General features: G+C 44.1%; 1 long non-coding RNA gene across 1 annotated transcript; it reads left to right on the forward strand.

The window, feature by feature from the left end:
• The first annotated feature begins 33878 nt into the window (after positions 1 to 33878).
• Positions 33879 to 46520, forward strand: LOC140467084 (uncharacterized). The gene is made up of 3 exons (XR_011955338.1): positions 33879 to 33990; positions 34828 to 35015; positions 45506 to 46520. It is a non-coding gene; the product is annotated as an uncharacterized lncRNA (long non-coding RNA).
• The last annotated feature ends 25569 nt before the right edge of the window (positions 46521 to 72089 follow it).

Below are 72089 nucleotides of genomic sequence, written 5' to 3' on the forward strand. Positions count from 1 at the left end.
TGGTGCTGAACATTGTGCAATCATTGAACATCTCCAGTTTTGACCTTATGACGGAGGGAAGGTCATTGAAGCAGCTGAAGATGGTTCGGCCTAGGACACTACCCTGAGGAGCACCTGCAGGGATGTCCTGGAACTGAGATCTGACCTCCAACAACAACAATCATCTTCTTATATACCAGGTATGACTCCACCCAGCAGAGAGTTTGCCCCCGATACCCATTGATTCCAGTTTTACTAGGGCTGTCACTCTCATCTCACCTTAAGAATTAAGAAGCAGATCATGAGATTTTTCGTAAATTTTGAAAACTACCAAACTCCTCATGACACAGATTTTCTTATTTTCATAATCCTGGACTAAAAGAGGAGAGGAGAGAATTTCTAAATTCTTCTTCCTTCTGACCATTAGACCATGGTCTTTTGGGGCCGACATCATTTGATGCCTCCTATGTAATTTCAGGAATCAAGTCAGAACCTTTTTATTACTAGTCCTTTTAATTTATTTTTATTCTTGTTTGGGATGTGGGCATTTGTTGTCCATCCTGAGCTGGCCTTGAACTGATTGGCAGTTTAGGCCATTTCTGAGGACAATTAAGAGTTATCCAGTCACACTATGCTGGACCATGTAAGGCCTGTAGGTTTTCTTCCCTGCTGGACATATTTGGAAAATGCCATCTGCTTTACCAGTCAGCAATAGCTGTTGTCATTAGGCTGGCTTTTAGTTCAAGATTTTTATTGAATTCAAATTTCACCAAATACCATGGTGGGATTACATCTGCATCCCCAGAACATTGGCCTGGGTGTAGACTACAAGTTCAATAATATTTCCACACTACCACCTCCCTCTCTGGGGAGCATGTAAGCACAGCAAAGATTTGGCTGGGTGGTTATTAGTGGTTAACTCGCTGCTACAGGAAGATAAAAGTTGAAATTGTCAGATGGAGTTTAACCCTGGAAAGTGATGGATGATACACTTTGGAAGAAGTAAGAAGGCAAGGGAATACCTGATGAATGGTAGGTCACCAGGAAGGATGTAGGGGTGCTTGTCCACAAATCCCTGAAAACAGCAGGACAAGTTAATAGGGTGTCTATGAAGGCAGACGGAACAACTTATAAGAGAAGGGAGGCTACATTGCAGCTGTACAAAAGACTTCAGTTAGGCCACAGCTAGAGTACAGTGTGCAGTTATGCTCAGGCACCTTGTGGGAAGGATGTGGAGGAGATTCACCAGGATGCTGCCGAAGGTGGAGTGTTTTAGCATGAGGCTGGAAAAGGTCACGTTGTTTGCTTTAGTGCAGAGAGAGCTGGGGAGGGGTGGACCTAACTGAGGTGTATAAGATTAAGGGGCATGAATAGAGTAGCTTTTGTTTGTCATTGCTACCGTATACAACTGATAGATTAAAAATGAGGCAGCGTTCCTCCAGGACCAAGGTGCTACATAGACAGCACAAACTGCAGTCATACAAAGGGCGGCATAAAGTGCACAAGAAGTGCAAAACACACAAATTACAGTATAACAGAAGAATGTCTATTAATTATCATTGTTCTAGCAGCAATTCGAAGTCGTGCAAAGAATTTCAGTTGGAAAAGAGTCCCATCATACGGTGTTAAGGAGCCTCATGGCTTGGGGGAAGAAACTTGCAGTCTGGCCGTGAGAGACCACATGCTCCAGTATCTTCTGCTAGATGGCAGGAGGGAGAAGGGTATGAGTGAGGGGTGTGTGGGGTCCTCCACAATGCTCTTAGCCTTTCAGATGCAGTATGTGGTGTAAATGTCTGTAATGGAGGGAAGAGGGACCCTGATGATCTTCTCCGCTGCCCTCACTATCCATTGTTGGGATGCCATGGTCGTCCCTGCTGATTACACTTGCAGGAAGTGCACCCAGCTCCAGCTTCTCCAAGACCGTGTTAGGGAACTGGAGCTGGAGTTGGATGAACTTAGGATCATTCGGGAGGCAGAGGGGGTCATAGATCGGAGCTTTAGGGAAGTAGTAACTCCAAAGATTGCAGACAGATGGGTGACTGGGAGGAGGCAGCCAGTGCAGGGACCCCCTGCGGCCGTTCCCCTCAAGAACAAGTATACCGTTTTGGATACTTGTGGGGGGGGGGGGGGGACTTACCAGGGGTAAGCAATGGGGTTCAGGCCTCTGGCACGGAGCCTGTCCCCGTTGCTCAGAAGGGAAGGCTGGAGAAGAGCAGAGCAATAGTTATTGGGGACTCGATAGTTCGGGGCACAGATAGGCGGTTTTGTGGGGGCGAGAGAGACTCACGTTTGGTATGTGCAAGGGTACGTGACGTCTCTGATCGTGTTTTCCGGGTCCTTAAGGGGGAGCAGCCAGAAGTTGTGGTCCACATTGGCACCACCGACATAGGTAGGAAGAGGGCTGAGGATGTTAGGCAGGCTTTCAGGGAGCTAGGTTGGAAGCTCAGAGTTAGAACAGAGTTGTTGTCTCTGGTTTGTTACCTGTGCCACGTGATAGAGAGTCGAGGAATAGGGAGAGAGAACAGTTAAATGCGTGGCCACAGGGATGGTGCAGGAGGCAGGGATTCCGGTATCTGGATAACTGGGGTTCTTTCTAGGGAAGGTGGGACCTCTATAAACAGGATGGGGCACCAGTACCTGAGGGGCACCAGTATCCATGGGGGGAGGTTTAAACTAACTCTGCAGGGGCATGGGAACCTAGACTATAGCTTAAGGGTGAAGGACCTGGAGTGTAGGGAGGTTAGGAACATGGCATCAATCTCAAAGGAGGGTGCCTGTAAACAGGAAAGTGGCTTGAAGTGTGTATACTTCAATGCAAGAAGTATACGAAATAAGGTAGGTGAATTTGCAGCATGGGTTGGTACCTGGGATTTTGATGTTATGGCTATTATGGAGATATGGGTAGAACAGGGACAGGATTGGCTGTTGCAGGTTCCAGGGTTTAAATGTTTTAGTAGGGTCAGAGGTGGGGGTAAAAGAGGGGGACGTGTGGCATTGCTTGTCAAAGATAGTATTGCAGAGGTGGAAAGGACGATGGATGAAGACTCTCCATCTGAGGTAGTTTGGGCTGAGGTTAGGAATAGGAAAGGTGAGGTAACCCTTTTAGGAGTTTTCTACAGGCCTCCTAATAGTCTGAGAGACGTAGAAGAAAGGATTGCGAGGATGATTCAGGAGAAGAGTGAAAGTAATAGGATGGTTGTTATGGAGGACTTTAACTTTCCTGATATTGACTGGGAAAGCTATAGCTCGAGTTCATTAGATGGGTCGGTGTTTGTTCAATGTGTGCAGGAGGGTTTCCTGACACAATATGTAGACAGGCCAATAAGAGGTGAGGCCACACTGGATTTGGTTCTGGGTAACGAACCAAGTGTTAGAATTGGAGGTAGGTGAGCACTTTGGGGACAGTGACCACAATTCGGTGACTTTTACTCTAGTGATGGAGAGGGATAAGTGTGCACTGCAGGGCAAGAGTTATAGGTGGGGGCAGGGAAATTATGATGCGGTGAGGCATGACTTAGGATGCGTGGCTTGGAAAAGTAGGCTTCAAGGCAAGGGCGCAATTGATATGTGGAGCTTGTTCAAGGAGCAACTATTGATACTGTCAGGCAGGGAGGAAAGGGTCGTGTGAGGAAGCTGTGGTTCAATAAGGAATTGGAATCCCTTGTTAAAGGGAAGAGGACAGCCTATGTAAAGATGAGGCGTGAAGGTTCAGTTGGGGTGATTGAGAATTATAAGGTAGCCAGGAAGGATCTGAAGAGAGAGCTAAGAGCAGCAAGGAGGGGACATGAAAAGTCCTTACTTGGTAGGATTAGGGAAAACCTATAGGCATTCTATAGGTATACTGGATTAGTGGTGCTGGAAGAGCACAGCAGTTCAGGCAGCATCCAACGAGCATCGTTGCCTGAACTGCTGTGCTCTTCCAGCACCACTAATCCAGTATTTGATTTTCAGCATCTGCAGTCATTGTTTTTACCTTTTACCTTTCTATAGGTAAGTCAGGAATAAAAGAATGACTAGGGTAGGAATAGGTCCAGTCAAGGATAGTAGTGGGAAGTTGCGTATGGAGGCTGAAGAGATTGGGGAGACACTGAATGAATACTTTTCGTCAGTATTCGCTCAGGAACAGGACATTGTTGCCGATGTGAATACTGAGTCACAATTAATTAGAATCAACGGCTTTGAGGTATGTAGGGAAGAGGTGTTGGAAATTCTGGAAAGGGTGAAAATAGATAAGTCCCTTGGGCCTGATGGCATTTATCCTAGGATTCTCTGGGAAGCAAGGGAGAAGATTGCAGAGCCATTGGCCTTGATTTTTATGTCCTCGTTGTCTACAGGAATAGTGCCAGAAGACTGGAGGACAGCAAATGTGGTTCCCTTGTTCAAGAAGGGGAGTAGGATAACCCTAGTAACTATAGGCCGGTGAGCCTCACTTCTGTTGTGGGCAAAGTCTTAGAGAGAATTGTAAGGGATAGGATTTATGAACATCTGGATAGGAATAATGTGATCAAGGATAGTCAGCATGGTTTTGTGAAGGGCAGGTCGTGCCTCTCAAACCTCATTGAATTCTTTGAGAAGGTGACTAAGGAGGTGGATGAGGGTAAAGCGGTAGATGTGGTGTATATGGATTTTAGTAAGGCTTTTGATAAGGTTCCCCATGGTAGGCTCCTGCAAAAAATACGGAGGTACGACATTGAGGGTGAGTTGGAGGTTTGGATTAGGAATTGGCTGGCTGGAAGAAGACAGGGTAGTAGTTGATGGTAAAGGTTCATCTTGGAGTGCAGTTACTAGCGGTGTTCTGCAAGGATCTGTTTTGGGACCATTGCTGTTTGTCATCATTATAAATGACCTGGAGGAGGAGCTAGAAGGTTGGGTGAGCAAGTTTGCGGATGATACGAAAGTTGGTGGAGTTGACAGTGAGGAAGGATGTGTCAGGTTACAGAGGGATATAGATAAGCTGCAGAGCTGGGCAGAAAGGTGGCAAATGGAGTTCAATGTGGGTAAGTGTGAGGTGATTCACTTTGGTATGAGTAACAAAAAGATGGGGTACTGGGCTAATGGTTGGATACTTGGTAGTGTGGATGAGCAGAGGGATCTTGGTGTCCATGTACACAGATCTCTGAAAGTTGCCACCCAGGTAAATAGTGTGGTGAAGAAGGCATATGGCGTACTGGCTTTTATTGGTAGAGGAATTGAGTTCCGGAGTCCTGAGGTCTTGTTGCAGTTATATAAGACTCTGGTGCAGCCACATCTGAAGTATTGTGTGCAGTTTTGGTCGCCATACTATAGGAAGGATGTGGAGGCATTGGAATGGGTGCAGAAGAGGTTTACCGGGATGTTGCCTGGTATGGTAGGAAGATCGTATGAGGAAAGGCTGAGGCACTTGGGGCTGTTTTCATTGGAGAAAAGAAGGTTTAGGGGTGACTTGATAGAGGTATACAAGATGATTAGGGGTTTAGATAGGGTTGACCATGAGAACCTTTTTCCACGTATGGAGGCAGCTATTACAAGGGGGCGTAGCTTTAAATTAAGGGGTGGTAGGTATAGGACAGATGTTAGGGGTCGATTCTTTACTCAGCGAGTCGTGAGTTCATGGAATGCCCTGCCAGTAGCAGTGGTGGACTCTCCCTCTTTATGGGCATTTAAACGGGCATTGGATAGGCATATGGAGGATAGTGGGCTAGTGTAGGTTAGGTGGGCTTGGATCGGTGCAACATCGAGGGCCAAATGGCCTGTACTGCGCTGTATTTTTCTATGTTACGATCCGAGACAGTACAATTCCTGAACCAATCATTGCGGCAGCTCAGGGTACTCTCAGTGAATCTTATGTAGAATGTGGTGAGGATGAAGGAAGTGGGAGGTGGGCTTTCCTCAGCCTGCGCGGGATAGTGTTAAATGCAGAACTGAAGACTACGAACAGTAGTATTACGGAGGTGTTCTTCTTCTCCAGGTAGGTGAGGGCCAGATGGAGGGTGGTGGAAATGGCATCATCTGTTGAGTGGTTGGATCGATGCGTGAACTGCGGGGTGTCAGCAGGATCTGAATATGCCTCATCATGAGCCTCTTGAAGCACTTCATGATGATGAGTGTAATTGCAACAGGACGGTAGTTGCTGAGACAGAATGCTGAAGACTTCTTTGGCATGGGGACGAGGATAACGGCCTTGAACCATGTTGGAACTGTGGAGTAGCTGAGGGAGATATTGAAGATGTCTGTGAGAGCATCCACCAATATGTCAGAGCATCTTCTGAGCACTCTGCCAAGGACATTATCTGGTCCGGCAGCCTTACATGGGTTGACTCTGCATTGGGTTTTCCTCACGTCGGCAGTGGTGAGACATAGCACCTGGTCATTTGGGAAGGCTGGTGGACTTCCTCGCTGCCACGTTATTTTGTGCCTCAAACTGTGCATAACAGTTGTTGAACTCACCCAGGAGAGAGGCCTCACCAGCACAAACAGGCGATGCTGTTCTCTGGTTGGTGATGGCCTGGATGCCCTTCCACATGCTCTGCGTATCGCTGCTGTCCTGAAAGTGGCTGTGAATTCTCTGTGCACGCTTTGCCTGTTTGATGGCCTGGGTCAGGTTGGCCCCTCACTGTTGTTAGGAGAACCTTGTCATCTGCTCTGAAGGCACTACTGATCCTCAGTAGCACACGCACCTTTTTCGGATAAAAAGCAGCTGTTCCCCTTAATCCAATGGTCAGTAAGGAAAGGAGCATAGTTCGAAGGTGAAAGGCATGAGGTCCAGAGGGGACTTGATGAAACAAAATTTCACCTAGAGGATGGTGGAGTCTGGAATACACTGCCTGAGTTGTAGAGTGGGAGATCTAATACCTTTTTAAAGTATGTATGTGAGCACTTGAAATGTAACAGTCAAGGCTTTAAAGTGGGATTAATGTAGATAGGTCAGTGCAGACTTGATAGGTCAAAGGGTGTATTCTATGCTATGTGACTGAGTAGGATATAACTGTTCAGCCTTTTGATTGTCATCTAATAAGATTCTTGATTAGATCTTGTACCTCAACTGCCTGTATGCCCCCATTTACCTTAAACTCCTTTTGGTATCCAGGAATCTGTCAACCCTTGATTTCAATATACTCATCAACTCATCAACACTCTGCAGTAGAGAATTCCAAATATTCTCACCCCTGTAAGTGAAAATTTTGTTTTATCTCATTCTTGAATGATCTGCCCCTTCTTCAGACTTTGCTATATCACAAATGGATTTGATCATATTAACACAAGCTGGAGCACTTTCCTTTAAAGATCATTGGAAGTTGTTTAGAAAGGGGAGTCTAAACTACTTTTCCTATACGTTTTTCTAGCTCAAGGAATAAAGTCAATAATGAATTGATTGCAAATGCAGATCAAGTGTCAACTTGTTTCTAGTCCCATAGTTAACCATCCAGGTAGGTAATGCATTTATCTATTCAGCCAGCAATCATTTAGGTAGTCTAGCATTGTACAAAAAAGGAAAGCAACAATTGCTGAAAATCTACAACAGGTCAGATGTGTTTAATGAGGGACTGGCATAGTCGTAACATCTGTAATTTTTTTTGCTGCAAATGTGTGTGTTTCCAGCATAGAAAAAGATTGCTGGCCGGTATATTTTTCATGAGAGGTTACAAGCATTAGTGCTTACTGTGACAAACAGACTTTGGGTTGAGCCCAGAACTGACAGCAGTCTGACCATTTACCCTGAATTGTCGACAGTCCAGGCATCTCTTTGGATATCATCAAACCCATATCCTTTTAACTTCATGTCGATGTAAGCCTACAGCAGTTATAAACTCAGAAGTTCACACTTTTTCCCTAGTTTCTGTCCCATCTATCACCTTAGTGCCATTCATTCCGAGCAGATATAGGAATAGTTTGTATCTTATCCCATATATAGGGTAGCTGAGCCATAAGATATGGACATCCACTTAATCCAAACCCTTATTGCACCAAAACATCTCTAGATGTTTTATAAAAAGCATAGTCAGACAAAAATTGCATAAAGCCAAGGGAGAAAATATTAGAATGAGTGACGTAGTCATTAGAGGTAGACTTTCAAGAAGTTCTTAAAGGGAGTGAGAGATGGTGAGGCATATTCCAGATTATAGGACCACAAAGATTGAAGCCATTGGTGAGAGGAAGCACATGAGGCTAATATTGAAGCAATCTAAGATATTTAGAGAAGTTGGCGGGTATAACAGAGGCAGGGTAAGCTGAAACCCTAAAAAAAATTGTCACGTCAAGATGAGAATTTTCTGTGTTAGGAAGGAAGGCTGATCTTGGCATTTTTTGGAACAGCTGATGTCAGTTGGGATGCGAAGAGGGTAACAATTTGGAACACTACCTTGAAACCACTGCAATACCTCTCCCTCCATACAAACTCGCTGTAGAAAATTGCTGGCCTTAAAATCAGTGAAGCTCCTCAAAGGGAGAGAGTTGGCCAAAGAAAGCATTTTGTCTTATGAAAATTGCCAGCCACAAATGGATATTGCATTAAAATAAATTACAATCAGTAAGAAATTGCAGCTCTCTGAAGGTCAAAGTTATTCATTGAAAAACTAAACCATCCAGAACAGTTATTCTCAGATAGCAACCAGGGTGCCCACAACTGACTTTTGCATCAAGGATTAAGGAGAGGAAATTTTTAAAATACAAGACGCTGTTTCACCTATGGCTTCCAATATTCAGGGACTCCTGGGTCTTGTGATCATGTGCATGAGATGAAATAGGATTTAAAAAAGCAATGCAAATCCATGGGAGAAGTGTCTAGCATAGAAACAATGTAGGTGACATTTAAAGTATTTGTCCACATGCTTTTTAAAGGTGTGAGGTTTCCTGACTCTCCCCAGGTAGTGTGCAAAGTGGGTGTGTAAATGAAATAAACTTCCACACAAACAACCTGGTGAACACTTTTTAAAAAAAAATGCATGCTGCATCTGGGATCTCGCCTTTCACCAAGGCCGAACTGGATCGGAAACTTGTGTGGAAGGCAGAAGCTAGGTTTCTGGACTTTGAAACGAGAGTTTTAATGTCCATTCAACATCGAAAGACTTCCAGCCAAATTGTTAGTGACCCACATTGTAACATGGTCACTCAATGATAATGAATTGTTTTTGGTTCAAATGCAGAGCCTGAGCTCAGGTCCCAAGCTCAACATAAACTCAGGAATAACTTGTCCTACGTAGAGAGTTGTTGAGGGGAATAGAACAAAATAACTTGCCTTGATTGTTGAACATGAAGTTCAACATCCAAACCCTTTCCCGTCATACCTGGAATTCTGTATTTGAATCCCTCTGATCAAATGTTTGACCCTGGCACAGACTGGAATAGCTTCCATGCCTTAATTATCTAATCATAAACGGAGAATCACTAGCTATGATTTCTCTTTCTGCAACATTACCTCAGGTGCCTCCCAAGGTTCCATTCCCTGAAGTCCTATTTCTCATCTAGGTTCTGTCCCTTGGTGACATTGTCTGAAAGCACAGCATTGCGTAACTAGCACTTGTCTTAACTCTTCCATTGTTGCTAAATTCTCACAACCAATACTGGGGAATGAACAACAGTTTTCTCGAAATAAATATTGGTCAGATTAAGGCCATTGTTTTCAGTCCTGACTCCAAACTCTGTTCCCTAGCTATCTCCTTCTTCCATCTTCCTGACACAAGTCTGAGTTTAAGCCAGTCTATTTTTAACCTTGGTGTCACATTTGGCCCAAGGTTAAGTTTCCAACCTCCAATTCATGCCATCATTAAGACTGCTATTTTACCTCTGTAAAATTGCTTGAATTCTCCCTTCCTCAATTCATCTGAAAACACTCAGATGAATTGCATATTCCAAAGTAGTATTGGCTGTTTTCCTCTATAAACTTGAATTCATCCAAAATCTTGTTGCCTGTATCTTAAATCACTCAACTTTCAGTCCTGTCTGACCTCCATTGCTCTCGGTGAAACAGTGTCTTGTATTTTTAAAAATTTAATCTTGTTTCAACACCTTCCATAGCCTCACCCGTTCCTATTGCTATAGCCTTTCCCAATCCCACAACTGTAACCCTATGAGTTATTCACATGACTCTAATTCTGACCTCCTGGGCGTTCCTAGTTTTAATTGCTCCACCACTGGGGGCCACACCTTGCATAGCCCAGATTCTAGGCTGTGGACTACCCTTACTTCAACTGTTTAGTTCCACCATGCATTTCTTTCTCAGACACTCCATAAAACTTACCTCTTTGACGATGTTTTTGGGGAACTGGCATAATGAAATCTTATTTGGCTCGCTGTCATATATTTGATAATGCTCCCTTTAGATATCTATAAAGTTAAATACAAGTTGTTGTTAACATCGCACCTTTTGTGGTTGTACAGCAGCCAATTAATTCCTTTTGAAGTGCAGTCACATCATAAAAAATGCATAACTAATATGCAGACTGCTTTCAAAAGCAGCAGAGGAGAAACCTGGTCATTTAAACTGTCTGGGCTGGGAGAGGAATGTCGCCCAAACACTGGCAATATTCAGCTCCTCCTTTACAAAACGGGATATTTTATGTCTGCCTAATGAAACAGTTGCTCCTCCAAAACAGCCTGGATTTATGTGCTCAGCCTTAGGGATGGATCTTGAACACACAACGATCTGATTGAGCACACTATCAAACAGGCAAGAATTGTTTTGCATGACATTGAGAAAGCAAGTGAACTTTATAAAAAGATGTTTTGACACAAGCTTAACAATGTGACTCCAAGAATGAGCAGGAAACCTGTATGTTTTGAAGATTTCCACACCAGAGTCTTTCTTAACCACTTGCCTGCTTCATGCTTGCAAAATTTGTACCCACATGTCTGTAGTTGCTGAATAACTGTGGGGACCCATTTACATTGAAATCTGATGAGATAAAATGTCTGGTAACATTGAAATACCGCAGTCTATATTAAATGTAGCTTGCACTCCTTACTGAAACCCATCTCCACAAGTAAAGCAACTTTGGGTATTGCAATGATCTTATCGAGCACATGCTGCAGTAAACAGGCCTCCTTCCATTACTCTTGTGTTAGATTTCCTGTTTTGATGGGATATTTTATTATGTTATGTTTAGTAATTGATTATTTCATGCACAAGTTGTCAACATGTGAAAATGAGTGTAACGATTTTAAAGCCCTCTAGCCTCTGAATCTATAGTTGCTAATCAAAGCTGTACAATATCTGAACATCATCCATTTGTAATTTCTGTATACAAAGCAAAATCTGAAAACTGGTAAAACATATTATTTGGTTTTCTATTTGCCTTTCCTTCTATGAAATCCAGTCAGTACTTGAGGTCCCATTCTTGGTCCCATTCTTGCTTGCATTACAAACTTCAGACACTGTCCCCTCCTTCCTATCTGCACCCACCCCACGTCCACTCCTGACAAAGGAGAGAATCTGGCTCCTCTGTCCGCGCTGATTGCTGTCCCATCCCTTGTGTCTTAATATTGTCAATTTCCTATACTCCTCTCCATGTTTGCAATTCCACATTTGTGTTCTTACAATTCTATTCCTGCAGCATCAAACAGCTCTGAAGTCACAAATTACATTTCTGTGACGGTACCTACCACATATTATCACTGTTTGAAATCTATTGTATTTTATAAAATTGCAAATGACATTCCTCCTCCAACACATTTCCTGTTTTTCACTTCAAAAGGACACCCTAGGCTTGGTTGTGCTGTTATCTATTGGCTTGTTGTATCCTAGTTAATTTTAGTGTGAATTCATCACTCTTTTGTTAGCCATATTTTCCCCTTACAACTCTGTATGTTCTTACTTGCTTGTACTTTATAATTTCCATGCACCAACCATTTGACCATGCATTCACTCATTGTCCAAGCATTCACACTTGGAAAAAGAGAAGGGTATATAATCTACATCACCTCTAGATGTTTGAAGGCCACCCTATCCAATCAAACCTCTGCTTAAATTTCTCCATAACAATGGACCAGGACACATGGGATCTGGCCATCAATAGACATTTCTCAGTTATCCACAAAATTCTGCACCCCAAAATTGAATGATCCAACCACAGATTGAGGGCCAGCTTTCTGTTACACCACCATCATTTTTGCTTATAAAATATGTCCCTGTGATTTCTTTATGACTAACTTCAGGTGGGCATTTTTCATGTTCTTTCGATTAAAAAATGGGTAAGTTCAATTGTATGAAATCGATTACTTCTAAATTAGATAAACAATAATGGGGCATATAACTTAGTTGACTAGATGTGTAGACTCTGATGCAGAATGTGCTCATGATACGGGCTCAATCCCCGAATTGAATATGACTGAGATTAAGCGATCAAGTATATTGTAGCCAAATTTGCTGCTGATGGACAGACAGGGGAACAAGGCATGAGAATACAAACAATTTGTAAAGGGATATACAGTAGATAGGTTAAATGAGTGAGCAAAAAAAGTTAACAGAAGAAGTTTACTGTGAGAAAACATGAGGTTGGAGGAATAATAGGAAAGCAGGGTATTGTTTAACTAGACAGAAACAGCAGACTCTTGCTCTACAGAAGGACCTGGGTGTCCTTTTATATGAGCCACAAAAGCTGAGCATGCAGTTATAGCAAGTAGTTGGGAAGGCAACTTGAAAGATGTAGTTCATTGCACATGGATGGAGTATAAAAGTAGTCTTGCTACATTTGTATAGACCATCAGTGAGACCGTATCACGAGTACTGTATACAGTTATGTCTCCTTGCTTAAGAAAGGATGGACTTGCATTGAAGTTAATTCAGTAGATTCATTGCCTGGTTGAAGGGATTGTTCTTATGAAGAAGGCATGGGCAGGTTGGGCTTTATTGGAGTTCAGAAAAATGACAGGTCATCTTAATGAAATGTATAATATTGTGAGGGGGTTTGACTGCATGGCTGTTGAGACAATCATGAAAATAACACCACCTACAAGTTCCCCACAAGCCACACATCATACAGACTTATGGCCATAAGACATAGGAACAGGCATAGGCCTTCAGCCCCTCGAACCTGCTCCAGCATTCATTAGGGTCGTGGCTGATCCAGCATTCTTCGCATCCACCTTCCTGCTTTTTTCCCCGACAAACCTGGATAAACTCAGAAATATGTCACCGCTTCTTCAGCTTCATTGGGTCAAAATCCTGGAATTTCCCTCTCTGAAGGCACTGTGGGTCTACCTACATGGACTGCAGCAGTTCAAGAGGGGACTCACTACCACTTTCTAAAGGGAAACTCTGGATGGACAAAAAGTACTGGCCTCGCCTGTGATACCCACATCCCATCAGTGAATAAAGATAAAGGATGCTTCCTCTTGTGGGCATCAGGGCAGGCTGGTGCAGTTTCATGATGAGGAACTTCTGCGATCGAGACATTTGTTTATGTAACTCTTTTCCTTAGGGAGTAGTGACAGCTGATGTCATTGAATATATTTGAGCTGGAGTTAGGTATATGTTTGATCTACAAGGCAGTCAATGGTTACGAAGGTGTGGGGTACAGGCAGAAAGTGGAATGATGGCCGCAATCAAACTGGCATGATTGAACAGAACAGGCTCAATGGGCCAAATGACCTACTCCAGGACCTTTTTTTAAAAATGATCTGAGAAGAAATGTTTATAGTCCCTCATGAATTGGACAGGGTACTTAAGTGCATTCAGAAAATGATAGAGGCAAACAGTTCTGAATTATTAGTCTGTTTACTGGCATGGTTCACACTTGTCATTAAATTTGCGAGTAAGTGTTACTGAACCATGTAGTTCTCTGGCAAATGTTGCTTGGTTCTTGTTTCTGCCACAGATCTTGTTCCCATAAAGATGTCAGTGAATTCAACATCTCCCTTTGTTAACGCGTCAGAACCTCTATCAGTGAAATATCAAAGTCTCAAAGTAATTGTGGTTTGCACTTGAGATATATCAGGTTACCTTTGTGACAGCAGTGCATACTGAACACATAATTCACCCACCGGCACCCTTCTCCACAGCTATAGCAAGTACCTGGTGGGGGTTGAATTCAAGTTCACATCTATTGATCCAGATTAAATTCTGCCTCGATATTTGGGATAGATTCTGTATCACTCAAAGTCCCGGATGTGTGGGAGGTTCTCACATTACACCTGAGTACAGCTGGTCAGAAAGTAAGCAGGAATAGGAATGGAAACATTAGCATGTGCTAAATCATTTATCGTGCCATTTAAACTGATGATTACGGTATTGCAACAACCTCACACATCTGCAAAAATCTGCAAAGGCCGGAGATAGATTGCAGGTTGGACCTGTGTTCAGTGGAGTTTAGAAGATGGTGAAGTGATCATGTTGAAACATCCAAGTTCCTAAAGAGTTTTGATAGGATGAAAGAATGTTTCCCCTATCGGAGAGATGAGAACTAGGGAACACAATTTAAAATAAACGAGTTCCCATACAGAGATGTCTGTGAAAGTTTTGCCCTCAGAGAGCAGTGTAGCCAGAGTCGTTGCATATTTTAAAGGCAGAGATCATCACATTTTTGACCACAAGGGTATTGGGATAGCAAGGAAAAGGTTGAAGCCACAATTAGCCATGACCTTATAGATAGTAGAGTAGGCTGAAGGGTCATCTGCTCCTAACTTGTATGTCTGTATGTATATCTATGTATCTTCAAAAGTCTGTTTGTATGTAGGTCTGAATATATATTCATATGTATGTTTGTGTGTGTGCTGCCTGATATATGACATTTTTTATATCATTTTCAGAATCTGAATACCCTGTATTGTGCACAATTCTGGTTACCATACTACCAGATGGATGTGGAGGTTTTGGAGAGACTATAGAAATGATTTACCAGGACGTTGCCTGGTTTGGAGGTTATTAGCTATGAGGAGAGATCAGACAAACGTGGTTATTTTCACATGAACGTTGAAGGCTGACCTGATAGACATTTACAAAATTCTGAGAGACATGGATAGAATAGATAGTCGGAGTCTTTTTCCCAGGGTAAAAATGTCAATGACTAGGGGGATATAGTTTTAAGGAAGAAGGGTGTAAGTTTAAAGGAGATATGAGATGCAGGTTTTTTAGACCGAGGTAAATGCCTGGAATGTGCTGCCAGAGGTTGAGGTAGAAGCAGATACAATAGTAAAGTTTAAGAGGAATCTTGAAGGTACATGAATAAGCAGGAAATAGAGGGACACAGAACGTGTAGAGGCAAAAGTTTTTTTTAGTTTAAAAAAGCTTCATGTGTCAGTGCAGGCTTGGTAGGCCGAAGGGCCTGATCCTCTGCTGTATTGTGCCATTGTCTTTGTTCTTTACAAATGATCAGATATTAGAGCTCTGTTGGGTTATATTTTGCATCATTGACCGAATGGGCTTTTGGCTATGCAGTGCCCTACTATCCCATCTTCATTTTGTTCCAGGGCCTTCTTCACATGTGGGACTATGGAGAATGGTGGTGTAAAATTGTCTGAACAAATTCAATTGATTGGGGGAGGCGGGCTAACTTTCATGATCTGTTCTTGACAAGTACAGTGGGAGGGTAATATTGTCACATGTTTCAGAGGTCTCCGATATGTAATCCCAGTGAAATTTAAATTGGCTAGGTTTTAGGAAGAGGAGATGACCCACATGACCAGTTACTGTCCCTATGGAGATGGTGCAATGGGGTTTTGTCTCACAGTCAGTATGGCAATATTGCTTCAAGAGGCATCTCCTGATATCACTGCTCTGATACAGTGGCCTTAGCATATAAAGGATCCATATTTCATCTTAATTCAGGTCACTTGAAACATGACACTTGACACTCTACTGGAAGCATGTTCCTCTGTTATAACTCACTGGCTTAATATTGGCCAGCCACCTTTATGTATGAGGAAGATCACTTTGTCTGTAATTGTTTGTTGTAATAAATGTTATCAGAAATAAAAGGTTGGGCATTCAAGATCACAGGCAAAGGGGGTGTTATTGATTATATGCGAGATGGAGAGATCCAGAGAAGGTGTTTATAACAGGATATATATCTGCTCTGTTGAAAGCAAACCTAGAAAATAAACAGGCACAGTGGGAGTGGGGGTGGGGGAACAGGGGGAAAGAAACTTAAGGAGAGAGTTCATGGTCTGATGTTGATGAACTCAATGTTTAGGGTAATCTTTCTAGATTAAATGTTGACTTTAACAATTCAGGCTATGAACACTGTCCTCCATTTTCTTGTTCCTGCCTCCCACCCCCTGCTTCCCCACCCCTCCACCCTGTCCCACCCCGAGCAGTGTTTGCTGAATCAATAACAAAACCATGGGTATATTTTTAAGGTCAGAGGAGAAAGTTTTAAAATGGACATGAGACGCAATTTTTTTTTTACACACGAGTGACAAGTGTAGGGAATGAACTGCCAGAGGAAGTGATGGGTGCAGGTACAGTTAGAAGTCTTTAAAAGACATTTGGTAAGTACATGAATAGGAAAGGTTTGGATGGAGAAGGGCCAAAAGCAAGCAAGTGGGACTAATTTAGTTAGGGTTGTGGTTAGCGTGGCCTAGTTGCACTGAAGGGTCTGTTTCCATGCTGTACAATGCTGTGTCTCTATGACTGTAAGTTCAATGGGGTGTACAAATAATCATCTGTTGTGGAACCTGAGAGAGTGTCCTCACAATAGTGAGGTTTACATAACGGCAGTTTGTGAAAAGAGTCTGGGCTAAACCCCACTCTCTCTCATCTCTCACATTTAGAAACATAGAAAACAGCAGCAAGAGGAGGCTATTCAGCCCTTCGAGCCTGCTCCACCATTCATCATGATCATGGCTGATCGTCCAACTCAATAGCCTAATCCTGCTTTCTCCCCATAACCTTCAGTCCCACTCACACCAAGTGCTATATCTAGCAGTCTGTTAAATACATTCGATGTTTTGGCATCAACTACTCTCTGTGGTCATGAACCTGTCTTGGGTTTGCAGTTTCTTGTGTTATCTGAACTATCTGGATTTCCTGTTTTCTAACATGGACTTGATGCCAAAGATATTTACGTTACAAAAGCAGCCTGTTTGCCTGATCCATGATACTCATATTTGGGCAAAAGCATCACTTAACTTTAAAGAGATATTAAAGATACTAAAACACACAACATCCCTGCCTTGCATTGCTTTTTTGAGTTTTGCCCCCTCAGCCAGAGATGCTAAGCTTGCAGTACTGCCATTTTCCCATGACATTTAGCACAGACACAAAGCTGGAAAGCTTGCCATGATTGTTAGCAAGCATCAGTCAAGTCAAGGGAGCCTTCACTCAGAGGGTCCTGGCCCAGTAAGTCAAGGCAGCCTCCAGAACCAGTCCAGGGGCTTGGACACGATCAGTCAACCTATCAGGGCAGTCAGAGGATGCTCTCCACGTAAGAACTGAGGAAACAAATACCGGGCAACTGTTTTGACTCTTTCTGCCCTATTATGGGCTGTTTTCCTCTTGGAGTGAGAGATATTACAGTTATTTTCAGTGTTGTTTGGGAGGTGTCCTGAGCAACTGAGTGGGCAGCACAGAGGGCATGCAGGGTTAGTGATGTTGGGGTATGAGTCATTGAGTGAGATGAGATGTCATGGGTAAGAGTGAGAGTGTAGAGAATGCACCTTGTTGGGAGCTGGGTGCAGTAGCAAAAATAATGAGTGAGTGTGAGGTATTGGAGAGACAATGGTGGCACTTACACCTGTGGGCTGGAGAAGGACATTGACCACCTTCTTCCATTGCTGTACATTACTCCAAAAGTTGAGACTATACTGAACCAGTTGGTAACCTTGGACCAGGTTGGTATGGTCTAGCGTTGGGGGTTCTTCTTCTGGGCCTGGGAAAAGAGGGATCACAGGAACCCATCTCTGCACTTCCAGATCTTGACCCACAGAGCATGGCATCAAATCTTCCTTATCCGCCATGTCCAGAGCAAATATCAACCACATACAGGGCACTGGTGTCAGGGATTGATTCTGCTACACCAGGCAGTGACAACTTGTTCTGGAAAGAGCACATGGTATGATGGCAAGAATCAACTGGGAGGAGCTCTATAGGGCTCAGCAGTTCATGAGGGTGGGCTCAGTAAAATAACTCTGGTCAAGATGGCGGTGGAGCAGGACACTCCCAACCAGAGCTCCTCCACTCCTTCTGTTTATTTCCCATTTCCATCTCTTTTATCACCTGCATTTTTTCCCCTAATTGGGGTTTCCCCTGATACAGAGCAGGCTGGAGGCTTGCAGGATAGCCAATGGGATGGATGCCTTAGCGGAGCAGGGCCAGCCAGCAGGATGGAGGCTCACACGGAGCAGGGGTGGCCAATCGGATGGAGGCCTGAACGGAGTGCGGATGTCCAATGGGATTGAGGTTCACACGGAGCGGGGATGGCCAGTGGGATTGAGGTTCACACGGAGCGGGGATGGCCAGTGGGATTGAGGCTCACACGGAGCGGGGATGGCCAGTGGGATTGAGGCTCACACGGAGCGGGGATGGCCAGTGGGATTGAGGCTCACACGGAGCGGGGATGGCCAGTGGGATTGAGGCTCACACGGAGCGGGGATGGCCAGTGGGATTGAGGCTCACACGGAGCGGGGATGGCCAGTGGGATTGAGGCTCACACGGAGCGGGGATGGCCAGTGGGATTGAGGCTCACACGGAGCGGGGATGGCCAGTGGGATTGAGGCTCACACGGAGCGGGGATGTCCAATGGGATTGAGGCTCACACGGAGCGGGGATGGCCAGTGGGATTGAGGCTCACACGGAGCGGGGATGGCCAGTGGGATTGAGGCTCACACGGAGCGGGGATGGCCAGTGGGATTGAGGCTCACGGAGCGGGGATGGCCAGTGGGATTGAGGCTCACATGGAGCGGGAGCAGTTGTTGGAGAGGGGATCGGTGGAAGCCTCCTGCACTGACTTACTACAGGCCTTTTAAAGAAGACTGTAATGCTTATCTTTTTGAATTTATTTCTTATTTTTCTAATTTATACTATGAATATCTTTGTTTTCCTTTTTCTCCTTTATCTCTTTATTTTGTTTCTAAGATTTGTACCCTAGTTGGTGCCATATGGGACGCCATTGTAAACTTTTCACTGTAATCATGTACTCCTGTACTTGTGTACTTATTTATCCCTGCACCCCTATACTCCTGTGCCCTTGCACCCCATACTCCTGCACCCCCGTACACCTGTACACCTGCACCCCATACACCTGCAACGCGTACACCTGCACCCCTGTACACCTGGACTCCTGCGTCCCTGTACTCCCATGCCCCTGCACCCCTGTACACCTGCACCCGTACACCTGCGCCTCTGTATCCCTGTACTCCTGCGCCCCTGCACTCCTGATCCCTTGTATTCCTGTACTCCTGCACCCCGTACCCCTATATACCTGTTCCCCTGTACCCCTACGCTCCTGCGCCCCTGTACCCCTGCACCCCTGCATTTCTGTACCCCTACGGTCCTGCGCCCTGCGATCCTGTACCCCTGTGCCCCTGTACCGCTGCACTCCTGTGCCCCTGTACTCCTGCACCCCTGCATTTCTGTACCCCTACGGTCCTGCGCCCTGCGATCCTGTACCCCTGTGCCCCTGTACTCCTGCACCCCTGCATTTCTGTACCCCTACGGTCCTGTGCCCTGCGATCCTGCACCCCTGTGCCCCTGTACTTAAGAACCTCTGCACACCTGCACTCCTGCATTCCTGTACCCCTGTGCCCCTGTACCGCCGCACTCCTGTAACCCTGTTCCCCTATGCTCCTGCGCCCTGCGATCCTGCACTCCTGTGCCCCAGTTCTTATGCATCCCTGTACACTTGTACTCCTGCATTCCTGTACTTCTGTATCCATGCACTCCTGCGCCCCTGTACCGCTGCACTCCTGTAACCCTGTACCCCTATGCTCCTGGGCCCCTACGCCCCTGTATATCTGTGCACTCCTGCGCCCCTGCACACCTATACCACTACTCTCCTGCGTCTCTGCATTCCTGTACTCCTGCCCCCCTGCACCCCTACGCCCCTGCACTCATGTATCCCTGCACTCCTGTACCCCTGCACTCCTGTACCAATGTGCTCCTGCGCCCCTGCACTCCTGTGCCCTGTACCCCTGTACTCATGTATCCCATACCTGTGTACTCCTGTGCCCCTGTATCCCTGCACCCCTGCACCCGTGTACCTGTGTACCCCTGTACCTGTGTACCCCTGTACTTGAGTACACATGACAATGAAGGAAATTATATTCTATTCTGATAACAAGAGATCTCATCAGGGCTCATGGTGAGAAACTCTCTAGAAAAAAACTGTCGCAAATGATACTTAGCCAAAAAAAAGTTCAAGTCTTGGTTTTTGTTTCAGTTTAAACATTCTATTGAGTCATGAAGACATCAACAACCTGTCCTTTTTTTCAAGATATATTTGCCATTGACACCATGGAAGAGACATAAATGAGCGAATTTAAGAATTTAGCTACTCTTTGTTTACCTGATAGAATGTTGAGTTAAGATCGTTGAATTGTCAAATACCAGAGTCTGTTCAGACAGACCTCAGTTCCATTCACCCAACCTGCTCTTTGTTTCGGCTAATCATAATTTAGCTCACGTGTATCTGTAACTATATCCAGTATTGTCTTGCACTTAGGGTTTAAACAAAAAAACTGCAAATACGGGAAATCTGAAACAAAAACAAATTGCTGGAAGAACTCAGCAAGTCTGGCAGCATCTGTAGAGAGAAAGCAGAGTTAACGTTTCGGGTCTGAAGTAGGGTTACTCTGCTCAAAACATTAACTCAGCTTTCTCTCCACAGATGCTGCCAGACCTGCTGAGTTCCTCCAACAATTTCTGTTTGTGTTTTAATGTTGAGGGAGTGTAAGGTCGTTCACATTGTGATGAAAGTTATTGAGTGAGGATGTGGGTCAAGTATAGAGACCCATTTTCCCATGTCCAACTCTTCCCTTAGCTCTTCTTTGTAGGCCCAGAGGCCCCGATTCCCATTGCTGAAAGGGCCAAACTTACATTTAGTTTAATTTGCAGCCCAGCGTGGGAGACCCATGAGATTAGGCTCTTTTTTAGCTCACGGCATTATCACTGCTGCCTGCAGGATAGCCTGCCATTGACAGCACTGACTGGGTGTGAGAGTCCTATACTGACTGCCCAGAACATAACTATTACTGCAATATCAGCCATCTTGAACACTACCAAAAGTCATGAGCACAGCCCAGTCCATCACACAAACCAGGCTTCCATCCATTGACTCCATTTATACTTTCTGCTGCGTCAGGAAAGCAACCACCATCATCAAAGACCCCTCTCACCCCGGTTATACTCTCATCCACTCTCTTCCGTAAGGCAGAAGGGTCTTAAAGTTTGTATACACTTACAAATAGATTCAAGAACAGCTTCTTTTCACTGTTATTAGATTTCTGAATGGACATCGACAACTTTAAATTGAATGTTAATCTCGCTTTTTGCGCACCTTCTTTGCAGCCATAACATTGTATTGCTCACTCTATTACCGTAATGCACTTTGTGTGGTACGATCTGTTTGTACTGCACGCAAAGCAAAATGTTTCATTGTACTGCAGTACATATGACAATAATAAATCAAATCAAATCATATTACCATACTGAGCACCTTTATAACTGGGATCAGAAGATGGAAGAGGCCTCCTTCCTTAAAACCACAACTTCTCCTCCCACGTGGTTGAAGATTGCCCACAGTGCATCTCATCCACATCCCATACCTCCACCCTCGAACCCCACCCCTCCAACCGCAACAAGGACAGAACCTCCCTGGTCCTCACCTTCCACCCCACCGACCTCTGTGTACATCGCATCATCCTCCGTCATTTCTGACACCTACAAATGGACCCCACCACCAAAGATATATTTCCCTCCCCACTCCTATCTGCTTTCTGTAAAGACTGATCCCCCCGCGATTACCTCATCAGGTCCACACCCCCTAATAACCCACTCTCTTCTCTAGGCATCTTCCCCTGTCACCACAGGAATTGCAAAACCTGTGCCCACACCTCCCCCCTCACCTCCATCCAAGGCCCCAAAGAAGCCTTCCACATCCATCAAAATTTCACCTGCACTTCCACCAATATCATTTATTGTATCCGGCGCTCCCGATGTGGTCTCCTCTACATTGCGGACATAGGATGCCTACTTGCAAACCACTTCAGAGAACATTTCCGGGACACCACATCAATCAACCCGACCAACCCATGGCCAAACACTTCAACTCCCCCTCCCACACTGCCAAGGGCATGCTGGTCCTGGGCCTTCTCCACTGCCGCTCCCTTACCATCTGACGCCTGGAGGAAGTACACCTCATTTTTAGCCTTGGGACCCTCCAACCCCAGGGTATCAACGTGGACTTCACCAGTTTCCTCATTTCCCCATCCCCCACCTTATCCCAGATCCAACCTTCCAGCTCAGCACCATCCCCATGACCTGTCCCACTTGTCCACCTTCCTTCCCACCTATCTGCTCCACCCTCCTCTCCAACCTATCACCTTTACCTCCACCTCCATCCTCTTATTGCACTCTCATCTACCTTCTCCCCAGCATCACCGTCTCCCATTCATCTCTCCACCCCCGAGGCTCCCAGCCTCATTCCTGATGAAGGGCTTTTGCCCGAAACGTTGATTTTCCTGCTCCTCAGATGCTGGCTGATCTGCTGTGCTTTTCCAGCACCACACACTTGACTCAGATGATGCAAGACCCAGTTGAGTCTGCTCTGCCATTCAATGAGATAATTGCTGATCAACCACAGATTCACTTCCTTGCTTTACCCCCTTGATTCCCTTACCATTTGAAAATCTGCCTATCTTCACCCTGAATATACTTAACAACCCGACTTGGACAGTTCTGAAGAAGTCATTCTGGACTTGAAACATTAACCAAGTTTCTATCTTCACTGATGCTCCTAGACCTGCTGAGTTTCTCCAGCACTTTCGGTGTATGGTTCAGCCTTGAGAGGTCTCTGTGGTAAAGAATTCTGCAGATCCACAGGGGAAAGAAAAATCCCTCCTCTTCCTGTGTTAAGTGGGCAACCTTCTGAGGTTGTGCCCTCTGCTCCTGGACAATCCTCCAAAGTGGAAATATCCTCTCCCATATCTATCCTGTGAATCACCATCAAAGAATCCTATCGAGAAGGCAGTCATTCCTCAGCTAAAACCTCGGAAATGTAAAGTTGACTGAGTTGGTAGTTGTATGTGAGGGAGGGGCAGAGGTTAAGTCACAGGCCCCATCACGTTAAGTTGCAAATCACATGCTAAGCTAAATAATCTCAGTGAAAATGTCGATAGGGGAAACTCCCATTAATCTCAGCAGGAGCCAAGCATAGGATCTCTTGTTTTAGATCACCCCAGGACTTGAGCACCTATCATTCTGAATGATCATCCTGCAATCTTCAAAACTTTTAAGTTTAATCTCCCGACAGAAAAGATTTACAAGGATGTTGTTGGGACTGGAGGTTTTAAGTTATAGGCTGGATAGGCAGGGATTTTTTTTCCCTCAAGCGTCAGAGACTGAGGGGTAACCTTACAGACCTTGATAAGATCATGGGGGGCATGGATAGGGGTGAATCACCAAGGTCCTTTTCCTAGGGTGGGGGAGTCCAAAACTAGGGGGCAGAGGTTTAAGGTGAAAGGGGAAAGATTTACAAAGGACCTGAGGGGTAACTTTTTCACACATAGGGTGGTGTATATATGGTATGAGCTGCCAGAGGAAGTGGTGGAGGCTAGTACAATTACAACATTTAAAAGGTATCTAGATGGGCTTATGAACAGGAAGGGTTTAGAGCGATAGAGACCAAGTGCTGACAAATGGAACAAGGTCGGATAGGGTTGCCTGGTCAGCATGGACTGGTTGGACCAAAGGGTCTGTTTCCATGCTGTATAACTCTATGCCTCTATGACAACTGCTGGGAACAATCTGGGAAAACAATTAATAAATAAACTACCCTTTTTTTCATTTACTTTGAACATTTTCATTCAATGATTACAAAGTATTGACAATGGTAAGGGATGTTTGGCTGAGTACAAGGTCATGTGATAAAATCCCTGGGTCTTCCAAGTAGAATTGGCAACTTAAATTGGAATACTAATGATGCCCTCGTACTAACATTCCTTTATTGCATCTCTTCAGACTACACTCTGCAATTTTCTCAAGCTACTATTTCCTTTGAGACCTCCATTCCAGATTCCATCTTCAATACTCAGCCTAATATCACATAGTCATAGAGTCATAGAGATGTAAATCATGGAAACAGACCCTTTGGTCAAACTCGTCCATGCTGACCAGATATCCCAACCCAATCTAGTCCCATCTGCCAGCACCCGACCCATATCCCTCCAAACACTTCCTATTCATATACAATCCAAATTCCTCTTAAATGTTGCAATTGTACCAGCCTCCACCAGTTCCTCTGGCTGTTCATTCCATACACGTACCACCCTCTGCATGAAACAGTTGCCCCTTACGTCTCTTATATCATTCCACTCTCACCCTAAACCTATGCCCTCTAGTTCTGGACTCTCCCACCCCAGCGAAAAGAATTTGTCTATTTATCTTATCCATGCCCTTCATGATTTTATAAACCTCTATATGGTCATCCCTCAGCCTCCGACGCTCCAGGGAAAACAGCCCCAGCCTATTCAACCTCTCCCTATAGCTCAAATCCTCCAACCCTGGCAACATCCTTGTAAATCTTTTCTGAACCCTTTCATGTTTCACAATATCCTTCCAATAGGAAGGAGATGGGACTTGAATGCAATATTCCAAAAGTGGCCTAACCAGTGTCCTGTGCAGCCGTAACATGACCTCCCAACTCCTGTATTCAATACTCTGACCAATAAAGGAAAGCATACCAAAAGCATTCTTCTCTATCCTATCTACTTGCGACTCCACTTTCAAGGAGCTATGAACTTGCACTCCAAGGTCTCTTTGTTCAGCAACACTCCTTTGGATCTTACCATTAAGTGTATAAGCACTGGTAAGATTTGCTTTCCCAAAATGCAGCACCTCACATTTGTCTAGATTAAACTCCATCTGCTGCTTCTCAGCCCATTGGCCCATCTGATCAAGATCCTGTTGTAATCTAAGATGACCTTCTTCACTGTCCACTCCACCTCCAATTTTGGTGTCATCTGCAAACTTACTAACTGTACCTCTTATGCTCACATCCAAATCATTTATATAAATGTTGAAAAGTAGTGGACCCAGCACCGATTTGTGTGGCACTCCACTGGTCACAGGCCTCCAGTCTGAAAAACAACCCTCCACCACCACCCTCTGTCTTCTACCTTTTGAGCCAGTTCTGTATCCAAATGGCTAGTTCTCCCTGTATTCCATGAGATCTAACCTTGCTAATCAGTCTCCCGTGGGGAACCTTGTCGAGCGAATTACTGAAGTCCATATAGATCACATCTACTGTTCTGCCCTCAACAATCCTCTTTGTTATATCTTCAAAACATTCAATCAAGTTTATGAGACATGATTCCCATGCACAAAGCCATGTTGACTATCCCGAATCAGTCCTTGTCTTTCCAAATACATGTACATCCTGTCCCTCAGGATTCCCTCCAACAACTTGCCCACCACAGATGTCAGGCTCACTGGCCTATAGTTCCCTGGCTTGTCCTTAGCATCCTTCTTAAACAGTGGCACCACATTTGCCAATCTCCAGTCTTCCGGCACCTCACCTGTGACTATCAATGATGCAAATACCTCAGCAAAGGGCCCAGCAATCACTTCACTAGCTTCCCACAGAGTGCTTGGATACACCTGATCAGGTCTTGGGGATTTATCCACTTTTATGCGTTTCAAGACATCCAGCACTTCTTCCTCTGTAATATGGACAGTTTTCAAGATGTCATCATCTATTTCCCAACATTCTATACCTTCCATGTCCTTTTCCACAGTAAACACTGATGCAAAATACTCGTTTAGTATCTCCCCCATCTCCTGCGGTTCCACACAAAGGCTGCCTGACCCACATTTCTGTAATTGCTATGATATCTCAGTCCCATGTTCCTAACCATGCCCTGCATTTATCTGCCTTCCCTGTTAGGCCTCTTGCATTGAAATAAATGCAGTTTAATTTATCAGTCCTACCATGTTCTCTGCTTTGTCCCTGCCTGCTCTGACTGTTTGACTCACTTCTTTTCTCAACTGTACCAGTCTCAGATTGATCTCTTTCCTCACTATCTTCCTGGGTCCCTCTCCCCCCCCCCCCCCCCCCACCCCAACACCTTATTAGGTTAAATCCTCCTGAGCAGCTCTAGCAAATTTCCCTGCCAGTATATTAGTCCCCTTCCGATTCAGGTGCAATCCATCCTTCTTGCACAGGTCTCTTCTACCCAGAAGAGATTCCAACGATCCAAAAATATGCATCTTTCTCCCATACACCAGCTCCTCAGCCATGCATTCATCTGCTCTATCCTCCTGTTCCCACCCTCACTAGCACGTAGCACCGGGAGTAATCCAGATATTACTATTCTCGAGGGTGTCCTTTTTAAATTCCTGCCTAACTCTCTTACCTTTCCTGGAGTGAACCCATCTCTGTGACTGTATCTACAACTTTTCTCCCTTCCTATAACTGCCATCCATCACATCCCCATCCTCTTGTAAATTCCTCATTGCATCTAACTTTCTCTCCAACCATTCCATTCAATCTGATCGGATTTGCAACCAATGGCATTTATTGCAGATATAATTCTCAGTAACACACATACTCTCCCCGAACTCCCACATCTGACAAGAAGAGCATATCACTCTATTAAAGGCCATTTTTGCTTCTTTCAATCTACAGACCCAGAAAATAGCACTGTCTTATTCCTCTACAAAACACTGCTCCAGGCTAACTTATGGCTTATATTTTTAAGTTGAATCAAGAGACGTATCTCAAGAAAACATATAATCAAGAAAGATCCCACTCTACTCACTACTGCAGATTTACCGTAAGGCTAAACTTAAAAATATTCATTTATCTGTTTCTGTGCTGTGACGTCTCCCAAAAGGTTTCTCCAAGATCAGTTGTGAATTTCACTGTTTGTTAACTTTCCCAGATGCACTCCGATGTCCACCAATACATGAATTCAGTTAAAAATCACACAACACCAGGTTATAGCCCAACAGGTTTAATTGGAAGCACTAACTTTCAGAGCGACACTCCTTCATCAGGTGATTCATGAATTCAAACAGCAAAGGCAGTAACTGTTCAGGTTTACTGCTGTGTCAGTTAGCAGTGTAGGTTTGTTTCTCTTTCTCTCTCTCTCTCTCTCTCTCCTGCACTGACTTGACCATGTGCTGCCTTTGTCTGTACCTCTCCCTTTTAAAAGTGTTGTTGTTTTAACGATTTTTCTCTCCGAAGTTCCAAAACAATGCAAAGGCATATAAAACAGTAATTGCTACTCCTGGAATTTGAGGAAATCACCTCCAACACCTAAAATACTTCAAAAAGAAGCAACCTGTTACAGCCAAAAAATTTTCCTGTCCTCCATCTTGGATTACCCAGAATCCTCAGTAGCTGAATGTAAAATCATAGAATCCCTACAGTGTGGAAGCAGGCCATTTGGCTCAATGAGTCCACACTGACCCTTTAAAACGCATCCCACCCAGACCAACCCCCTACCCTATCCCTGTAACCCTCAATTTCTCATGGCTAGACCACCTAATCTATATATCCCTGGATGCTATGGGGCAATTTAGCATGGCCTATTCACCTAAATTGCATATCTTTGGACTGTGGGAGGAAACGAGGAGAATGTGCAAACTCCACACAGGCAGTTGTCCAAGGCTGGAATCCCTAGTGCTGTGAGGCTGCAGTGCTAGCCACTGTGCTGCCCATACATCAATATCTTTAGAGTGAAGGGGGACTGGGAAACATTTGAACAGTGGAAAAGTACCCAAGTTTATGTTAATGCCTTTACAGTGGGGGAGGTTGGGAGGGTGGAGACATTTGAAGGAATAACCTGACACTGTTTCTTCTTGACATATTTAGCCCCCCAGTCACATTTCATGCCTGAGTGATTTTGAGATTAAAATGACTGGAGCAGGGATCATTCAGGCATGCCAAGGCTGCTCCAGCAGCTCCTCACCAGTAACCTGACCTTGGATACCTCTTACTTAGATTAATCTCATTTCTTTGGCCTATCCCGGGTATCTATATTATGCTTCGATAGCTTTGTGTACCTGCTGCAAGGTAAGACCAGGAACTGTGAACTCACCCCCACAGGCTGTTTAGCAGCCTGTATCAAAAAGGCTGACATTAGTACAGACTTACCTAACAGTATCCACTTCAAAGAAACCAAACAAATTAAAGGAAAATACAATCCAAATAGTATTTACTTTTATTTCAGAAAAGACGCAAAGGTCACAGAGACAGTCCTTAGGCAGTTCATTTCAATTGTACAAGGGACGAGAGATGAGCCTTTCATTTGAAAGAGAAACTCTGATAAGGGAGGATGATTTATAATGACAGGGAAGAATTGCATTTGTCTGGTGTTAAAAAGAGGCAGAAGATAATTAAGATGCCAGTGATTTGAGCTTTGATTTTCTTTCTTCAAAGGGTCTGAACAACAAATAGTTCATTAACCCATGTCAACTGTTGCCAAATACTTCACATTCATTGAGTCGGATTCTCACCATCAAGTTGAGTCAGGTCATTTGTTGTTTCAGTATACCTGCCTCGGAGAAAAGTGCCCAATTTGGTGCAGTTCCCCTTCCCAGGGGCTGCTACAGGATAGAGTTGGGCCTACTGCATCTTGGTGGAGTACGAGGGGCTGCTGAGTGACAAAGTGGGCTAAGAGACAAAGTTACAAAGTCCACTTCAGCTCTCTGGGATTTTACAACTTCCTCACCATTGTCTCATGAATAATTGGTCTTTTATCCCTCACCTCACACACCCTTTCAAATCCCCACCCAGTCTCCAAGCCTCATCCATGCTAGTTCAAGCCAAACCATGTTACTCACCCACCATAACAGCTCATGCTCTTCATGCCAGCCTATGACCCACCAATGCAGCATTGCCCTCTTACTCTCAATGCCAACCCATTCCCCAACCACTCCCAATGGCTGTACATACTCTCTGTGCAAAACCATTCCTTCACCCATCATCAAAGCTCTTTATAAAGCCATGTTGACTATCCCTAATCAGTCTTTGCCTTTCCAAATACATGTACATCCTGTCCCTCAGGATTCCCTCCAACAACTTGCTCACCACAGACATCAGTCTCACTGGTCTATAGTTCCCTAGTTTGTCCTTACTACACTTCTTAAATAGTGGCACCACATTAGCGAACCTCCATACTTCCAGCACCTCACTTGTGACTATCAATTATACAAATATCTCAGCAAGAGGCCCGGCAATCACTTCCCTAGCTTTCCACAGAGTTCCCGGATACACCTGGGGATTTATCCACCTTTATGCATTTCAAGACATCTAGCACTTCCTCCTCTGTAATGTGGACATTCTTTGAGATGTCACCATCTATTTCCCTACAGTCTGTATCTTTCATACCCTTTTCCACAGTAAATACTGATGCAAAATATTCATTTAGTATCTCCCCCATTTTCTGCGGCTCCACACAAAGGCAGCCTTGCTGATCTTTGAGGGGCCCTATTCTCCCCCTAGTTACCCTTTTGTCCTTAATGTATTTGTAAAAACCCTTTGGATTCTCCTTAACTCTATTTGCCAAAGTTACCTCATGTCCCCTTTTTGCCTGTATTTGGAAAGACAAGGAATGATTAGGGATAGGGATTAGTGTGTGGGAAATCATGTCTCACAAACTTGATTGAGTTTTTGAAGAAGTAACAACGAGGATGGATGAGGGCAGAATAGTAGATGTGATCTATATGGGCTCCAGTAAGCCGTTTGACAAGGTTCCCCGTGGGAGACTGATTAGCAAGGTTCGACCTCATGGAATACAGGGAGAACTAGCCATTTAGATACAGAACTGGCTGAAAGGTAGAAGATAGAGGGTGGTGGTGGAGGGTTGTTTTTCAGACTGGAGGCCTGTGACCAGTGGAGTGCCACAAGGATCGGTGCTGGGTCCACTACTTTTCATCATTTATATAAATGATTTGGACGTGAGCATAAGAGATATAGTTAGTAAGTTTGCAGATGACACCAAATTGAAATGGGATGACCAGAAATGGGGCTGGGATTTCTCAATCTCCATCCCATCTTCTACATTTGAAGATTTGTGGAGTTCCCACAACCTCATGTATAGCTGGTTCTCACACTGTGCCTGGTTCAACTCAACTAAACAGGTAACACTTATACTCTGGATCATTCTCAGAGCAATGCCTTGAACAATCAGCATTTAAAATTAAACCAAGCTTTCACCCTGTCAACTACACTTCACTGTTATCCAGTTTGGCTGTTCTTGATACTGTCACAAAGTCATAGAGATGTACAGCACATAAACAGACCCTTTGGTCCAACTCAAGTATTCGAATCTGACCTAGTCCCATTTTCCAGCACTTAGCCCATATCCCTCAAAATCCTTCCTATTTATACACCCATCCAGATCCATTTAAATGTTGTAATTGTACAAGCTTCCACCACTTTCTCTGGCAGCTGGTTCCATACATACACTACCCTGTGTGTGAAAAGGTTATCCCACAGGTCCCTTTTAAATCTTTCCCTTGTCTTAGACTCTCCCAACACAGGGAAAAAAATCTTTGGCTATTTACCCTATCCATGCCCCTTATGATTTTATAAACTTCTAATAGGTCACCCCTCAGCCTTCGATGCTCCAGGGAAAATAATGCCAGCCTATTCCCGCATTTTGTGTTTCGATTTCAGATTTCCAAAATTCAAGGAATTGTGCTTTTATATGAGATGCTTTATACACTGCTCGCTAAAAATGCAGGAGAGGCTCGACAGATCTGATGGCATCTGTGGAAAAAGAAACCAAGTTAAAGGTTAAAGTCTGGTTTGACTGTTGTTAGGAACTGAATGCAGTGAGAAAACAGTGTTTTTTTATGCTGTTGACAGAGGGGAGGAGGGGCGAGTGGAACAAATGGTGAGGGACCCCAAACCAAAAGGCCAAGGGAGTAACAGTGGCAATATAGGAAAGATTCAGATCCAGAAATGGTGTAAAAAAAATGTGAAAAGGAGAAAATGAGTCCAAAGAGAGCAAGTGCATCAAATCACAAGGAAGACATGGCCGACTGGGAGGAGTGTTTTGGGGATGGGCTGGGTATAATCAAAATGGAGAACAGGGGGACAGGTGTTTGGTGGCGGTATCCTTCTGGGGGATGGCCAACCACACCTTTCCTTTCCTCCTGTTCTCCATTTTGGTGCAGTGGTAATGGCCACACCCAGCGGGATCCAATCACCAAACACATCCTAGAGGGGCGGGGTACATCTTGCTGTATGGCACACCAAGACATCAGTTGAACCCTCACAGCACATGCTTTTCACTAGGAGTCTGATTTGTTTTGATTTCAGATTTCCAACATCCAGGGTATTGTGTTTTATTTGAGTCGCATGTATATACTGCTTGCTAAGTGACCTGGCAGAAGCATGCAAATGGCTCAAGGCCCAGAGCCTCAAAGTGAGAGTCTGAAGGGGTGTGGGAATTGGTCAGAGAGCAGGCATACAACACAGTGCTGACCTGTTGCCGATGAAAGGTACAATGTACCATGCAGGGTCATTGTTCTGAGGACAGAGAGCGGTGATGGCCAGGAAAAGCTGTCATTGAGCTGCAGCAGTAGGCACCTGCTCAGTTGTAGACATTGGGAACTGACACTGTCTGGTTCTCAAGAAGGTGAGGAGAATTGATGAGAATTATCATAGAAATAAAGCAAGTTGGGTTGACAACGAGATGCAAATATATGAAAATAAGGTAGTGAATAGCGAGACCCCCAAATTAATGCAATAAATTGGAAAACTCAAGATTCTGACTTTTTAAATACTTGCAGTATGGTCCCACCTTTTCGATATTGCCTTTGAGGAAGGGAGATTATCACCTGATTTCTAGGGTGGCACAATGGTTCAGTGGTTAACCTTGTTGCCTCACAGCACCAGGGATTCAGGTTCGATTCCAGCCTCAGGTGAAGGTCTGTGTGGAGTTTGCACATTCTCCCCCTGTCTGTGTGGGTTTCCTCCAGGTTCTCTTGATTCCTCCCACAATCCAAAGGTGTGCAGGTTAGGTGAATTGGCAATGCTAAATTGCCCGTAGTGTTGAGGGATGTGAAGATTAGGTGCATTAGTCAGGGGTAAATATAGGATAATAGGGTCAGGGAATGGTTCTGGGTGGGTTACTCTTCGGAGGGTTGGTGTGGACATGTTAGGCCGAATGGCATGTTTCCACGCTGTAGGGATTCTATGATTCTATATCAGTGTAACTGGGAACTAGTTGCCAACATGCAACTAACTGCTTCTCGTTCAGTGCAGGAGTTAGACCAGGAAGTGACTTTCCTCAATCACGCCAGGTGCCAACCCTGAAAGAGGATCGTGGCAGCAAACCCATCACATAGTGAGGCATAGCACGTAGGGCATTGTTCACACCCCAGGACCTCCTGAACTGCTTTCCAGTAAAGGTAGTCCATTTGGAATGGCATTGAATTGTAATATAGGGAATGCAGCAGGCTTCAACAAAGGCTATGATGGGAAAACAGGTCCTTGGTTCAATGTTTCATCTGAAAGGCACCATCTCTGCCAACTCAGTACTCCATCGGTAATTGTTCTGGAGTCAGCCTGGATGTGTTCCAGTCAGAGCCAGACCTGAACCCACAACCTTCTGACTCTGCTATTTTCACAGTTGATACTGAAAGATTTTATGTCCGTTTTCTCTGCAGGATGAAAGAGTATCTCCAGGTTAATTTAGCACACGGAATTCTCCAGTAGCTAAAACACCCACAGCGTAGCTGAGGGCTAAGCTGGACAACTCAGATTGACCTGTGGGAGCAGTGTTAGATTTTACTCCTGCAAAGCCACTGTCATGAATGAGCAGCGAGGAAGATCATTGAGATGGCAAAGACATCGTGGGTCAGTGAGCTGGCCGGCAGTGAGAACATTCCGATCTTCTGCTCCAAGTGAGCAGATAATTGACTCATTACAGGCTCCCAGCAATACCTCAGCATGGCCCCTTCCTTTCCACTTTTCAACTGAATACACACAGAGAGATCTCACAGTGTTCAAAGGATGAAGGACTGTCATTATGTAGAGAAAGCAGCCTCAGTAAAAGCTGTGAGGTTTACCACGAGTATGTTACAGAAGGCAACTTTCCTTTTAAAAACTCTTTGGTGCTTTTATTAAAGTCTCACCCCTCCCCTCACTGTGGAACAGAGGTCATTCCTTCTCACAACATTCTGGGTTCCAGTCTTTGTGGAGTCCAGTGAGTGAGACTGTTATTTTTAAACTAATTACTTTCACCACTGCACTCGTCTCAAATGTACATTTTGGTGTGAATTTTTTGGAACATTTTTGTGGTCGATTTATTAAAATACTGCGATAAAAAGCTGATTGAGGCAAGAAGAATATGTCCAGCCAGAGTAGGCAACCCCGATATCCCCCATTTGCAACCCAGGAATGGTAAAGGGCAGCTGACACATCCTGTACTGTCTAACTGAAGTGCAGTCTGATCTTCTGACCTTGTGTGAAAGTTTGTGGGGACATCGTCAGCTGACAGGTTTTAATCTTGTGTCGGAATGGAATATGTTAATTCTCAGATTGAAAAGGATATTTTATTTCCCCTCTTCTCAATTGATGAATACTGCTTAATGTGGTAGGTACAAATCTCTCTTCTGCCACAACGTGCTATTTGGATTGTTAGACCAATGTTATTTTTGTGGTTCAAGTATTGGTGCCTGCTCAATTTTTGTGTGTTATTTTGAGTACCAACACTTAAATAGGAGTATTCAGGCAAATCTAAAGACTGCCAATTGTGGGCCCTTAATCTGATGCAGTGTAAACACTAATCAAATGAAGTCATGCAGGCAGTTTACAGTTAAAAGAAAGGTCACTTAACTGCATGGCTTAGAGATAAAGCTGATTATATGACTGAACAACAGAGATAATGGTGAACAACTCATTAACAGGAAAAGTAACCACATTAAAGGTAGGCATGCTTTGAACATACGTCTGTGGCTCACAAATTAACTTGTTCTTACTTTTTTGCCAATTTTTCCGCTGACTCTTTGTATATTGTATATGCAGTACTCACCTTTAGATACCATATCCAAGTTTAGTCATTAACATCAATTTGACAACATTTAGACAGCACGTTTAAACACAGCTGAGTCTCAATCTTGTTATGAACGGATTAAAAACAAGTAATACCTAACTACCTATTTAGTGTCTGTTTTAAAATCACATTAAACAACCCCAACAAAGATGGCAGCTATAATCACATGACTGGATTTAGCAGTATCCTTCCAGAAGCTTCTCCAAACTCAACATCAGCCAGATAATCAATGTACTCGTGTATCTCCTGATGGAACTATTATGTTAAAACTGTTGCAGAAGTGATAGTATCCGAGAGAAAAAAAACCCCAAGCAACAGAAATGAAAGTTATCCCTATTCTATAAGATGTGTTAATGACGTCCTATTCAGCATCAGAGTTGGGCCACGGACAATTATTTATTTGTAGTGCAAGACTTTGTCATGATGGAAACTACTTCACACCTCCCTCACCACCACCACCTCCCCCGGCTTTCCCTGCATCCTCCCTTCCTGTCACCCTCGCCAAGGAAGCTTGGTCACATGATCAGTACCATTTAACTAAGCAATTTTGAAATAGCTGTTGGTTCAGGGGTAATACAGCAATTACTGGCAATGTCAAAATCCCTAACTCCAAGCTACAAAAGGAAAATAAACCTCTGGACTGTAAAAAGCAGCCAATAATCTGAGACTGCTCTCTGTAAATAATCTTTTCATTCTTTTTCCAAATTTTAGAAATATTCCTCAAATCACCTTTGAAGAGAAATATAAAGAGAAGAAACTGTCCACGAGTTCTCAACTAGAGGCTGCTTAGTCAACTGCCACCACAAAGGAATTACAGATGATAACTCCTGCTTTGGACTTTTGGACTCCATCTTAAAAGCAAATGCATTGATGAACTGATGGTATCCCTCATTTACTTTGTAAGTTGAATAATTTCTATATGTTTTGTCATTCGATCTCTCCCTTGGTATATTTATGAACATCCTGTGTTACAAACTAACTCCCTGCACCTGAGATAAACATTCCAACAGTTTTGTTGTGGCCCTTACAAAGTCAGCTTTTCAAACGTAAGGACTCACTAGTCAATTGGGAGAAGAGCCTTGGCTGACATTTCCTGTCCATGACCAGGACCCTGTTCTATATACACACACACACCCCGAAAGCCACTGGATCAGCTACCTCAACCTCTAGGAATCAAATGTGGTGTCTTCCAAAATAGTAATAAAAATAACAAACACAAAATCCTGGAAATACTCAGCAGGTATCGTAGTTGTCTGGCTCACTAAGTATTTCCAAGGTTTTGTACATCTTTATTTCAGATATCCAAATACCTGTAGTATTTTGCTTTTGTCGGAAATCTTCCAAATTTGCAAACTCTGGTTTTCTCTTTGCATGAATTCAAGTCCACGGTACTGGGGTTAGTTGAAGAGCCCAAACCAAATGACAAAATGGAAATAAAATGCTGATTATTTTTTGATTTGGGGAAACAGATGTTAGAACGGTTGTAGTTCAGAATCCTGTCCTCAGGGAGAAACAGGCAAGTCTTCAGAACTTGATCCAGACCACACCACCCTCGCAATTCAGGCCATTTAACTAAGGCTGCTGGGTACCTTCTCGTGTTGGCAGGTCCAATCGGAGGCCTTCCTACATTGGACAGTGAAGTGTATGTGTAGGATGCTTCAGGGTATATGTGTCTTAATTCTCAGCAAGTTTTAAAAATGAGTTACTTAGGAAAGAGAAGACTCAACCTGATCATCGTTGGGGGGATTGTTGATGGTGAGGCAACTTGAGGGAGATGTCTCTCACCCAGCAGCCTTTGGCCTCATCTCCACTGGGGTAAGTTCAGACTGAAGGCCTGCCCCTGAGCACTGGGCCACACCAGGGCTCATTGCTGCTGGCTCAAGGCAGGGAAGTTACAGTATATACTCGAGTGGTCTGAGAAACGTGGGAAATGGTGAAACATGGGGCAGAATCAGACAAGATGGTGGCATTAAGGCTGGTGGAGTGGATATTCTTCCTCAATTGCTAGGCATTCTTCCATATGGCGGAGACTCCACTGACCCAGGTGGCAACCTTAGACCAGGCTGGTATTTTCTAGTGTCATGGTCTCCCCTGTTGGTCCTGGGGTAAAGAGAAATCCCACATCTGCACCACCTGCTTCAGCAGATATCCAGGAGTGTGATGATTTTCTCAGTTTTCCATGTCAGGATCTATTCAGGACAGCTCCGGTCTGACCGAGCTTGAAGAGCTGCACAATGAGCTCTAAAGATGGGATAGCAAGAGATGCCGTTGAATTCTGGGATTAGCTTACTTACAGTGTGGAAACAGGCTCGTCGGCCTAACAAGTCCACACCAACCCTCCGAAGAGCAACCTACCCAGACCGTTTCCCCTATGTTTACCCCTTCACCTAACACAACGGGCAATTTAGCATGGCCAATTCACCTGACCTGCACATTTTTGGACTGTGGGAGGAAACCAGAGCACACGGAGGAAACCCATGCAGACACGAGGAGAATGTGCAAACTCCACACAGACAGTTGCCTGAGGCGGGAATTGAACCCAGGTCTCTGGCACTGTGAGGCAGCAGTGCTAACCCCTGAGCCACCGTGCCGTCCCATGGCAAATGGCGAGTTGTTCAGGGAATGATCCATGGTAAAACTGAGGTTTGAATCAAACGTGAGAGACATCATAGGGTTGGGCTAAGCAGTTAATGAAGTGAGTTTGGTAAATGAAAGTAAGAAAATCTGGTAAACCTCATGGTATGTGTAGCTATTGTAACAAAGTCAGCCAGGTGCATTTCATAGAATAAGAGTTCCCTGATCGGACTAGGTTAATAACCCCAATCAGGGAGCCCTGGCTGACAGATATAAACAGGAGTGTCAGAGGTTCTGTTCACTCTGAGGGCTGGCTCTGAGGGAGCTGGATCAGTGTCAAGAACTCCCCACGTATATGTAAAGGGTGATGTGGTGACAGGATACTGGCCTCTGTGGAGTTATTTCAGTGTGAATCCCACAAAATGGTGCACTTTGGATTTAGCCAAAACAAAGTAAGATGCAGCCCAATGTTTTAAACATTCATGACAGACTTCATTATGTTTTAAAAAATTCTCTAATACACGAAAGCCCATTCAATATATTTAAATCCCCTCAAGTACACAATGTTTTATAAAAACCAATGTTTCTATTTGTAATCCCACATCGACTACTGCTAATCCATAAATAACTTATTTCAGCTGTCAACTAAGTTATGAATTAACAGCCTTCTGCTGTGATGATAGGTTGTGGAACACAATCAAGCATTAATAATGCTGTTATGGTAGTACTTGGAGTTATATCAACAAGAACAGGTCAGAATGCACAGGGATGATAGGTACACTGCACTTTTGCAAACTAGGACACAGGCACCAGAGTTTTGGACATTGACGGAAAGCAGAACGAGAGAAATCAGCCTGGACTACATTAAAATAATCAACAGGATGTAACAAAGAATGGTGAGGGTTTTTGCAATAGGAGAACTGAGACAGGGTGGAAATGGATGACATTATGAAGATGAAAATAGGCGATCTTAGCGATGATCTTGCTAAGTGGATGAAAGTACATCTCAGGGTAATGACAGTATGACATTATGAACCATCTGGCTCAACCTCAGACAGAGAGAAGGATAGAGTCGATGAATACAACGCTTTCAGTCTTCTCAATATTTCATTGGAATTATTGGTATTCCAAGTATTGGATTCAACTACTCAATCTTGTTTACATATTAAAATCTTGTATAAACTTGCCAGGAAATTTAAATTCAATTAAGATGTCCATGAAATTACTTAATTGGGGTAAAAGCTCATCTGGTTTGCTAACGTTCTTCAGTGAAGGAAATCTGACATGCTTACTCATCTGACCAATATCTGACTCCAGCTCTACAGTAATAGCACTGATTCGACACTGCCCTCTGAAATTGCCTAGCAATCCAACCAATTATATTAAACTAACTCACTTATTTCGAAACTCCTTATTACAAATACTGCAACAGAAGTTTTCAACGAAGGGCTTATGCCTGAAACAATCGATTCTCCTGCTCCTTTGATGCTGCCTGACCTGCTGCGCTTTTTCAGCAACACATTTTTAAGCTCTCACAGACACAGGCAGGCAGTTTCATTTGTCCATTTTTAAGGATGAATTCATGTAAATAATTTGATGTAATGACATTGTCATGGTCATTTCACAAGTATTTATGACTTTGGTAAAAGTTTGTAATTTCCACAAAACTTCCAGTGGAGTAAAAACAGGGTCCATTTAAACTCTGTTCCAATGGCCCTACTGAGTTTGACTTTCCCACACATGAGTGTCACATCCCACCCCAATTGTACCTGCCCCTTCCCAACCACACCTCTGCAAACGGTTTCTCTCGGACATGGAGTTGGGACGTGTGAATCTGGAGCCTGATCACCATTTTGGATAAACAGTGTAGTCTCCAGAACTCCGGGAAGTTCTTTGCAAATGCCTCTATTAGTAGATGTGATGCCTATGTTTAGAATTGAGCGAGGAAAGTCGCAGGTTCAATCTCTAATCATTGCTGAATCAGCTGATCAAATATCTGGTTTATGATAATTGTTCTGATAACTTCTAGGTGGTGACGTGAATGAAAAACAACCTGATTTCCTGCACCTAATTTCTATCTGGTGGAGTCTTCAAAAATTCCCAAATGTATTTTGGTTGCAGAATGAATCGGGGTTAAGTCAGGAAGGACAAGCCCCTTTAGAAAAGGATGGGAATTGGGTTTGAAAGGAGAAGCACCTTTTATGGTTACACATTAAGCATGAGAACAATTTTTTATTGATAAGGCACCTTTATATAGAAGTTACCTCCATCACCTCACAGGAGCATTCTAAAATGGAGTATGAGTCACATAAGGGGATTTTGGGGTAGATGACCATCAGTTTGCTCAAACAGATAGATTTTGAACAATGTTGTCCAGAAAGAGAGAAGAGTAGAGACATGCAGAGAGGTTTAGGGAGAGAAATTCCAGAGCTTAGACTGAGGCAGCTGAAGGTACAACCACCAATATCGGGTGTTTAAACCTCAGGTTGTTCAAGAGGCCAGGTTTGGCCGATATTTGAGAAGTTTGAGGAGCTGCAGGGGATTACAGAAGTATGGGGTGGCAAAATGGAGAGGGCTTTGTAAACAAGGATGAGAAATTTAAAAATTGTGGCATTTCTTAACTGGATAATGTAGGTCACAGCAAGCCTGGGGATGGCAAGTGCTCTGTGATTGTGAGCAATGATACAGCCAGCAGAGTTTTGACTGATCACAGGGGGCAACATTAATGTAACCGCTCTGGAGCACATTAAAATAATCAAGTTTAAATATATCAAAGAGTTTCAGCAACAGAAGAGTGAGATACACCCAGTGGAACTGGGTGATGTGATGAAGGTAGGGATGGATGGTGGTGTTCGAGATGAATGTTTGGGGTAAACTACAAATTGCCTGGTTCAACATTAGACAGGTGTCAGGGTGAAAAACAGGGCTGATGGTGAGGGAGCACCATTTCAATCACAAACTAAAGACAATGGCCGAGGTATCCTGATGATCAGTGAGTTGTTGGATTTGCAGAGACTGGAATTTCTCATTGGGATCATGTAGAAACCGCTCACACAGCTGATTCCATGACTATTGCCTGACAGATAGAAAATTCTGATGGACAATTGGCCAGCCTCTGGAACCCTCTAACAGAGTTGATTAAAAAGTAAGAAAATTCCATGAGATCTCCTCACTTAGTTACCCAGAAGCTAGTGGATTAGAAGCTCTAGTCCAGCTCCTGGCTGACCATTTAGCTGACAGCCCAATCCACCATTGCCCCTACCCTGAACTACACTGTCCCTAAACCTTTACACTCTCCTGGACTACTGACAACTGCCCTCTGTCTAGACTCTTCCCTGTCCAAACCCCATTCTCATCTAATGCCCATCAGAACCTGCCGAGCCAATCCCCATGAAAAATCCCCATTGCCTCTCTGCCACTATTGGCCTGATCACCCTGGACCCAATATCCCTTACCGGACCGGACAACCTGACCGGACAACCCAACACACCAACAGATCCAACACCCCTTTCCTCTGGCCTGACCCAACCTCCACCTCCCCCTCTGCAGCCTTCCCCACCCTGTCCACCCAGCACTCAATTTCTCTCCAACCACCAGCTTGACATCACAGTCCAGCACACACTCTCCAAATTCAACTTCCAGGATCCCTGGTTTCTGCCCAGCTGACTCCATGCTTGATAATGTTGATGCTTCGGGAGCAGTGTTCGAGGTGTGGCATCAGGGTGGGGGGGAGCCATTTTTGTGGGGTCAGGGAGGGATGGGAACTTTGCTGCAGTTAATCAATGTCAGGATGAGGGAGTGGGTTGTCACTGTCATAGGGTTGGTGAGGGAGGGGTTGTCACTTTGGGAACTGGAGGTGAGGAAGAGATAATCACCGTCGGAGGGTGGTAAGGGATGGTCACTGTTGATGGGGGAATGAGAAAGGGGTGATCACTGTTGGGAAGAAGGAGAGAGATGGTCACTGTTGGGGTGAGGTGTAAGGCAGATCACTGTTGGTTGGTTGGGGGTGGAGGGGGTTTATAGTGAGGTTGATGTTCACACTGAACAAAGAAATAAACACATGCAGTCTTTGGACATTTAAACTTCACAGATTACAGCACCTACTTCCATGAAAAAGGAAACATCTGTGATTATTTATCCTGCACAATGAGGGAATTGTTAGAGTTTGGATGCAGTCATGTTTCTGAAGGAACTGGGAGTGGGATTGCTAGAAAGAACAGTGACCTCGGTCCTGATGTAATAATCTAAATGCTGCATAGCAATCTGACTGTAGTCGCCGCTCTTGGGAATATCTGAGGGAATGCTTTACAATGTTTAGTTGGACTTACAAGTGGGTTCAAGTATTGTTCACATTGTGAAGTCTTGTATTTTCATGTCCGTGTGTGAGTGGAATTACTACAGCCTATGATGCCAAACTGGAAAGTCTGAAAGAGTATAGAAAGATGAACACAGAAATTTGATTTGTCTTTACTGAGTGTAACTAGTTGTCCAAGCCCGGTCTATCTATGATTAACATGTCCACACGTGTTTAGTATCGATGTATAATAAAGTGTTATTTTCAGGTCTAAGCTTAAAGAGAGTTGTTGACTTTGCCTTCTCCTTGACCAGTCTGTCTTGAACTCAAACCACATGATAATAGAAGGTAGAGGCAGTGGGATTCACTGTCATTTGGAGGAAGGACTTTGTCTGTCCAAGGCATCTTGACCTCACATTGACTTGTGTGGCAATCTCTCATGGTCTTCCAGAAGATATAGTGTGGTGCTTTGAAGTGATAGGGACCACGAGAAGGGCTAGTCTTCATCCTCCTGTGTAAAAAGGCAAGATATTTGAATTTATTCTAGTAAAAATAGCCAGAAATGTTAACCCTTCAGACCTCACCACCACCGTCTTATGGCCTAGTAAGATCGGTTTGGCCATAATGGCTGCCAGATGGCCAAGGAGAAAGACCTAGCTGTAGCCATCCGCCGTGGTGACTTTGCGTTTTCCTCAACCAGTCTGTAACAAACCTAAACTGAGTGCGGCATTATACATTACAGAAGAAGAACTTTCACAGGGAGTGCCTGAACGGTGGACTTCAGAGGACTGGCAAAGCCCTGAAGCCAAAAATCACAAACATATCACGTTGGGTTCATCTCTGTCTGGAGATAATGCAATCCCTTTTGTTGAATTGGAAGTATCTTCTTTTTAAGAAGATAAAGTTGTTGCCATACGTTTTGCTTCTTTTAGCCAGTGTTGTTAATGAACTTGTTATGGCGCTGGCAGGAAGGACCCTCTATTATGTAGTCTTCATTATATTTTCAATTCAGGAAATAAGTTACTGATCTCGATGAGCCAGGGAGGAAAAATAATCCTGCATATGTTAGAATACACACTCATGTCTACCCTTGTGCTGGCCCCCAGCTATATATTGTTACTGAACAAGGACACTGCCCTGGCCAGGATCCGCAAAAACAATTAGAACCAGAGTCTGGTTGGATCAAATTATTGCTCATGTCTGACCCCCCCCAATAAATACAGGAAAACTGAAAGTTTATTTTTAAATGTGCTGAGAATCTATAATGCAGGGCACCGTCAAACTAAAGAAAGAGTCAAGGGAGGGGCTAGAACTGTGCCGTTCAAACAATTAAAAACCTCCACGAGCTGCTATGCTACTGCTTAATGGTTTGATTTCTAAATGCCTCTGACAAAGTGTCCCTTCTTCCAAGTATGTTAAAAGGAACAGGCATGGCACATTCATGGAAGGCGGAAGACTTGTTTACTGTTAAAACAAACCCAGTCTTCAACTCGCACTCTGCAGGTCACCAGTGGGTCATAAGCTAAGAAACAAAAGAAAGCCTTGCATTGTTATAATACTTCTCATGTACACGAGCCATCTCAAAGCAGTTAGAGGCAATGGCTGCTGTTGCAAGGTAGAAACTGCAGCAGCAAATTTGCACAGCACGTTCCTACAAAGAACAGCATGATAAAGATCAGAAAACCTTGTTTATTTTGTGATGATGTCTGAGGGATAAATATTGGCTGGAAAACCAGGGATAACTCCCCTGTTTCTTTTCAAAATAGCATTACAATATCTTTCAAGTTGACCCAAAAAAGACAGACAGAGCCCAGGAGCTGTTAACTAAACGGTGATGAACTTTGTCCTAATTTTATTTTTTTTTATTATGTATGACTTCTGTCCTTGATGTAGGTGTGTAGGTGTCGTGGTGGGGGCGACATGTAAAACATTTCACTGTATTTTTTATGTATAAGTACATTTGACAATAAATTTCTCTTCTACTTTACATGGGGCTTGGTTTACTATCTCACCTCAAGGTTGGACCTCTGACAGTGCAGCTTTCCGACAGCAGTGCACTTGATGTTCTCTATGCTAGAGTGATTCAGAGGCAAGATGATTGATCCACTGCTGATATACTGGAGGCTAAACAGATGTACACACTGTAGCAAGCCCTCAAAAGTAAGGAAGACTTGTGCCATGAAGACACTACACTAAGATGAGAAATGCAGCTAATTGTCTGGTTCAGGGAGAGAGAAATCAGTCAGCTCACCAACAATTTATTGTGGTGAATGGATCGCTGTACTGCTCTTCCCCTCAGCTCTCATAACTGTTCTGGAACCTCCAAACATCTCAGCTCTTGTTCCCCTCCCTCAGGATCTCTGCTTTCTGTACTGTCAGTGCAGTGGAGACAGCTCAGGGATCAGAATTTTGATTCAATTTATTATTGTCACATGTACCTAGGCACAGTAAAAAGTTCTGTTTTGCATGCAGTACGGGCAGATCATACATACAAAGTGCATAAGAGTCAGAGAACAGAGTGAGGAATGCAATGTTACAGCTATAGATAATGTGCCCAAAGAACGAGATCAACATTAAATTTAAAATTTGTCCAGTCTATTCAGACGTTTAACAACACTGAGGAAGAAGCTGTTCCTGAATCTGTTGGATTTTGCTTTTGCATCTTCTGTATGGTGGATGAGGTTGGAAGGGATTATAGTCAGGGTGGGAGGGATCTTTGACAATGTTGGCTGCCTTTACGTGGCAGTGGAAAGTGTAGACATTTAATTTGATTGAGGCAGGTTCGACCAAACCATTCAAGACGATTTTAGATTGCTATCTGAATGGAAAGAGTGTACTGGGAAAAGGCAGGGGAATGGCACTATGCCAAAAAGCTCATGTGCAGCGTTGATGCAAAAATCGTGGACTGAACAGCCTCTTACTGCAGGTTAACAATTCTGTGGTTGTGTGAAAGCTGTTGTGTCCTGAACTGGCTTATTCAACATGTAACTCATTCAATGGTGTTACCTTCACTGAATCGCCCATTTCCCACAACCTGGGGGTTGCCATTGACCCGAAACAGAACTGGACTAGTCATACAAGTACTGTGACTACAAACACAGGTCAAAAGACTAAGAATTCTGAAGTGACTAACTCACTTTTGACTTTCCAAAGCCAGTCCACCATTTGAAAAGCAAATGTTAGGAGTGTGATGACATACTCCACGCTTTCCTGGATGACTGCAGTTGTAACAATACTCAAGAAGCTTGACACCATTCAGGATAAAGCAGCCCACTTGATTGGGGCCACATCCTCAAACACTGACCTACTCCGCACTGATGTTTAGTAGCAACATGTAACATCCAGAAGGTGCACTGCAGAAATTCACCACAGCTTCTTCAACCTCACCTCTACTGTCGAGAAGCACAGATACAAGGAAAAACCACCATCTGAAAGTTCCCCTATAAGCACTCACCATCCTGACTTGGAAGTATTCCATCACTGTCAGTATGCGATAAACCTGGAACCCCTTCCCGAAAAGGCATTGTGGGGAGATCTCCATCTAATAGACTGCAGCGGTTCAAAAAAGTAATTCACCATGACCTTCTCAAGGTCAACTAGGGATAGGCAATAATTACTAGTCCAGCTAGTGACACCCATATCCCATGAATGAATAAATAAAATCTTTAGACCTACAGTAATGTGGTTAACTCTTAATTGCCCTCTGACACAGCCTAACTCATCATTTCAAATGTTAGGCGACACATGTTACCCTTGTCGGCAATACCCACATAACATTAAAGTATCAAGAAATAAACTTAGTTGGGAAAATAGGGACAAACAGAGAGATTTAAATAGTCCAATTTAACATAACAATTCTAAAAGGAAATTGTATGGAAATGAACTTGCATGGTTACAGTGTTGAGCAGGGGCATGACACTGAGTGGGTTGCTCTGCGAGGAACTGACATAGATTATGGGCTGAATGGCTTACTTTGTGGAGATGAGATGACCTTTAAGGTCGGTACATTGCCCATTGACATTGGTAAACATAGGCATGAATGTATGTTAAAAACTCATTACTGTCGAGCTTACTGGAACAGACCTGTCAAAGATATCAAGACAACTTTGCAGAGGGAACTTTTCAGCTGTCATGCATTTCAAATTCCTGTCCTTTAATTCTTTGAAAAAGATATTTGGATTGTTAAAAAAATGCTGCATGAGTGATTTCAGAAATATCCTTTATCACACTAAATTTCCTGCTATTTCACTGTTTGGTTGACAGATCCATGTGGTTATAAACTTAAACATGGGATGATAAATTCTCATTTTTTTTTACCATAAGGGAACACTGCACTTGAATTAAATTTATATTGATAATAACACCAGCCACAGCTCCAGATCATTTGATAGCCTTTGCATTGTGAATGCAAACCATTACAAAGGAAATATTTAACCCTGTCAATCACAACAATACATTTTGTCCTAATGCTTATGAGTGCACTTATTCTGATCTTACTGAGATGCTTTACTTTCCTTTCAGATGCTTAAAAGGTGCAGACTGTGGAGGAACATCAAGCAGAGAGTGATGGGGAAGATCCCTTCATTTGCAGTCACCAGCTCAGGTACTGTATGTCAATGACAGGACAGGTTTGAGTTGGCACCAAGAACCAATGTTCTCAACACAGAGCAGGTGACTGCACAGTATACCCAGCTGTTGGGCCAAGGGTGAGGATCCAACACAGAACTCAGATGTGTACAGCCCACAGAAGAACATAAGCAAAATGGAATGCTTGTTATGTTGAGAAGCCAACCAGTAAACCTATAGATATTGTCAAGGAAGCTGGAAGGGTCCAGCTCCAGTCTGGCTCAGAACTTGGATCCCATCTTTTCTAGAAAAGCACAGCAGGTCAGGCAGCATCCAAGGAACAGGAGAATCGACGTTTCGGGCATCAGCCCTTCCAGCAACACACTTTCAGCTCTGATCTCCAGCACCTGCAGTCCTCACTTTCTCCTCCCATCTTTTCTAGCCTGAAAATGATGACTAACTGCATTAACACGTCGGATTTGACTCGACATTGGTTTGAATGCTGTATCAATGCAGCTTCTGGTAGCTGATGTCACAGCTTCTTAAACCCATAAGCAGCAGACACCCAATGTGTGAGTGTTGCAGTAGAAACTCAACCACCTAAGCTCAGTCTGATGCCCTCATGACCGTGGACTACCAGGACAAGAGCGACCCAACAAGCTGTTCTCCAACAACTTACTAGGATTACTGCAGCAGCACACCGGAGAGCGGACCTTGGCTCCATGGAGTATGATCTTTTGTCAAAATGACAGAATTTTACCCCCTCTTTGCCATTACATAGTGTCCATTCTGTGTCTGTAACCACCCATGTTGAGATTCTGTAGTTCACAATGGGGCCTTCACAGGCCAGAGCTGCTGGAGGTCACCCTGCAAGAGTGTGTGATTGAAAGTTAGCCTCCTTCTACCAGTCAGACTGAGTAGCGGGGTCGGAGTAGACTGACATCCAGAGGCAAGTGGAGAATAGTGAGTGAGTGAGTAAGTAAATATTTGTGATGTTTCATACCTTCCACGGGTATTTCTTTCAATCTTAACAAATTTGTCATTAAAGATATTTCATTTCTCTTTGAAGATTGTTGAATCCCGGTTTCTAATGGTATTCAAGTGAAAAACATTTTTGCCTTCTTCTCAGTTGGGTAGTTCCAGTATTCCAACTGTAGTTAACATTTTCTTTTATGCTGGAGTGTGACGTTGGCGTTTATCTGTCCACCTCTTTCTTTCAGGGATGAAGCTGTCGTTTGAACCTTTTTTTTGTTATCGGGTTTTATATTTGTCATCCCATTGACCCCTTCCAGGCTTGTCCTCATCTTAAACGTAGATTTTTCTGGCTCTTTCTGCCAGCTGTGATGATGTCTTTAATGCTTGAGTCCTCCATGAACCTTTAACGTTAGATGTTTTTAATATCTATATATGTCCTACCGAAGTAGTCATGGTTACATCTCCAAACCTAAATTTAAAACCAGATGATATTATGACAGGCTGGTTTTTACTGCATTCACATTGTATGCCAATGAGGGTTGCACCCTGGAATCATCAGCCATGAGTCACTCGGCAGCTGCTGTAAACCATCTGAGTTTGGTGTAATTGCTCAAATATAGCTGACCGAATGGACTACCACAGAATATCCTGAATATTGCCAGGGCACTGGGGGGGGTGGGGTGGGGGGGGGGGGGGGGGGTGGTGGTGGTGGTATTGATCTGGATAAGTGACTGCCTGTGGCACACATCAACCAGAAGTTAAGTGGAATCCCTCCTGGTTCCAGTAGAGGGCAGAGTTGACATTCAATGATTTGGAGATGCTGGTGTTTGGACTGGGGTGTACAAAGTTAAAAATCAGACAACACCAAGTTATAGTCCAACAGGTTTAATTGGAAGCACTAGCTTTTGGAGTGCCGCTCCTTCGATCACCTGATGAAGGAGCAGCGCTCTGAAAGCTAGTGCTTCCAAATAAACCTGTTGGACTATAACCTGTCTTGTCTGATTTTTAACTTTGAATATTCAATAGCACCCAGCACCACAGGGAAGTCAAGTGAAGTTGCAGGTTCACTCCCCCCTACAGCTCACTGGCAAAGAAGAATGAAATAGAGGTAGCTTTCTGAGAAGAGAGTTTCAATGGCGATTCCTTTGGAATGATAGACAGCAAACTGAATTGTTGCAAATAGCTCCAGTTCGAGCTTGAAAGAGTTACTTCAACACTCAAAGCTTACAGTTTCCAACTGCTGATGCATGTCACTATCCTGAAACTGTACTGTAATTAGATAAACTAAAATAAAGAACTGCAGATGCTGGAAACCTAAAACAAAGAAACAAACAGGACAGGCAGCATCTGTGGAGAGAAAGCAAAGTCCAAGTTTCAAAGTCCAGTGACCCTTCTTCAGAAAGAGCCTGACACCAGAAGTTCATTACCACAGTCAGTGACACTGCCATTGGCTGTGACACTCCTTCCCAGCTCTGCTTGATTGCAGTGTGACCTAAGCAAGTGGTCGACCTCATGGATGGCACCCTTACTGCAGCACTGATATTCCACACACTGTTTCCGACTGAGCTTCAGAAAGGAGAATTGCTCCATTCATACGGTAGGTCTCTCCTGCTGAGTTGGTCTTCCAATCTCTTCTCTACTCCATGTGCTCTCCATTCATTCTCCAAATCATATTGTGCACCTGGAGGAAAGGATGACTATGTCTGTCAGAAATGGAGTTGTGCAGGTGCTTGAAGCTAATCTCCTTTAGCACCTCAAAATCTGCTTGTAGAATTTTTCAGCAACAAGTAATTATTGAAAGCATCGAACACTTGCAGAGGCAAAGCTACAGTCCGGACACTACAGTTGCACTTTTTTCTACTAAACCTACCTTCAGCTTTGTAAGGTTCAGAGAGGATTGATGTCCAATCTGGCTGCACTAGTTTAGGAAACCTGGACCGCATGCAGGAATGGGGCCAAAGGGTTTGTTTTCGCGCTGTATGACTCACATTAAATCACAGCACACACCCTAAGCCTACTGTATACAGCACGCTCAGTTGTTCACAGTATCCATTCCAACACCGTCATTGCTATGAAACGGCCACACACCTTGAAGACAATTTGAAGCCCTGAGAAAGCCACAGCTGTGGTCATGTCCATGTATCTTTCAGAAAGAGTTTCTCAATCTGCTGGCCACCACTAATCTGTTGAGGCAGGACGTGATGTTTTGTCCCATGACTCTTTAGCAGTCCTTTAGGTTAGCCGGTTGACAGTCTCCCAGGTGACATTGACCCAGATATTGCAATGGCCGGAGAGTTGTTGGAACAACCCAAACTGGAGTTGGCCTCAGGACCAAGCAGAATTCCTGACAGAGGTGACTCCCCAGTAATGGAATTTTTTGAAGGGCAGTTTGTCTATACCTGGAACACTTCAAAAAGAGACCGTTATAGTCAGATAATTCGAAAGATTCTGACTCACTTCAGCTTAATTGCTATCCAGAAAACTTTAAAGGATTAATAGTCTACCATAAATTCTGAATAACTACAGTAATTGCCAGAACCATTGAGTGCCACAGCTAAACCTCCCCTGACTCATTGCATAGCTCTCCCTTCTGCACTTACCCCTTTCTCTTCCCTCCCACAACAGCAGTAGGGTCTCTTAGTCCTCAATTTCCACCCTATCATCCTCCGTATCCAACTGATCGTTAGTCACCATTTTTGCCACCTCCAGTGGGAAGCCACCCTCACACATATTCCTCTCCCCACTCTTGTCAGCATTTCGTAGAGACCCGTTACCTGGTCTACTCCTCCTCCACTCCCAATATCACCCTACATTCCAATGGCACCTTCCCACTTGTAACATCTGGCCATTTACTTCCTTACTCCTCAATTTCCAAGGCCCCAGTCACACCTTCCAGGTGAAGCAGCACTTTACCTGCTCTGGACTCAATCTAATCTACTGCACTTGCTGCTCACAACGTGATCTCCTCTACACTAGGGAAATGAAATGGACTGGGTGACAGCTTTGTGGAACACCTACGTTCTTTCTGCAAAAGGCACCCTGAGCTTCAAGTTGCCTGCCACTTCAACATACCTCCCTGGCCAACATCCCTGTCTCGGGTTGCTACAGTGCTCCAGCAAACTCAGTGAAAGCTGGAAGAACAGCATCTCATTTTCGACTTGGGGACCCTACAACCTTCAGGATTCAAAATGGAGTTCAATAATTTTAGGATCGGAACACTTTTCCCAGTGTCCTTTACCCACTCTCACACCCCAGGCCCTGTCATGACATGGACTGCTTTCAGCACAGCTAATCCATTTTTACCTGCACATTGTCTCCATTATCAGCTTTTTCTTCCCCCAGGCTTGCCAGTATCCATCCCTCTGTCTCCCTATCTCCACCTATCTGCTCACTTCTTCCCAAAACCCCCACCCCGCTAACCAACATCCCCCATCTTCAGCATATGTACCAACTTTTCCTAGTTACTACCAGTTCTGAAAAAGAATCACTGGACTCAAGACATTACATCTGCTTTCTCCCCATAGATGCTGCCTGACCTGCGGAGTTTCTCCAGTAGTTTGATTCTGTTCTTGCCCTGACACGACCCCAATCTGAATTGACACTCCACTCCACCAGTCTGACCTCCCCCAGACAGAGCATCCCCTCCTCCCTCACCAGTCCACCACCCCTCCCCCAAAACTGACACTCTTTCCCCTCCATCCCCACTGACCTGTTAGGCCTGGATCTGACAACCCTCTTAACCCACCCTCAGCACTCAATTACCAGGCACCCAGGCATCCTCCCCACCTGTCACCCCCCTCCTCATCCACCTGTCATACGAGCAACCTCACCCAATTGGCTCACTGCCCCTTACCTGACATCATGACATTACACTTACCTGACTTGCTTACCTTTTCCCTCGAAAGGTCTGAGTATCTGGCTGTGCTACTGGACATTAAATCACAGAGTCCAACACATTTACTGCTGCAGAAGGGGGAATAGTTTCCACTAAGGCTTTACTCACTGCTGAATGCATGGATTCCTGATTGGTTTGCGGCAGGAGGTCACTGTCCAGGACTCTCCAGTGCATAATTTATCCAAAGGTAAATGGATCACTTTTTTATCCGACGAGGGGCAGAAAATAGGATTTCTGATCTGATCAGAAATCTGGAATATTTGTTTGTAAGTAGTCTTATGTGCGGATAACTGTGTTATTGTTTCACCAACCTTTGCCATATTTTTAGTACGTTACAACAAACTGAAGGATGCAACAATAGCATTTTTAAAAATGGTTTAAACTACCCTATTCCAAATAACTAATTGTTTGTGAGGTAAACGCATAAAATTCAATATTTACACATGTACACGTTGTAGGGATAAAGTTAAAAATCACAACACCAGGTTATAGTCCAACAGGTTTATTTGGAAATACTAGCTTTGGGAGTAAAGCTAGTGATTCCAAATAAAGTTGTTCGACTATAACCTAGTGTTGTGTGATTTTTAACTATATCCACCCCATTTCAACACCAGCTCTTCCACACCATGTTAAGGATAGTTATAATAATGGGCTATTTCCCTTCAAAGAAATCACAGTTGTGTTAAAAAAAACAGTAAATTCATGGAAAGAAAGTTTTCTTTCTCAGTCGGCCCGCTTTATACGACTTGCAAATCTTTCATTATGTAATATCTCCCTCGGGCAGTGAATAAACCTGATCCTTCTGCTTCTCTCAGGCATCAGGTGCCCAAAATACTTCTGTTCTCTTTTATTCGGTTCTTGAATTTCTAATCGTCCCCCGGCATCCACAGCCTTCTGGAGGGAGGGAGTTTTGGATTATCCCAAACTTTATGCGTTTCCTAATTTCACTCATGTTTTAAATTTGAAGACTATCTCCTGTTAGCAGGTTTGGGGCTGGAGGGAATATCAAATTTCCCAGGTGGCCTAAACTACCTGCAATTTTATTTGGAACAGACAAGGCCTAATGTGGAAATTGATGGTGTAGCTGACAATGAAGGAGGTTAACTAAGATTCGAAAGATCACTTGGGCCAATGGGCTGAGGAGAGGCAGGTGAAATTTAATTTGAATAAATGTGAGGTGTTGTATTTTGGTAAAACAACAAGGACCGGACTTATACAAGATTGGTGGGTTTGAGTTATAAACAGGCTGGATAAATTGGGACTTTTTTCACTGGAGAGTAGAAGGTTGAGGGGTGACTTTACGTAGAGGTTTGTAAAATCATGAAGGGCATAGATAAAGTGAATGGCCAAGGTCTTTTAGCGAGGGTGGGGGAATTCAAAACTAGGCAGCGTATTTTTAGTGTGAGAGAAAGATGTAAAAGGGACTTGAGAGGCAACATTTTCTACACAGAGCAGGGCACACACGTGGAATGAACTGCCAGAGGAAGTGACGGATGCAAGCACATTTACAACATTTAAAAGACATTTGGATAGGTACAGGAATAGGAAAGGTTAACAGGGATACGGGCCAAATGCCAGCAAATGGGACTAGTTTAGTTTGGGATTATGGTCAGTATGGATGAGTTGGGCTGAAGGGTTGTGCTGTATGACTCTACCACGCCGTCTTCACTGCAGTTGGGGCCTTTAAGAGGCCAATGAACAGCCTTTTTAAGGGCTCCTTCCTTCCTGACCTCAACCTTGAAGCTGGCAGGAGGAGTTTAATGGCAGGGGGTGAACCACAATCCTGTCCTGTGACTGGGGAGGAAGGGCTGGACCACCTACTTTGAACTGTCCCTTTTCCACATAGGGCACCCTTCCGCAAGATCTGCTCCCCCAGAAATGCCCCTTTCCACCCTGGCCTCTCATCAAGACCCCCAACTCCCATTCCAATTCCCTCCCCGATGTTTCCTTGGTACCTAACTGGTTCTGGGACTTGCAATCTGACCATTACTTGTGGTACTAGTCCTAGCCACTACTGGGACTGCAGACTCTGACCAGACATTCAGACCAGGTGACAGCTCTCTGAGCGGAGATTTCGAGCTGAGTGAGGTGCTACCTCAATGTAAATAGCCGTGAGGTTTTCATGATCCCCCCCAGAAAATCCCACTCCTTGTTCTGGATTCCTTCAGGAGAGGAATCCTTAATATCCATATTGAATCCTTTTAATAGTTTACAAATCATAGTTAGATCAGCCCTCGATCTTCCACATTTAGGATTACAAGCCAACTTTATGCAAGCTGCACTCAAGCCTTTGGTTAGTGGATCTGAGCTGCAAGCACTCTCAAAGGCCAGCCCATCTTCCTAGCCACGTGCTGCCCAAGAGATAGCTGCACTTTGTGGCACATACTGAGGCAGCAATTGTCAAGGATGTAGAGCAAATATAATGAGGCATAAACATTAGATACATTTATGTTCAAACATCTACACAATGGAGCCACCCATCGCAATCTTTCGCCTCCCAGGAAAGAAACTGCTAATTAAATCACTTTTTATCTTTTGCACACCCAAAAAAAAAATCCACCAATTTAAACTCGGCTACTGAAACAATAAACATGCGCACCTCTTTCCTGTTACAATAACAGATGCTCAGAATTCCAACATGATCCATTCCTCGAGCTGTTATCAGAGAAATCAATATTTTCTTGTACTGGGGCATGATCTGAACTGGTATGTCTTGACAAAGCTGACAACAGCAGTAACATGAAAACCATCTGTGGCCAGTCCGAGATTTTTTACACCGTAGCTGACTTTAAAGGAAATGGTTGATAATGTTAATTTTATATTGTACTGGCTAACTTGGCCAGCTTTCTCAAAGTTCTGCAAAAAGAGAGAGAGAGAGAGAGAGAGCGCTTCTTGGAAACAGATGATCTAAACTCAAAGCACTTCTGAGGAGAATAATTATAGTCATTAAATCTTTTCCAACTGAACTCCAACTAGAATAATCTGAGGAGGCATTGGGGAAACATCCATCACATTTGTCTGGAAATAGATTATGTTCCGTGTGTGAGCACTGACCTTTTGTTAAAGCCCCTGAGCTACTTATGATGTTGCTTGTTGCTTCACAAACAATGAACAAAGACCAAACACATTACCTTTTGTCATGTTCACGCCTTGATAACAGCACCATCTTGAAGCATCAGCAGACCCCTAAGTTATTAACACATCTCTCTTTCAGATGTTCATTAATCCATTCTGTCCTCACCTCTAATGTCAAATTTCCAGCCATATTGTTAATTCTGGTTTCGCTTTATTTAGAGTTGAGGTTTGTTTCATAACCTTTTGATTTATAAGAACGTAAAACTGTGACACCCGGTTGTCCCTTCCTTCTCCCTGACCCAACTGCAGCCGTTCAGCTTCTATAAGCTCCTCTAGTCCTCTCTCTTTCTCGAGGAGTGCACTTTAATTACCCCATGAACTTATTAGTATTGTGACCTTCCCTGTTAATTTATTATAATACAGGTCTACCATTCCATGATCATCAAGCTAAGCCATTTTGTGTGTGAGGCACTTTGTAATCTCTGAAGAATTAGCCATATAACAGCCAGCTGCTTCCCTTCTGCGAACATTTTGATTAGAAATGCTTCCCCTCACACTCTTTCGTATTTTCTCATCAGCAGCAATATTTCATTAGTGCTTCAGCAAAATGCGGTGAGTGGTGGTCAGTTAACTAAGACAAATTATGTGTGTAAAAGCGTTCTTAGTCACTTGCAGGTTCCAGGCTCAATTGAGAGGAAATTCAGCAAATCTTCCCCATTCTGAGCACACTTATAGACAATAGACAATAGACAGACAATAGACAATAGATGCAGGAGTAGGCCATTCTGCCCTTCGAGCCTGCACCGCCATTCAATATGATCATGGCTGATCATTCCTAATTAGTATCCTGTTCCAGCCTTATCTCCGTACCCCTTGACTCCACTATCTTTAAGAGCTCTATCCAATTCTTTCTTAAAAGAATCCAGAGACTGGGCCTCCACTGCCCTCTGGGGCAGAGCATTCCACACAGCCACCACTCTCTGTGTGAAGTAGTTTCTCCTCATCTCTGTCCTAAATGGTCTACCCCGTATTTTTAAGTTGTGTCCTCTGGTTCGGCACTCCCCCATCAACGGAAATATGTTCCCTCCTGCCAGAGTGTCCAATCCTTTCATAAGCCTATACGTTTCAATCAGATCCCCTCTCAGTCTTCTAAACTCAAGGGTATACAAGCCCAGTCGCTTCAGTCTTTCCGTGTAAGGCAATCCTGCCATTCCAGGAATTGACCTCGTGAACCTACGCTGCACTCCCTCAATAGCCAGAATGTCTTTCCTCAAATTTGGAGACCAGAACTGTACACAGTACTCCAGGTGTGGTCTCACCAGGGCCCTGTACAGCTGCAGAAGCACCTCTTTGCTTCTATACTCAATCCCTCTTGTTATGAAGGCCAGCATGCTATTAGCCTTCTTCACGACCTGCTGTACCTGCATGCTTGCCTTCATTGACTGGTGGACAAGAACACCCAGATCTCTCTGAACAGCCCCTTTACCTAATTTGATACCATTGAGGTAGTAATCTGCCTTCCTGTTCTTGCCACCAAAGTGGATAACCAGACATTTATCCACATTAAACTGCATCTGCCATGCATCTGCCCACTCACCTAACTTGTCCAGGTCACCCTGTAATCCCCTAACATCCTCATCACATTTTACCCTACCACCTAGCTTTGTGTCATCAGCAAATTTGCTAATGTTATTGCTGATACCATCTTCTATATCATTTACATATATTGTAAAAAGCTGCGGTCCCAGCACGGATCCCTGCGGTACCCCACTGGTCACTGCCTGCCATTTCGAAATGGAGCCGTTAATCACTACCCTTTGTTTCCTATTAGCCAACCAATTCTCTATCCAATCTAGTACTTTGCCCCCAATCCCGTGCGCCCTAATTTTACTCACTAACCTCTTGTGTGGGACTTTATCAAAAGCTTTCTGAAAGTCCAGGTACACTACATCCACTGGATCTCCCTCGTCCATCTTCCGAGTTACATCCTCAAAAAATTCAAGAAGATTAGTCAAGCATGATTTCCCCTTCATAAATCCATGCTGACTCTGTCCTATCCTGTTACTATTATCCAGATGTGCCGTAATTTCATCCTTTATAATAGACTCCAGCATCTTTCCCACCACTGAGGTCAGACTAACTGGTCTATAATTTCCTGCTTTCTCCCGCCCACCCTTCTTAAAAAGTGGCACAACATTAGCCGCCCTCCAATCCTCAGGAACCAACCCCGATTCTATTGAACTCTGGAAAATAATCACCAGCGCATCCACGATTTCCCGAGCCACCTCCTTCAGTACCCTGGGATGCAGGCCATCAGGTCCCGGAGACTTATCAACCTTCAGACCTAACAGTCTCTCCAACACCAAATCCTGGCAAATAGAAATTCCCTTAAGTTCAGGTCCTTCAGCCACTGTTACCTCAGGGAGATTGCTTGTGTCTTCCCCAGTGAACACAGATCTGAAGTACTCATTTAATTCCTCTGCCATTTCTTCGTTCCCAGTAATATATTCCCCTGCTTCTGTCTTCAAGGGCCCAATTTTTGTCCTAACCATTTTTTTGCCTTGGACATACCTAAAAAAGCTTTTACTATCCTCCTTTATATTCTTGGCCAGTTTACCTTCGTACCTCATTTTTTCTCTGCGTATTTCCTTCTTACTAATCCTCTGTTGTTCTTTAAAAGCTTCCCAGTCCTCCGTTTTCCCGCTTATCTTCGCTAAGTTATACTTTTTCTCTTTTAACCTTATATGCTTCTTTACTTCCCTTGTCAGCCACGGCCGCCCATGTCTCCTCCTGGGATCTTTCTTCCTTTTAGGAATGAACTGATCCTGCATCTTCTGCATTATACACAGAAATATCTGCCATTGTTCCTCCACGGTCTTCCCTGTTAAGGTATTATACCATTGAACTTTGGCCAGTTGCTCCCTCATAGCTCCATATTTCCCTTTATTCAACTGAAATATTGTCACTTCAGATTGTACCCACTCCCTCTCAAATTGCAGATTGAAGCTTATTGTATTATGGTCACTACTTCCCAACGGCTCCTTCACTTCGAGGTCACTGACCAATTCTGGTTCGTTACACAATACCAGATCCAGAATCGCCTTATCCCTGGTCGGCTCCAGCACCAGCTGCACTAAAAATCCATCTCTGAGGCACTCCACAAAGTCTCTTTCTTGAGGCCCGATACCATCCTGATTCTCCCAGTCTACCTGCATGTTAAAATCCCCCATAACAACTGTAGTAACATCTTTGCGACAAGCCAATTTCAGCTCCTGATTCAACTTACCTCCAACATCCAGACTACTGTTTGGGGGCCTGTAGATGACTCCCATGAGGGTCTTTTTACCCTTAGTGTTTCGAAGCTCTATCCACACTGACTCTACATCCCCTGACTCTAGGTCCGCCCGCGCAAGGGACTGAATATCCTCCCTTACCAACAAGGCCACCCCACCCCCTCTGCCCGTCAGTCTATCCTTACGATAACACATGTAGCCTTGAATATTCATTTCCCAGGCCCTGTCCCCATGAAGCCACGTCTCAGTTATCCCCACAATATCGTATCTGCCAATTTCCAAAAGAGCCTCAAGCTCATCCACCTTGTGTCTAATGCTTCGTGCATTCATATATAGAATTTTTAATTTGTTACTGCTCTCACCCTTCCCCTCAACCCTTATTTCACTCAACTTTACAGCATGATGCCTTTTCCAGTTTTCTGCCTCCTTGATACAGTTGTCTTTCTTGACTTCTCTTGTTCTAACTACCCCTTCAATTTCCTTTTTAAACATCCAGCTTGTCCCCTCCCCCCTGCTACTTAGTTTAAATGTAGCGGTGTTGCAGCAGAAAACCTGCCTGCCAGAATGCCGATCCCTGTTCTATTAAGGTGCAAGCCATCTCTCTTGTAGAATTTATGGTTACCATAAAATATACCCCAGTGATCCAAGAACTTGAAACCTTGCTTCCTGCACCAGTTCCCCAACCACACGTTCAAGTCCATTATCTCCTGGTTTCTGGCCACACTAGCCCGAGGAACTGGAAGCAAACTGGAGATAACCACCTTGGACGTCCTGCTTTTTAGCCTTCTTCCTAGTTCTGCGAAGTCTCGCTGTAGTATGTTCCTCCTCTTCTTCCCGACATCATTTGTGCCGACGTGTACCACCACCTCGGGCTCTTCACCCTCGTCCTTGAGGATGTCCTGCACTCTGTCCGCGATGTCTTTCACTCTGGCACCAGGAAAGCAACACACCATCCTTAAATCCCGTCTGCTGCCACAAAAACCCCGGTCAGTTCCTCTCACGATGGAGTCCCCTATTACCACGGCTCTATGTGATGTCCGACTCTTCCGCTCTGCTTCTGCGGCAACTTTTGATGGACAAACATGGCCGCCTTGCGAACTGGTAGTGTCATCAGACTCTACTGTTTCCAAAAGCTTCAACTTGTTCCTGACAGGTACTTCTCCCGGCGTCTCTTGCACCTGTCTCCTCTCTGCCTTCCTCATCGTCTGCACTCTTCTGCTCTCTTCTGGCATGATTGGTGTAATAACATCACTGAAGGTCTTGTCCAGAAAGATCTCGTTCTCTCGGATGAGCCTAAGGTCTTCGAGTTCTTTCGTCAGTGCTGCAATATGCTCGGTCAATTGCTGAATGTGCGCACACTTTCCACACATATACGAGCCAGACACACCAGAGTCATTGACTTGCCACATCAAACACGTAGCGCACTGAACCAGCTGAGCAGTCATGTCTTCACCCTCTTCAACTGTGGTGTAATCTCTTTACTCAACCTCTTTAACAAGATTCCTGAGCTGAAGCCTCACTCTTCGATCTAAACTTCCTTAGACCGTCTTCCTATGGCAACTCTGTGGACTCTTAATTAAGGTTAGAGGAGGAGGGAGGGAGGGAGACCCTACTTTGTAGGGTCTGGGGTTTAGAACACACCCACTCTAATAACAATCACTTACCTACCCGACCGGCTTTGCGCTCCGTCTGAACTTCCGCCCAGCTCCCGCCGCTCTCTGCTGCGAAAAGACCGTTGGCGTCGAGGTAAGTTCTTTATATAACAATCACTTACCTACCCGACCGGCTTTGCGCTCCGTCTGAACTTCCGCCCAGCTCCCGCCGCTCTCTGCTGCGAAAAGACCGTTGGCGTCGAGGTAAGTTCTTTATATAACAATCACTTACCTACCCGACCGGCTTTGCGCTCCGTCTGAACTTCCGCCCAGCTCCCGCCGCTCTCTGCTGCGAAAAGACCGTTGGCGTCGAGGTAAGTTCTTTATATAACAATCACTTACCTACCCGACCGGCTTTGCGCTCCGTCTGAACTTCCGCCCAGCTCCCGCCGCTCTCTGCTGCGAAAAGACCGTTGGCGTCGAGGTAAGTTCTTTATATAACAATCACTTACCTACCCGACCGGCTTTGCGCTCCGTCTGAACTTCCGCCCAGCTCCCGCCGCTCTCTGCTGCGAAAAGACCGTTGGCGTCGAGGTAAGTTCTTTATATAACAATCACTTACCTACCCGACCGGCTTTGCGCTCCGTCTGAACTTCCGCCCAGCTCCCGCCGCTCTCTGCTGCGAAAAGACCGTTGGCGTCGAGGTAAGTTCTTTATATAACAATCACTTACCTACCCGACCGGCTTTGCGCTCCGTCTGAACTTCCGCCCAGCTCCCGCCGCTCTCTGCTGCGAAAAGACCGTTGGCGTCGAGGTAAGTTCTTTATATAACAATCACTTACCTACCCGACCGGCTTTGCGCTCCGTCTGAACTTCCGCCCAGCTCCCGCCGCTCTCTGCTGCGAAAAGACCGTTGGCGTCGAGGTAAGTTCTTTATATAACAATCACTTACCTACCCGACCGGCTTTGCGCTCCGTCTGAACTTCCGCCCAGCTCCCGCCGCTCTCTGCTGCGAAAAGACCGTTGGCGTCGAGGTAAGTTCTTTATATAACAATCACTTACCTACCCGACCGGCTTTGCGCTCCGTCTGAACTTCCGCCCAGCTCCCGCCGCTCTCTGCTGCGAAAAGACCGTTGGCGTCGAGGTAAGTTCTTTATATAACAATCACTTACCTACCCGACCGGCTTTGCGCTCCGTCTGAACTTCCGCCCAGCTCCCGCCGCTCTCTGCTGCGAAAAGACCGTTGGCGTCGAGGTAAGTTCTTTATATAACAATCACTTACCTACCCGACCGGCTTTGCGCTCCGTCTGAACTTCCGCCCAGCTCCCGCCGCTCTCTGCTGCGAAAAGACCGTTGGCGTCGAGGTAAGTTCTTTATATAACAATCACTTACCTACCCGACCGGCTTTGCGCTCCGTCTGAACTTCCGCCCAGCTCCCGCCGCTCTCTGCTGCGAAAAGACCGTTGGCGTCGAGGTAAGTTCTTTATATAACAATCACTTACCTACCCGACCGGCTTTGCGCTCCGTCTGAACTTCCGCCCAGCTCCCGCCGCTCTCTGCTGCGAAAAGACCGTTGGCGTCGAGGTAAGTTCTTTATATAACAATCACTTACCTACCCGACCGGCTTTGCGCTCCGTCTGAACTTCCGCCCAGCTCCCGCCGCTCTCTGCTGCGAAAAGACCGTTGGCGTCGAGGTAAGTTCTTTATATAACAATCACTTACCTACCCGACCGGCTTTGCGCTCCGTCTGAACTTCCGCCCAGCTCCCGCCGCTCTCTGCTGCGAAAAACTTCTGTGCAGGAATTTCCCCCTGGGGTTTAGGGCCCCACCATCACACTCACAGGTGTTTCCCATGCCCAGGCTGTGCTAAGAAGAGTCATTCTAATTGTCTACAAGTTGACCATTTTAAAAAAATTGCTTATAAGATGTAGGCTTTGCAGACAAGACCAGTATTTATTGCCCATCCCTAACTGGCCAGTTAAGAGTCAACCGCGTTGCTGGTGGGTCTGGAGTCACATGTAGGCCAAACTGGGTATGGGTGGCAGATTTTCTTCCTTTAGAGACATTAGGGAATAAGATGGGTTTTTACATCAATTGACAGTGGTCACATCATCACCATTAGATGAGCTTTTAAATTCCAGATTGTTATTGAATTCAATTTCACCAAGTGTCATGGTCGGATGCAAACCCCCAAGCCTGGGGTTCTGGATAACCAGTCCAACAATAATATCATCATGCTAAAGGTGCACTGTCCAATGAAAGATGGGGACAGAGCCTCAATGCTGGAAGGTCAGTAGGAGACTCCAGCCTGGAAACATCAGCAGGATTTCTTTCCAGATAAGTGAGTGAATGGTTGAGCATTTAGTGTAATTTGTACTCTACAATGAACAACACAGTAAAATACAATGAAATGCTTCAATTGTCTTCAGTCTGGAATTATTTTGAATATTTTAAGAATAAGAATAATAAAAAGATATGGCTGAAAGAGAGTCCATCTTCATTCCACTGCCTCGGCCATGGTTTCTGAGATGGCTGACCATTGACACTTGTACTGCTACCCCTCCGGTGAGGGACAGGATGCTGGAGAAACACCGAGGTAGGTCTGGCAGCATCTGTGGGGACTGAAACAGAGTTAACATTTTAAATCCAATACGACAGCTTCAGAACCTGAAGAGAAGAGGAAATGAGACAAACTTCACACTGCTGGAAAAAAAGCAGTAAGGACAAGTGGAACAAAAGCGAAGGTCAAGGAAAGGTTAGAGAGTGACGTAGACAAGAGATCAAAGTTGTCGTGGAACAAAAGGCAAAGTAAGTGGTAATTGTTGTAGAGAAATAACAAAGCATCAGTTCCCAGTAGGTGTTAATAGCAGAATAAAGCTCAGCTTTGACTGAAAGTAAAAGCATGGATATAAGATACAAACACTGGGGAAATACATATTAAAATAGAGGACAGAGTTTGTGAGGAATAGAATCATACAATCCTTACAGTGTGAAAGCAGGCCATGTAGCCCATGGAGGCGAAAGTGAGGACTGCAGATGCTGGAAATTAGAGTCGAGAGTGTGGTGCTGAAAAAGCACAGCAGGTCAGGCAGCATCCAATGAGCAGGAGAATCGATGTTTCAGGTGAAAGCCCTTCATCAGGAATGGAGTTCACACTGAACCTCCAAAAAGCATCTCAAGCAGACCCATTGCTGAGGCAGCAGTGCTAACCACTCAGCCACCATGTCACTCTTCAATGGTTCAACTCAGTGTTGAGAACACTGCAAAGTAATCATCAATAAACGAGATGCAGTTCTTCCAGGTTGTGTTGGACTTCACTGGAACACTTCAGAAGGCCAGGGACAGAACTATTTGAATGACAGCAAGATGGCGTATTGACAATAGCAAATGACTGGAAGTTTGAAGCTACATTTGTGGACTGACCTGAAGTGGTTTATGTTTGGTCTCCCAAGGATTGGAGAATTCAATGAGCCAGTGGTCTATCTCCAGTAATTGCAGGGGAAACAGCCATTAAGGGGGGCTGAGATGTTGGTGATGATAAGGGAATAGACCAGGATGTCATGAAGGGAACAGTCCTCCTCTCATGAGAGGGGAAGGGTAATCTGTTTGATGGTGGCATCATGCTGTAGGCGATGGAAATGTCAGAGAATAATCTTTTCAATACAGAGGCTGGTGGCTGAAAAGTGACTTGTTCTTGGAGAGAAGGGAAGGGAGGAGGGCAAATGTACATGAAGTAGGTTGGACAAAGTTGGAAGTCCTAGCTCTTACACTGGTCAGGGGAATACTCGGTTCAGAGAAAGGAAGACATGTTGGAAGGTAACATAATTGGAACAGATGTGATGGAGATGAAGAAATTAGGAGAAAGGAATATTACAAGACATTTAAGTGTGGTTGAGGGAGCTGTCAGGGTCAATGAATTGTAATGAATATTAGCTGATAAACTATCCCTGGAAATACAGACAGAGAAGTCAAGAAATGGAAGGGAAGAATCAGAGACAGACAGGTGAAGGTGAGGGAATGATGGTAATTGGAGGCAAAATTGATTAATATTTCCATTTCTGGGCAAGAACAGGAGGTAGCACCAATACAGACATCAATCTACCAGCAAGTGATTTAAGAAGGAAGGCCCAAGTAGGACTGGAGCAAGGAATTTCCATAGTGAGGTTGAGGCAGTTAGGGCCAGGAAATGGAAATTGTTCAAATGGTATACAGCATCAGATGAATCATGAATGTAAGTGCCAAGACACTGGACAAGGGGAGAAAGAAATAGAGTCAAGCTAGAAAGAAGTAAGTTCAGTGAGGCAGGAAACGACTGGAATGGTGGGTCTGCCAGGGTGGTCCACTTTTGTGGATTTTGGGAAGAAGGTAAAAACAGACTGTGTGGGATTTGGGCAGGAAAAACGACATCAGCATCAGCCTTGTCAACAGGTTTGATAACAAACTTAGAGTTAGTCCTGAGAGAACAGAGTGCAGCAAGTTCAAAGGGCAACAGGTTACAGTAGGTGAGGGGAGAGAGAAATGAAGGTAGCTGCTATCATGTTGACAGTTCTCAATGAAGAGATCAAGCATGGGTAGAAGGCTAGAGGAAGGGGTTCAGGTGGAGGAACCAGGGTGAAAAGTCCATGGAGAGGGGACACGACATCTGCCCAAATAAGTCAGCACAGATGTGAAGACAATGGAAGAGAAGTTCAATGTTGTGCCTCAGCTAAAATTAATTGACGAGGGGGCATAAGGGGATAAAACAAAATCCTTTTCTAAGCACAAATCATGTAGCAACAGAGAATGTAAGGTCAGAGGCTTTGATGAATACGTGACGTGAGATGGAATTGCAAAATGAATGGGACGAGACTGAAGGCGAAAGAAGGGAGGATCTGGAAAGGCTTTGTTACCTCTAGGTTGCCGGAGCTTGAATCTCAATGGAAAGATCAATAGCAAGTAAGAAGCCAAAGGGTAATGCGGTCAATGAGGGTTGAAAGAGTTAATGTCTGAGACAGTGTGAATAATGTGTGAATAACCCCCCACTGTGATGATGTAAGTCATGAGAGAGAGAGATTTTAGAATGGAATCAATTTTACATTTGTAAAGGAGGATCTTTATCAAATGGGCCAATGGTGCAAGGTGTGGCAAATCAAGTTTAGTTTAGATAAATGTGAGGTGCTGCATTTTGGAAAGGCAAATTCGGGCAGGACTTATACACTTAATGGTAAGGTCCTGGGGAGTGTTGCTGAACAAAGAGACCTCAGAATACAGCTTCATTGTTCCTTGAAAGTGGAGTCTCAGATAGATAGAAGAGCGAAGAAGGCATTTGGTCAGAGCAGTGAGTGTAGGAGTTGGGAGGTCATATTGCAGCTGTACAGGACATTGGTTCAGCCACTTTTGGGATACTGTGTTCAATTCTGGTCTCCCTGCTATAGAAAGAATGTTGTGAAACTTGAATGGGGTCAGAAAAGATTTACAAGGATGTTGCCATGGTTGGAGGGTTTGAGGTATAAGGAAAGGCGGAATAGGCTGGGGCTGTTTTCCCTGCAGCATCGGAGGCTGAGGGGTGACCTTATCGAGGTTTATAAAATCATGAGGGGCATGGATAGAGTAAATAGACAGTCTTTCCCCTGCATCAAAGGAGTCCAGAACTGGAGGGCAAAGGTTTAGGGCGAGAGCAGAAAGATTTAAAAGAGACCTAAGAGGCAACTTTTTCATTCAAAGGGTGGTGTGTGTATGAAATGAAGTGCCAGAGGAAGTGGTGGAGGCTGGTACAATTACAACATCTAAAAGACATCTGGATGGGTGTACGAAAAGGAAGGATTTAGAGGGATGCTAGCAAATGACACTAGATTAGGTTAGGATATCTGGTCGACATGAATGAGTTGGATGGAAGGGGCTGTTTCTGTACTGTACATCTCTATGACTCTAAAGCTATATATAGTTCCTTAAGATGTTCTAAACTACTTATTGCAAAATCTAATCAAAGACCTGGTAGCTAGCTAGATTAACTAAACATTCAACGTTGTGAGCAATGGTGGTTGCTGCTATAGAACATGGTGCCAGCTGTGAAGGACACAGAAAACTTTGAAAAGCAAATTTAAGGATTAAATGAAAAGCATGTCGGACCCACAAAAAAATGTGGTGCTAAAAGTACAGATTTGGGAAGAGTCTGGGATGAGGGAGTGGAGATACTTTTAAATTAATGTATTTTCAATGGTGTTGCATGAATTAAAAAATACATATCTAGCCTAACAGAGAGAAAGAATCACAACTGAAGTCAGCAAGAGGCTAAGCAGCATGGGAAATCTTCCAATACTGGTGTATTGAACACAACAAGTAAATTATTGAGAAAGCGTAGGAAATCCTACGTTTATGCTGTCAGTGAGGTAGGTACTGAACGAAAATGAGGATGTCACAGATGGAAAAATGAAAAGTGTGCACCAATGTGTTGGAGCCCTTAATATGAGAATGAAGGAAAGAGCCACAGGGTGAGATGTTCCAACTTATAACCTAGATGTAAGACTGACTTTGCAGATTTGCTAGCAGGCATACAACTCAAATTCTATTTCCACTGATGGCTGAAAAGCCACATTGAGAATGCGGCCTAGAGTTAGGCTAAAGCAGTTGAGAGTAAGCACCTAAATATTAACAGTACACCACTTTACCTGACAGCTCACAATGCTGTGCCTGGTTGAAAAATGTTAGGGTTGATCGAGAAAGGAATGTTGGTCAAAGCACTCGTGTTGTGAGCTTGCCCGTTACGAATCATAAAAATGAAATGAAATGGCTTTTATCGTAACTTTTTTATTGGAGGTGATATTTATTAGGGATGGTTGGCCTGCCATTGATTTATTGCCTGCACGTTTGGAGTGTGTCTTAACAGCAATTTGGAAATGACAAATGTTTTTCTTGTCCCAGATGTGTTCCGACCAAAAGACTACGTCATTCTTTGCTTCACTCAGAAAACAATCCTGGTTCAGACAGATGTAAAAATCTTCGAGGAGAAAGTGAGGACTGCAGATGCTGGAGATCAGAGCTGAAAATGTGTTGCTGGAAAAGCGCAGCAGGTCAGGCAGCATCCAAGGTGCAGGAGAATCGACGTTTCGGGCATGAGCCCTTCTTCAGGAATGAGGAAAGTGTGAAGAAGCTCTCTTCCACACACTTTCCTCATTCCTGAAGAAGAGCTCATGCCCGAAACGTCGATTCTCCTGCTCCTTGGATGCTGCCAGACCTGCTGCGCTTTTCCAGCAACACATTTTCAGCTCAGACAGATGTAATCCTTAGCAATTGTGTTCATTGTAAAGCGAAGCTTCAAAATGTTCAGTAAGACATTCGCTCCACCTCTATCCTACCCTTACTCTCACTAAGGTTTCAGATAGCTTGTTCGGCAGCTTAGATTTTCAAATTGTTGATGCATGCTTGAAAATGTTTGTACTATAATTAGGTCAAATAAAACAAAGAAATGCAGAGGCTGGAAATATGAAACAAGAACCAAAATTACTGGAGAAATTCAGCAAGTCTGGCAGCATGTGCAGAGAGAAATTGGAGTCAATGTTTTATGGGCAGCACGGTGGCTCAGTTAGCACTGCTGTCTCACAGCGCCAGGGACTCAGGTTCGATTCTCAGTCTTGGGTGACTATCTGTGTGGAGTTTGCACATTTTCCACATGTCTGCATGGGTTTCCTCCGGGTGTTCTGGTTTCCTCCCACAATCCAAAGATGTGCAGATTAGTTGGATTGGCCATGCTAAATTGCCCATAGTGTAGGGTACACTAGTCAGAGGGAAATGGCTTTGGGTGGGTTACTCTTCGGGGGGTCGGTGTGGACTTGTTGGGCTGAAGGGTCTGTTTCCACACTATAGGGAATCTAATCTAATCTAATGTCATCAGAGTGATATTTTTTCAGAACTAGCAGTACCTAGAAGATAGTATGTACAGTGAAGACAGATTGTGGGGGGAGGGAAGGGGAGGAGTGAGCAAATAGGTAGCAATGGAGCCCATATAGAGAGAATGACAGGCAGAGAAACAAAGGGATAGATGAAAGGGAGCAAGAAACAGGTTGCCTGTGCTGAAAGCATCCCATCTAATGAAAAGTCTTGGGGTGTGAGGACTAAAGGACACGAAAGAAGGTACTCAGGCCCCAGAATGACTAAACTTGATTTTGAGTCCTGAAGGCTTCCTGGTCCCCAAGTGGAAAATGAGATTGTGTTCTTTCAGCTTGCAATGAGCATTGCTGCAGCATTGTAGAAAGCCTGAGACTGAAATATTGTCTTCAGCATATATACCAACCTTTTCCTAGCAGCTACTAGCTCTAAAGAGGGGTCACTGGACTTGAAGCATTAACTCTGCTTCTCTCTCGACAGAAGCTGCCAGACCTGATGAGTTTCCCGAGCTGTGTTTGTTTTTGTATACAGTAATTAGACTGGTATTGATCAGAGGCTTGTCTTCCTTTCCAGCCTCTTGAACTCCAACCTCAGCCTGAGCTAGAATCCCATTCCCCTATCCCCAACTACTCTGCTTACTCACAATCCCTGTCCTTGTCAACATTCAGCAAGTCCCTGTCACTCAAGACAATGAATTCAAACTCGTTCCTCTTAGTCATGGCTTCATTCCTGATTTGGCCCTTCCTTATCTCTGCACCTTTCTTCAGCTTGACATCCAATGTTCTTTTGCCCAGCATTCATTGACTTTTCCACAAAACCCCTTCCATGTCAATCCTCCAACAGTAAGAGATCTTGCATCACCTTGTTATGCTCTCTCTAGATCCCTCCCTTGATTTCTCCACATTCTTTTAATGGTCTATGTGAAAGTGTTTGTGTCCACCATTTCACATACTTACTCTTGCTTTGTATTTGTTCTATCAAACAGCACCTTTTCCTCTTGTTGCTCCCCTTGAAATGCATTCCCCTGTTGTCACTCTCCATTGTATTATCAGGAGTTACATCTAATGTGATATGCTAATGAGACACTAATTATCATCAAAGGAAGTGATGTCAAGTCCCCTGATCTTGCTCTATCGTGTCGCCTTATGGCATGATGAAGCCACAGTAAGATGTATTCACCATCAGATATGTCTCTTAAATAAAGTCAAGGTTTTCCTTGCCTCAGCAGACCATGTAAATATTTTCAGCAATGAGTCCAAGAATATTCAAAATGTCAGGCGTGGCAGATGGAAAACAACCTCTCAGGTTGAGTAAGAAAGACAGTGAAGATGGAGGCATGGCTAACACCATTTCCCAGAAATGGATCAAGACTTTCGGTGGTAGTAAAGGGAAACGGGGAAAATGAACAGGAAAGGAAATTTATCACTCCTCGGCTAAGGTTTGAACCTCACTCCGCACCAAAAAAAAAGCAATGAGTTACAACAATATTTGAGCAGCTGGATTATGGAAACAGATGGGGTTTGTAGTCAATAACTAAAACAAATCAAGGCAGCACATTGACTAATGAGACTAATACACAGTGAGACCTCTCCAAGGTTTCTGTTTACCAGACAGTAAAATAAAATAGCTTCAATTTAATAAGCTGCTAATGGGCCTCATATACAGTGCTCCTCCATGGTAGGTACTGCAGTTGCCATGGTGACCATGCTCAAACCAAAGCAATTAGGTTTCCTATTAAACAGTAAAGTATTTCCATCATCTATCTGCCTAGCTGCTCAAACAAGGAATCAAACATTACACATTGAATGGCCATTAAAACATTTGCCATGTTGACATTTTTAAAAGGGGTGACGAATTAGCTGTTTCAGTCACTAAGTGACTAAAGCAGTACCTGGCGAGAAGTATTTTGTCACTCACATATCACACAGTTAGACATAACTTGTTATAAGACAACAGTGAGTGGCAAACTTGTATTTATGTAGCACCCATAATGTCATAAAATGGGTCAATTCACTTGACAATAACATCATCAAATTAAATTTATTAAAGATTTGCAGAAGGAGAAAGGATAGATAACTAAAATATCGGATGTAGGTGTAAAGTCATGTCTTTAGGGAGGAGAGTGAGGCAGAAGCTCAGAGAAAGAACGACTGCCAATGGTGGACTAGTTAAAATAGAACACACATGTGGCCAGAATTGGAGGTGTGCAGGGATCCCAGAGGGTAGTTCGGTTGAAGGAAGCCACAAACCTGGCAGCATGTGAGGCCATCTCTATGACTCTGTGACTAAATGATTCCTGCTTGCTTTGTATTACCACTGACATTGTCACTGGCAAATAGAGCCATAGAGTAATAGTACAGCTCAGAGACAGACCCTTCGGTTCAACTCGTCCACACCGATCAGATATCCCATACTAATCTAGTCCCACCTGCCAGCACCTGGCCCATATCCCTCTAAACCCTTCCTATTCATGTACCCATCCAGATGCCTTTTAAACGTTGTAATTGTACCAGCCTCCACCTCTGGCAGTTCATTCCATACACATACCACCTTCTGAGTGAAAATGTTGCCCCTTAGGTCCCTTTTATATCTTTCCCCTCTCACCCTAAACCTATGCCCTCTAGTTCTGGATTCCCCCGTCCCAGGGAAAAGACTTTGTCTATTTATCCTATCCATGCCCCTCATGATTTTATGAAGCTCTATAAAGTCACCCCTCAGCCTCCGACGCTCCAGGGAAAACAGCCCCAGCCTGATCAGCCACTCCCTGTAGCTCAGATCCTCCAACCCTGGCAACATCCTTGTAAATCTTTTCTGAACCCTTTCAAGTTTCGCAACAAATGTTCCCTTCCTATCTTCTATCCCTTCCCTTGTATACAGAATCCTTAACCATTGTTCTAGAGTTCTGAAATGTTTGGTTCACAGCCAAATCTTTATGGGAGACTGCTCCTATTGATCATTCTTCTCCAAACTCTTGGAAATTGACAAGTGTGAATTATCTTTACACTCTTTAATTAGCCCATAATGTCTTTCCTGCACCTCTTAACAGCTCTATGATGAAGGTTTTAGCATGGAATAATCTTTAGCGATACCATTCCCTCCATGAGGTCTGGAGGCCAAAGGTTTTGAACCTGCTGATTGACTATCTGTGTATTCTCTGCAGCACCTCTAAGGGCCTGTCTATTTAGCAGTGGCAGAGGCCAAACCATTTGTGAGCCTTCGTAAGAGGAGACACATGACTTAAGAAAAAAGTATATAATTCAATGATTAAAAAGAAACATTTCATCAAAGAAATACCGAAAGAACTGTGGATGATGTGAATCAGAAACAAATGAGAATTTGCTGGAAAAGCCCCAGCAGGTCTGTCAGCATCAGTGGAGAGAAATTGAATTAAAATTTGGGGCCTAGTGACCCTTCCTTCAAGCTTTTCATCTTGCATTCATCAGGACAACTCACAATAAATCAAGGGGAAGGTCATCATTTGTACTGCATGAGAGGAAAATGTTGATTAGTTGGCAAATGGACCCTAGAGATGTTGACACGGAGAATGCACCAATTAATGATGAATGACAGTTAACTTCCAGACTTTGATTAAATTTTAAACCAGGCAGGTTGACTCTGATTGGTAAGACTATTTCCCTGAGAAATGAACGAAGTGGCTATTAACTATTTTGTTGGATAGAAATAGGCACAATGCGTGTGCATGCTTTTTCTGTTTGCAATGAATAGGGTGCTGTGTATTGATAAATGTAACCTTTGGCCCACATCAATATGCCACACTGCAACTCTGACCAACAATCTGAAATTGATTGTCAGCATAATTCTTTGCAACCTCAGGATTGTCCAGCAAATGTTGTTCATTCACAGAATCTCATCTAAAATAGGGCAAGGTGTTGTGAGTTACAATCACACACAAGCAATCTGCACTTACACAACTTGCAATATCATGTTTAACATTAAATGTGATTCTACAATGAGACAACATTTACGAGTTAATATTGAATGTGCAAAGAAATACATTGATAACCAATTTCGGAACTGTCAGTCAGTGGTGCACTTGTTTGTACTGGAAAATACTCCAGGAAAGGTTTCACTGATATCTTATACAACCTTAACATAACGTCCCAACTCTATAGTTAGAGGTCTGAGCAATGAATGCAAGTGGGTAAGCACCTTCTTAACCACCCTATCAATATTGACGCAAACTTCAAAGAATTATGTACATGAACTCCATGTCTCTCTAGGGTTCTACCAACACTACTCAGGGCCCAACTTTTAATTGTATAAGTCCTGTCCTTGTTTGTTTTATCGAAATGCAATACCTCCTTTATAGCTAATACCTACTGCTTTGTTCAAGCAAGTTATTGTTGTTAACATTGCTGCCAGTGACCTTTGATCATGCTTAATTATGTTATTGAGAAGAGAGGTCAAGCTGAACATAATTTAAAGGGCAGAGTAAGACAGGTGCTTAGGGTTTGGAATTTTGTTTTATCATATTTCTTTCTGCTCAAAGAATTGTTACAAAGATATATTTCCCTCCATACTTTTGGCAATTGCTTGCTCACTGATGTGAGTGTTCCTTTCGGAAATGATTGAAATCTATGGAGGACCTGTGTAGAATCAGCAGAAATGTTATGAAAAGTCCTAGCTAGCCACTGCAGACCCACATCCTCAGACAAAGATGAACACAGTTTCTTATTATGGCGGTGAGGCAAGGAACAAGTTGTTTTAAGTAAGGATGTAGAGTGACTACTGAGTCTAGGCTGTTGATAAGATTACCTTTTTATTTAATAGTCTGCTAAATATTTACAATCTTAAGCTTAACATAAAGTTGTGTAGAGGTCAATCTGTCTCCAGAGTCTATTGTCATGTGAATTCTTGCATCACCACTGATGCAAGTTGACCAGTTACATATTTAAGTGTTAATCTTTTACGCTACACATACTCCAGTTTTGCTGATTGAACTTTTAGAAATCATTTCTCTTTATTTTGGTTGGCAGCTGCATAGTCTCTTGTCCCTTCTGCCATTTCAAAGCTGTCAATGGATTGGGATGTCTTTTGAGTTTACTGATATGCTTTCAGGATTGATGTACTTTGATTATGATGCTTTCCCTTCAATTGTCACATCCCCTTGAAAATTCACCACTAACGGTGTTTTACCATGCATTGTCTAAGCTTTTATTGTAAATGTTTATGCAAACAACTTCTCAGGTTGCGGCACGGTGGCACAGTGGTTAGCACTGCTGCCTCACAGCGCCAGAGACCCGGGTTCAATCCCAGCCTCAGGCGACTGACTGTGTGGAGTTTGCACATTCTCCCCGTGTCTGCGTGGGTTTCCTCCGGGTGCTCCGGTTTCCTCCCACAGTCCAAAGATGTGCAGGTCAGGTGAATTGGCCATGCTAAATTGCCCGTAGTGTTAGGTAAAGGGGTAAATGTAGGGGAATGGGTGGGTTACGCGTCGGTGTGGACTTGTTGGGCCGAAGGGCCTGTTTCCACACTGTAAGTAATCTAATCTAATCAATCTTCACCATGAGAGCTGAGTGTTATTACATGCTATCATTCTGGCAAGATCTGCACCTGTTCTGAACTGGCGTATGTCATCACCTCATTTGAGTTTCATGTGGTCCATTTTTAGCTCACATGGTAAATGTGCTCACACTATGTTCCAGTCAGCTCTATTTCAATGTAGTTGTCAATCCATTTAAAATAGCAGCTGAGTGACGATATCAAAGGTGACACAGACAGGAATAGCACACAGATGAAAATGAAACCTTTAGAGAACTGAAAAGAGGAACCTGGAAATAATCTTCAATTTTCATGTGAGGCTGGACTGCTGGTCAATGCAAAAA

The sequence above is a fragment of the Chiloscyllium punctatum genome, chromosome 45 (assembly GCF_047496795.1).
Source record: "Chiloscyllium punctatum isolate Juve2018m chromosome 45, sChiPun1.3, whole genome shotgun sequence".
Classification (NCBI taxonomy): domain Eukaryota; kingdom Metazoa; phylum Chordata; class Chondrichthyes; order Orectolobiformes; family Hemiscylliidae; genus Chiloscyllium; species Chiloscyllium punctatum.